General features: G+C 46.5%; 4 protein-coding genes across 7 annotated transcripts in view; 1 reads left to right on the top strand and 3 right to left on the bottom strand.

Annotated features, from left to right (window-relative positions):
• The window catches only part of LOC120306364 (dual oxidase maturation factor 2-like), a 10,823-nt gene extending 9,298 nt beyond the window's left edge, over nt 1–1,525 (top strand). For all 3 annotated transcript variants that reach the window (XM_039339507.1, XM_039339509.1, XM_039339508.1), the window contains exon 7: nt 1–1,525. This exon is cut by the window's left edge and continues 143 nt beyond it. In XM_039339507.1, coding sequence (XP_039195441.1) covers nt 1–60 — 60 coding nt within the window. In that variant the 3' untranslated portion in view covers nt 61–1,525.
• A 758-nt stretch (nt 1,526–2,283) lies between these two features.
• Nucleotides 2,284–5,440, bottom strand: NMB (neuromedin B). Of its 2 annotated transcripts, XM_039339503.1 has the most exons (3): nt 5,067–5,439; nt 3,360–3,577; nt 2,284–2,403 (listed from the first exon to the last, which is right to left on the bottom strand). In XM_039339503.1, exons 1-3 carry the CDS (start codon nt 5,212–5,214, stop codon nt 2,362–2,364), a joined length of 408 nt encoding a protein of 135 aa, XP_039195437.1. In that variant the 5' UTR covers nt 5,215–5,439; the 3' UTR covers nt 2,284–2,361. The 2 variants fall into 2 exon arrangements, with proteins under 2 accessions (XP_039195437.1, XP_039195435.1); XM_039339501.1 differs by lacking the exon at nt 2,284–2,403 and having other exon boundaries at nt 2,455–3,577; nt 5,067–5,440.
• A 5,756-nt stretch (nt 5,441–11,196) lies between these two features.
• SEC11A (SEC11 homolog A, signal peptidase complex subunit) lies at nt 11,197–20,400 on the bottom strand. The gene is made up of 6 exons (XM_039339500.1): nt 20,243–20,400; nt 18,195–18,304; nt 15,275–15,424; nt 14,053–14,172; nt 13,122–13,179; nt 11,197–11,464 (listed from the first exon to the last, which is right to left on the bottom strand). Exons 1-6 carry the CDS (start codon nt 20,360–20,362, stop codon nt 11,414–11,416), a joined length of 609 nt encoding a protein of 202 aa, XP_039195434.1. The 5' UTR covers nt 20,363–20,400; the 3' UTR covers nt 11,197–11,413.
• A 3,701-nt stretch (nt 20,401–24,101) lies between these two features.
• On the bottom strand, nt 24,102–56,958 carry ZNF592 (zinc finger protein 592). Its single transcript, XM_039339499.1, has 9 exons — nt 56,853–56,958; nt 45,905–48,264; nt 37,460–37,638; nt 36,337–36,513; nt 34,164–34,323; nt 33,040–33,309; nt 31,352–31,464; nt 27,286–27,403; nt 24,102–25,495 (listed from the first exon to the last, which is right to left on the bottom strand). Exons 2-9 carry the CDS (start codon nt 48,254–48,256, stop codon nt 24,983–24,985), a joined length of 3,882 nt encoding a protein of 1,293 aa, XP_039195433.1. The 5' UTR covers nt 48,257–48,264; nt 56,853–56,958; the 3' UTR covers nt 24,102–24,982.
• Nucleotides 56,959–69,895: the final 12,937 nt, after the last annotated feature.

Genomic DNA, 69,895 nt, shown 5'->3' with positions numbered 1-69,895 from the left:
CACCAGACCCAGACACTTTCTTCTCAGCCTGATTTCAAACTGACCATCAAGAACAGCTAAAGCCCAACTTGACCTGGGACTGGCTTGAAGTGGTCTTTCAAAAGGGACATGGACGGTGGGATGTCCTGACCAAGCCACTGAGAAGTAATGTTGCACTCTTATGAACTGACTTCAGACGTGGCCTTTGGGGGTCATCACAGGCTTTGGTAGGCCAACCTCATGAACGCATTGTTTGGGTCTGAAGAACAATCATGAAATGCTTCTCTTGAAGGATCTGGTGCCAAGGCCAGCCAACCCAGGAAAGGGGTGGTGTCAGTAAGAGAGATGGTCCTAATATTAGCATGAGGGGAGTATGCACAGCAGATCCCATTGGGATACCACTGAGGACCTCTCCTATCAGTAGACAGAGTGAGGCAAATGCTTTGAGCAGTTGATACTGGAAGAGGAAGGAGTAAAACATGGATGTCATGTACGGTGTGCAGCCTGCCCTTGGCTTGGTGCACTTAGAAGCCCTGGAAGATGCTGTCCTATCACAACAGACTCTCATCCAATCACCAAGGAGTTTCTGTAGCTGGAGGAGATGTCCTTTGTATCACACAGTAAACTACTTGGGCTGGTCCTGTTGGATGGAGATCCTTCCTCATGTCATGGACCCAAGATGTTTGCCAACTGAATATTTATTTTATTTGACTTAGGCACGGCCTGACTCCAGCTGACTCTGAGCAGCTTTGGAACATACAACCAACACATCCATAAGCAATAAAAAAAAAACCACTCCATTTTGTGGTTCTACAAGGATGCAATCAGTCTCCCCAAATAAAGGACATGAGGAGGCTAGAGTCACACTAAGAGAGAGAGCAGAAATGTTTAACGGAAGGTAGCTATTTCTTCTCTACGAAGCTATCTCCAGCCAAAGGTCTTTGCCAACTGGCTTCACATGGTTTGAAGGCACATAGATGTAGAAAAGAAAAGAGAATCTTGGCTAAATAAAACAAAGCAAAACAAGTCATACCTGTATATCTGCAGATCACCCTAACCTAGATTTGAGGTTTTTCTTTTTGGTATATGGCTTAGCAGATGGAGTGGGGGCAACATGCATGTGGGGAGGGAAGTCCCTCCCCTTTCCTTAGGGGCTAAGCATTCTGGCCACAAATAGATCTGGAGTTGAGGGCTGGGCAAATATTAATCATGAAGCATTAGCAAAACGTACCTTTGGAGGAATGTTGACCACGATCCCTGTTTTGCTCTGTTCAAGTCCGTGTAGGTGCCTCCAAGCATTATGGCCTGGCTCCTAGTGAGAAGTGGGCCTTTCAAGCTACTTATGGGCTAACTACATACCTCCCTGGCTGTTGTAGCTATTCTTGTATACTTCTGGGCTGAGCGCAGCCCTGCTAGGGAGCACTTAGGAAGCAGTAAAGGTGCCTTAGCAAATTTCTTCAGTGACCTGATTGTAACTCTTGTTGCATTTTTTGCCAACAGAATAGTACTGTAGATGTATTATTTATTAATAAAATTCTGGAAATGATTCGTGTCTTTGAAGACTTATGGATTTTGGGAATGAAGGCTGCTATCTTCACTGACTTAGCTTTGACTCATCTTTTGGTCCGAGAGTTTGAATCAGGTCTCTCAAAGTTGATTCCACCATGACTCGCCTTCCCCAGATCATCAAGCCCTACCAGAGCTCCATGGCGTGACTTCAGCTGGATACGCGTCTCTCGAAATAAATACCTTTTTGTGAGCAAGGCTTGCTTGGTGGGTTATATTTCCCCGAAGGAGGAAAGAATCCAGAGTCTCAACTAACTGAGGAATAAGGACGATTGTTTTTTAGACATTTCTTCTTTTAGGCACTGTAGCAAACCACAAATTTTGTTTCTTTCACCTCACACCAAAGACCTGGAAAAGTTAACAAGTACAGCTTGGCAATCTCTGTGTTCTTCTGCAGGTCACTGAAGTGATGCTGGAGTGCATATTATTACAGGATGTGCCTGCCCAGTGTCTACCTTGTTTTCCAATGTATAAAGATGGGTCTTTATGGACACACTCTATCTCTCTCATTCTCTTTCTCCCTCTCTTTCTTTCTCTCTCTCTCTGTTTCTCTCTCTCTCTCTCTATCTGTCTGTCTCTTTCTTTCTTTCTTTCTTTCTTTCTTTCTTTCTTTCTTTCTTTCTTTCTTTCTTTCTCTCTCCCCCACTTCCATTAAATTCCACTTCCCAGCAACCACAGCACACAGAATCAATAGGTGTTTTTTCCACACTGAAGCCTTATATATGTTTTTTATTTTTACATCTGACTGAGAAAAGTCTCCAGGAGCCTTTCTACTTTTCTTCCACACTTCATCCCATCTTCTTGGCTTCTTTGCCATTAAATGTATTTTGCCAGCAATTTCATTAACGTTGGCATTTCCTACAATGGGAAATGAGAATAGAAAGAGACAAATTAGTCGGACAGATAGCATATCAATCGCCTCTGGTGGACCTAAAGAGGCATCCAGTTGGAGGAAACCGAAGTGGACTTTCCCACTTGGCTGTTTCTGGCTTCCTCCAAACTAGGATCCCTTCAGGTCAAAGAAATCCCAGGAGGGTTTTGTACAACACGCAGATCCAGCCTCCGTGGTTGATCCTGCAGGACGATAGCAGCAAACCAAGAAAGAAATCTATGGCAGTGGATCAATGTGAGATAAAGCAGTCGGTGAGCTACCATTTTAAGAGCATGAAGAGATGTCACCTAGGACTAAAACAGAAAAGAAAAACATGGCTTATGTTTTGCTTTGCAGAAAGCTCCCCGGTTCAATTCCCATCTCTAGAAAGGAGGAGTAAAATTGTTGCCTGAAAAAAAAAATGGGAGGGATGGTTCTTATCTAAAGAACCGATATTTCATTCAGTATTTCATTCAGGATCATGGGGACTAGAAACTCCACTTTATTTTTAGGGATGGGCCAGTGCATCTGTGTGGTTTGCAGAAAATCATAGTTGGGCAATTCTTTGCTTATGAACAGTTGGGGGAGGGGAAGAAGGCAGGGGAGGAGGAGGAGGAGAAGGAGGAGAAAGAAAAGAAAGAAAGAAAGAAAGAAAGAAAGAAAGAAAGAAAGAAGAAAGAAAGAAAGAAAAAATGCAAAAACTAGTCTAGATGTTGCAGCAATAAGGACCCAACTGGAGGTAGCCGATCAAGTACCAGCCCTCCAGCATTTTGCATGTCAATCAATCAGCTCCCTGAGAAAGGACCCGGGTGGGGTTCTAAGAGAAACACGCATCGAAGAAAGAGGCATGGAGGCAGAGAAAGTAAGGGTGGGCATCGTGACAAGCTCTGTGGAAGCCTGGCAATTGCACATCCCTTCCAAGAGGAAACTGGAAGAATCTTACTGGTTCTTCGGGATCCTGTTTGCCTTGGTTTTCCTCCAGAAGCTTCTGTTGCAAAAGGATTTCGAGAAGTTCTCTGATCAGTAGGTCCTTCATGCTGTCTATGATGCTCGTGACCGATGGACTGAAGGCTCCGGGGGTATGGTTGAGCTCTGCTCTTTCCAAGGATGATGAATGGAGAGGGATGGGACTCAGGGGACTCTTCTTCCCCATAAAATGCCCTAGAATGACACACATATGTAGAATTTTAGATTAAATAAATCAAAGGGCTGGTGCCAACCTCTCCTAGAGGTTCATCAAGTCCACTCCCTTCTTGCTGCTGTCACGAACACCCCTTTATTTGTCTTGGCACTTTGGTATCAATTGACACACTTGTTCTATAGTTAGAGATTTTCCCTTCTCTCTCTCCTTCCTTCCTTCCTTCCTTTCCTTCCTTCCTTCCTTCCTTCCTTCCCTCCCTCCCTCCCTCCCTCCCTCCCTCCCTCTCCTTCCTTCCTTCCTTCCTTCCTTCCTTCCTTCCTTCCTTCCTTCCTTCCTTCCTTCCTTCCTTCCTTCCTTCCTTCCTCACTACCTCCCTCCTTTTCCTTCTTCTTTAATCCTTGTTAGTTTCACTACCTCCATCCCCCAAAGCAGGATTGCTTCTTAGTTTATCAGTTATCAGTTAGCCGAAGAAACAGCATTCAATTTTTTTTTTAAGGGCAAAACTATTGCTTTTAGCGCTCCACCACTTTTCCATTTGGAACTACGAAGGAAGAAAACCCACCTTCCATCCACTCACGCGCTATTGGCATTGATTTAAAAAAAAAAAGGAGGGGGGGAATCGCATCTTCAGGAATAAAATCATTGGCGTGCCCATTTGAAGAAGACCAGAGGACACCCCCCCCCCCTCCAGCCCCGCGGGGCTTACCGTTGCTCGTGAAAAACCCACGCTGTCTTTCCTGCCCTTAAGGAAGCAGGCTGGCAAACTCAGACTACTCCCGGGGGTCTACGAAGGGGGAGCCGGCCAACCAGTCAGGCTGGAATCGAAGATATTCCGAGCTGTAGCGAGGGCTATTCCAATAGCCATCGCTACCCCGCAGACCTCAGGCAATAATCCCATTAGTTTTGCCCTCGGAAAGGCGAGGCTGTTGGCGGAGCTGTCCCTCTCCAGGTGCTGAAGGGAACCTTCCCTCGTCGTTGTGGCGCTTTTAACAACGCCGTTCCCACCCCCACCCACCCCCAACGTGTAGCGATGCAGGCATTAAATGGAGCACCGTCTCCGGGCACTCTTAAGGAAGACGAAAGGGTGCCAAACCCCTGAAAGAGAGGAAAAAGCAGCTTCGCCGCCCGATTAGCCGCAGAAGCGCAAGGAAGGCTGCGAGGCTGCTCAAATTGGTGCCCTACTTTTTCCGCCTACGCCGCCCCCCCCACAGCCCTCCAAGTTAGCCATAGGGGTTCCTAAAGGGCTGTGACCACCCAGTCCTTTTCCTGTTTCTCTGGAGAGGTTCTTTGGGATTTAGGGGCGCCCGGCTGATCTCAAAGAGCCCCCCCCCACCTCCTACCAGCGCGGCTGGACCCCCGAGGCGGTTGAGGGCAGGGGGCTGTTGGCGCTGCCGGCCCCCCTCGCCTCAAGCCCGGGGCTGCGCGGCTCTTCCGAGGGGTCCGGGGCGCTTCCACGGAGCTTCCCCTCTGGGGGACGGGGACCCCCGTCGGAAGTAGCCGGCGCCCTACCTGTGGCCCACAGGTTCTCCCTGAGCCGGACGGGCCCGTTCCTCCTCTCGACGGGCGAAGGCGAGACGGAGAGGGCGGAGAAGAGGATGAGGAGAGCCACGCCGCCCACCCGCAGGCGCCGGCCTTTGGCCGGTCTGCCTCTGGCCATCGCGACTCGACGGAGGGACGGCCTGCTGGGTTTCGTCTTGCCACCGGGGGGCGCCTTCCTGCCCTGCTTTCCCCAGCCCGTCTTGGGTCGTCGCCGTCTCCTCCCGCGAACCCCGTCCCCGCTTTAAGTAGCCGGGCAGCAGGGGCGGGGACTGGAGCGCAGCACGGTGGCCCGGCGACGTCTTTGAGTGGACGGCTAAGATCGTCCGCAATGACCGGTGGAGCTTCAAAAGGAGCCTGGGGGGGGGAAGGGAAGGGAAGGGAAGGAGGGAGGGAGGAAGGAAAGGGAGAGAAGGGAAGGAAGAGAAGGAAAGAAGAGAGAGAAGGGAAGGAGGAAAGAAGGGAGGGAGGAAGGGGAGAAAAAGAAAAGGAATGGGGAAGGAAGGAGAGAAAAAGGAAGGAGGGAAGAAGGGAGGAAGGGAGAAAAAGGGAGGGAAGGAGGGAGGGAAGAAAGAGAAAAGAAAGGAAGGGAAAGAGGGAAGAAGGAAGCAGAAAGGAAGGGAAGGGGAAGGAAGGAGAGAAAAAGGAAGGAGGGAAGAAGGGAGGAAGGGAGAAAAAGGGAGGGAAGGAGGGAGGGAAGAAAGAGAAAAGAAAGGAAGGGAAAGAGGGAAGAAGGAAGCAGAAAGGAAGGGAAGGGGAAGGGAGGAGAGAAAAAGGGAGGAGGAAAGAAGGGAGGATGGAAGGAGAGAGAAAGGGAGGGAAGGAGGGAGGGAAGAAGGAAAGGAGGAGAAAAGAAGGGAGGAATGAGAAAGAAAGAGAAGGAGGGAAGAAGGAAGAGAGGAAGGAGAGAGAAAAGAAGGGAAGGGATGTCTAAACAATAGTTGATCACCACTCTCCAAAATTTGACTCCCTTATAAACGTTGAGGCTTAATCTTGGCATCAACAAAGGATCAGAAAGACTTTGAGTGCACACGGAGCAACCAGGGAGATGGAAGAGGACTAAATAGCCAAGACCTTTTTCCAAATTAGCCCCTTGATTTGAAATTGCCCTATAAATGGCACTCTGGAACCCAAAACCCCAAGGAAAGTCCTGCTCAAAAGATTGAGTCTAAGCTGGATGCTTGAACATATCTTGAAGACTGATGCCTGGAAGTAGGGGAATGTTCACCCAGGGAAAAAAACTAGTCCTATCTCATACCATCTCTCCTTTTATAGACTGGGGCCAGGCAGAAAATCTTGATGGGTCCACCTATAGCTCCCTAAATCAAGGGACATTTAATTCTTGCCAGGGGGCATCAATAACTCCTCACCATGAAAACATCTGGTATTTGGAGCTTTTCAAAAATAGACTGGACAAGCACTTGACTGGGATGGCATAAAGCTCCTGCTATTTTGGACTAGAAGACCCCCCTCAGGTCCCGTCAGGCCCTGTGATTCTATGCTCTGTGCTGTAATAAACACATTGTCATGGTTCCGATAGATGAAACTCTTCAAAAGAACTTCGAGACATTGTTTACCTTAAAGAATCTTTATTTGAGAAGCGTAACATTGGCACTAACATAATCGAAGCCAAAACCTGAATTCCCCTCCCCTGGGCACATAGTATCAAAGCACAATTCCCTCCTTCAATTGACAGTCATAAATCACATTCCCCAATTAGCTTGAAGTTCGGGACCTCCTGTCCTGTTCTCCAGCCAGCCATTTCCTTATCAGCTCTGGTTACAATAACCTTGCTTCTCACGCTAGGTCTGATGATATTATGTCTAGCTGGACTCTCGTTCACATCCCCCCTCCCAGCAATCATCTAACTCTAAACTAAAAGCAAAAGGTAAAAGATGCCTACATCTCCATTTGTTGTTGTCAGTGCAGAAACATCCAATGTTAGCAGCATTGACACACATTCCCCTTAAAGTATGTCACAAATTACTTCATTGTTTTGGCCACAACCAATTAATACGGTCCGACCTGCGAAAACTGTCCTAAATCATGAATTCTTCTGGCTACAAACCACTTTGTTCATCCTCTTGATATGCTGAAGACAGCTTTTGACCTCTGTTCCTATTTTGGCAGCCTCTTCACAGTGGATAACGTTAGAGTAGGCTTCTTCTAGGAGTGCCCTTTCCAGGCCATTAAATAATTTAAATTCCACATTAGGCTTCAGAGGTGGTGCCTGGGGCAGGCTATTGTCTTCAAGAACATACCTCCCTCTGAATTGAAAAAGCTGCCAAATTGCACAAAGATCTAGCAACGCGAGATGGCGTAATCCATTCTTAAAACTGTGCTCTGGAAGCCACGGATTGTTCAAATTTGGGATTAGGTTGTGTGTGGGCTTGCAGGGTGCAGAAGAGGATTAAAGGCCTGTGTGATTGGGGGGGGGGTGTTTGTGGAGGGGGTTTAGCTGTCGGAAGTGGCTTAGCTAGTGTCAAAGAGGGCCAAGCCTTTTGGAGGATTAGAGGCAGGAGGTGCAGGGGGGCGGAAGGAAGGGACCCCAGTTATTGGCATCCAACTTCCAGCATCCCTGTAAACATTTCGGAGGCTAAAGGATGCAAAAAAACCAACAAAGTGTAGGTACTCTTCAATTTACAACAGTTCATTTAGTGACCGTTCAAAGCTACAACGGCACTGATAAAAGAAACCGTTGCAGCATACGACCGTTGCAGCATCTCCATGGTCATGTGATCAAAATTCAGACACTTTGCAACCGACTCATATTTATGACGGTCGCAGTATCCCAGGGTCACGTGATCCCCTTTGGCGACCTTCCAACAAGTCAAGTCAACGGGGGAAACTGGATTCATTTAACGACCGCGTGACTCACTTACCAGCTGCAGGGCCTCACTTACCAACGGTGGCAAGAAAGCTCGTAAAATGGGGCCAAACTCACTTAACAACTGAAATTTGGGGCTCCCTTGTGGTCGTAAGTGGAGGACTAACCGTACCTCTGCAAGAGACTCCCTCCGTTTGGGCCGAACGTACTCTCTTTTGGCTCTTTCTGAAATCCTGTCACTTAGAAACAAAATGGGTGTGGAAAGATGTGGGGGGAAAGAAGTGTTTTATTTAGTCCTTTTTTGAGGGGTAACACCTCTCTTCACAGCAATTAGCTGTCCCTCTTTCTGTATAAAACAATAGCAGCTTTTCCATTCAGTGCTGCAAAGGTGTTGATTAGCAACATCTGCATTGGAACTAAGACAAAAAAAAAAAAAAAAAAAAAAAAACAAAGACGCAAAAGGCAGCCTCTCTGCAAAGTGTCAAAAACTTGATGACCAAGTGGGGGGGTGAGGGGGTGTTTGGTTTTTATTCCTCCCCCCCCCGTCTGCTGGGTGGTTGCAGCAGGTTTTGGCCACTTCGCATGACCCGGGGACACTGTGACTGTCATAAATATGAATCAGTGGCCAAGCATCTGAATGTAAATCACAAGACCCTGGAGAGGCTGCAACATTCCAGCTGATCGGCGCTTCTTCTGGGCTCAGCAGAAGCGCCAGGATCATTGCTGCTTTCCAGCTGATTGGTACTTCTTTTTTTTTTTGTAAAAAGTTTTTATTTTCCATTTTTCATTACACTATTACAAAGTACTTCAGATAAAAAGTAAAATAAATTTATACACAAGACCCTGGAGATGCTGCAACATTCCAGCTGATTGGCGCTTCTTCTGGGCTCAGCAGAAGTGCCAGGATCAGTGCCGAGCTCCAGCTGGAGCCTGGCGCTGATCCTGGCGCTTCCACTGAGCCCCGACAGCCCTGCAGCTCCAGCCATCTCTCGCTCAGGCTTGTGCGGGGCTGCCACCGGTTCAGCTCATCCCCCTCCCCTGCTACTTTTCTAGGAGGGTCGCGTACCACCAGCCAGGTGCCAATGTACCACAGGTGCTACCCGTACCACTGGTGGAAAAGCCCTGCTCTAACCAGCCGACTCCGCAAGCTTGTCGGAAGCATAAAACCGAAGTCCGAGCACGTCCTCTTGATTGTCAGCTGTGAGGATCGGCGCCAGGTTATCTTACAGGTGGAATTTATTCAACCGATCCCAAAGAGAAGGTCCCTGGTTAGGTGGCCGAGTCAATTCACCAGGATTTCCGCCGTGACCCAGTTATGCCTCTTTTGACGAAGCAGCAACTGCTGTCTTGACGGCCTCCTCAGTGGCAGAGTCACAATTGGATAAAATTAAGCCACCCACAGGAATGTGTTTTGCAGCGGCTTTGCTAACAGCGGAGGTGGTAAGAAAAAAAAAACTGCATTAGAGATTAATCACCCAAGCTAAAATGCGGCGAGAACAGCTAGGATGCTTTGATCCTGAACCATCTCATCCCAATGGCATTGACCCTGCCCCATACTTGCTGGAAGAAGGGAGCCTGTTGCTTAAGAATCCAGCTGACGGGGTCCAGAAAAGCCTTTCCTGCTGTGGCTCCTACCCTCTAGAACAGGGCTCTTCAAACTTGGCAACTTTTAAGACTTGTGGACTTCAACTCCCAGAATTGGCTGGCTGAGGAATTCTGGGAGTTGAAATCCACGAGTCTTGAAGTTGCCAAGTTTGAAGACCCCTGCTCTAGAACATTGTGCCCCTCAAGGTGAGATCTGCACCCATCCTCTTTCGCAGGGGTGGGGTTTGACATCTGCCAGTTGGGTTGGGATCCCGATGGGTGTGTGTCTGTGTGTGTGGTTAATAGGTGGAGAGAAGATCCTATTTCCATCCTGTCTGTATTTTGCCCCCTCCCTTAGCCACCTGTTTTTAATATTACTATCTTAATATTTTGATGTTTTATGCTGCTGTTAATACTTTGTGGTAAACTGTCTAGAACAGTGGTTCTCAACCTGTGGGTCGGGACCCCATTTGGGGTCGAACAACCATTTCACAGGGGTCGCCAAACAACACAGTCCGCCATTTCCCCCCCCCCCCTTTTCCTTAGCTGTGCTACTCTCTTTTATTCAATTGGCTTTTGAATAGAGTCTAATTCTATTGGCTTTCAAAAGCCGATCGGAATTGTCCAGGCTGTCTCTGCCCTGCTGAGCCCGCCAAAAGTCCCATTCTGCAAACGGTGCTGCACCAGTTGAATAGTCCTCGACTTACGACCGGTTGAGTAGTCCTCGACTTATGACCGGTTGGGGGGTCGCGGCATTAAAAAGGTTGAGAACCACTGGTCTAGAATCACCTGATGGCAAGAAGGATGGCATATAAATTTAATAAATACATTTTCCGAGGCCCAATGCATTGGCTCTTCCTTGTCGTAGCAGACCATGTGGGTACCTGGTCTCCAACATGGCAATAGCACTTAAGACTTATATACAGCTTCACAGTGTTTCATGGCCCTCTCTAAGCTGTTTACAGAATCAGCCTTTTGCCCCTAACAATCTGGGTCCTCATTTTACCAACCTCGGAAGGATGGAAGGCTGAGTCAACTTGAGCTGGTGAGAATCAAACTGCTGACAGTTGGCAAAGTTAGCCTGTAATACTGCACAGGGAAGGAAGGAAATGAGGAAGGAACATGATGGAGGGAAGGAAGGAAATGATGGAGGGAAGGAAATAAGGGAAGGAAGGAAGGAATAGTACTTAGCCTTATATATCGCTTCACAGTGATTTACAGCCTTCTCTAAGCAGTTTAAAGTCAGCCTGTTGCCTCCCAACAATCCATTTTACTGACCTCGGAAGGACGGAAGGCTGAGTCAACCTTGAGCTGGTGAGAATCGAACTGCTGGCAGTGAGCAGAGTCAGCCTGCAATACCGCATTCTAACCACTGTGCCACCACCGCTCTTCTTTAGCAGGTTCATACTAAAATTAAAAAGCCAACATTTTGAATGTGCAAAATCCAGCATTAGCTCCCAGGCCTCTCCACTCAAAACTGGAGAGGTGCCGGATGCCTCTCATTTTAAAACTGGGATTTATAGTTGTGATTCGCTGGTCCTAAGATGACTCAATTCTTATTTGGAAGAAAACAGCTCTTCTCTGGGAGCATCTCCAGCCATTAACCAGAATCAGATTTTCATCCTTTTCAACGGAGTCAGCTGGAAAAAAAAAATAATTATCCCGGAAGCTTGGAAAAAAAAGGCAAAAGGCTTTGGTTTAAAATGTTTTTAATATAAAAATTCACCGATGTACAAAAAGGCTAAAGTGTGACAAACTCTTCAAAATACTGAGATTAACCTGCCCGTGACACAGCAGTCGTAGAAAACGAAAATGCCAAAATCCAACTCGGATTAAGAAGCAGCGAAATGGACACACTTCACATCCCGGTCTACTTGGAGGGGTGATCCACGCCTCCACCGGTGAGGGTCTATTCTCGATGGACGAGGACAAATAAGCCCAGGAGAAAAAGGACAGTGTACTGGTGGGGAGAAAAGAAGACAGAAATACCTGAAGCATCCGCCCACATTGCTAGACATGCAGTGCAGGAATTTCACCGTGAGTTCTAGTCCAGGGCTTTTCAACCAGTGGTACGGGTACCACCTGTGGTACATTGGCAGCTGGCAGGTGGTACGCAACCATCCTAGAAAAGGGGTAGCAGGGGAGGGGAATGAGCTGAACTGGTGGCAGCACCGCACAAGCCTGAGCGAGAGATGGCTGGAGCTGCAGGGCTCTCAGGGCTCAGTGGAAGTGCCAGGATTAGTGCTTCTTCGGGACTGTCAGGGCTCAGCGGAAGCACCAGGATCAGTGCCAGGCTCCAGCTGGAGCTCGGCGCTGATCCTGGCGCTTCTGCTGAGCCCCGAAGAAGCACCAATCAGCTGGAATGTTGCAGCATCTCCAGGGTCTTGTGATTTACATTCAGATGCCTGGCAACTGATTCATATTTATGACAGTCACAGTTTCCCAGGGTCAGGTGAAGTGACCAAAACCTGCTGCAACCACCCAGCAGACGGGGGGGGGGGGGAATAAAAACCAAACACATCCCCACCCCACCCCCAATGCTCAACAGAAATGCTCACAACAATGAAAACCTTGGATAGGAGGAAGAGCACGGTCAGGCGGGCAGGCAGGTATCTTACTCGGCTGTGGCTTGGGGGGCACATTTTTCAGTGCCATTGTAACTTCGAACAATCACTAAGCGAACTGTTGTAAGCCGAGGACTACCTGTACTTCATCACTTTTTTCCCTTTTTTTTTTTTTTAGTCATCAGGTTTTTGACAACTTGCTAGGCGACTGGTGGCACTTGGATGTTGCCATATCCTAAAAGTGGTACAATGGGTGAAAAGGTTGAAAAGCCCTGGACTAGTCCCACCTTAGGCATGAAGGCAAAAATCATAAAACATGCCAAATGGCACAAATTTAGGCACATGCTTGCCACCTCCATGGATAGGTTCGCATCCTGCTCTCTTTTAATCTTTTAAGCAAGGTTTCTAGAATAAGCCCCCAGAGGTTGGCTTCAGCACACTGCTAGCGCGTAAGCAATGTGCAAACTAGAATGCGTGGTTCACACAATCGGCTGAGACGAAATGAAAGGAACCAAAGGTGGTTTTGTAGAATGGACGGACGCAAATAGTGACGGCAAACTTTAAACAATGCAAGACTGATGGTTAAAACATGCCTCCGTCCTGGAAGAGTTTAAACTTGAGAAAAAAAATGTTATGGGGGTTTGGTGTGCCTTGTCTACTTTTTTTTTTTTAAAGTGTTTTTTTTAATGTTTAAACTTCAGAAAATTTGGTGTGCCTTATGTACTTTTTTTTTAAGTGCCTTATGTACTTTTTTTTAAGTGGTTTTTTGTTTTTTTTTTTTAAAAATGTTCTCTGGCTTTTCTCAACCTCCAATCTATGTTCCCAAACCAAACAAAATTCCAAAACCTGGAAAGGCCAGAAGTGGTAGTCCTTTGCACCAAACCATCATTGATAGTCAGCTGCCTGCTTGAATGTGGCTTGGGACCTTAGATTTCAGCCAGAAATCTGAGAGAGACCCTGAACCCACCTGTCTCCATGTATTGTCTGAATGGTGGTTTTGTTTTACCAATGCACTGTGTCACCTCTAGAGAGTAAATGAGCAAAAAGTCCTACCTTGAATTTAGGGTAATCGTTCATTAGGATGGTTACTATTCCAATGTATGGCACAAACCTAAATCAGAAACAAAGTTATCCTCTTTAGATACTATATTGGCTGAAGCTTCCTGGCCTTATTGATAGCCAGGAAACAAAAAAGCAACAGATATAGGACTTTTGATAAACAGTGGGTTGCCTCCTTCTTCCCCACATGCAGGTTTAAAAAAGACCCTCATGGAAACTCAGAAACAATGCAGCCCAAAACCAGAAGACCTAATTTATCCACAACCAAGACTCAAAAGGAAAGCAGGCTTTATGAAGAAAACTGATGGGTAAAATCAAAGTTTCCAGGAATAACAACTTTCCAATCTTGGAAATGCGCAGAAACAATCAGAGGGAGATGTCTATCAAGAGTCTCAATCATCCAGGTCAGGGGTAGGCAACCTTGGCTCTTTTATGACTCATGGACTTCAACTCCCAGATTTCCTGAGCCAGTATGGCTCAGCTTGGAAATCTCTTCCTTTCCCCTCAGCATGGCTGGCTCAGGAATTCTGGGAGTTGGTCCACGAGTCATAAAAGAGCCAAGGTTGCCTACCCCTGATCCAGGTCGTGGTTATCCAAACGGTGCTTTTCAAAAGGCAACAGAACTTTCTTGGGTTTCCCCCCCCCCTTGAAAACCAATCTTCAGAGTGCTAATGATCCTATGACTCCAAAGAATATAAATCCTTCCATTCCCCCACCAATCAGTGAGAACTGAAGAAGCTTCTGGGATGAGAAGTGAAATGTTTTCAAGTGGAACCTCCCCCCCCCCCAGGAAAGTCCAGCTGTCTTTTGAAAAAGCACTTTTAGGAAAACAGGAAGATAATAACTAATGGCAGGGGACAGGACTGAATTCCGCAGACGGCGGTTACGCGTAGGAAGGCATGGCCATTTTACAATGCCCACTCACCCTCTCGCTCTTCCAACCACATCTTTCTTCTCCAGCCAGTGTTGCCCTTGTCTGTACAAGCCTCGATCATCAACTGCATTGTTGTCGCCTTTGGTCAAAAACTTGATGTCGCCATTTTGTCTGGCCCAGGGGGAAAAAAGAGCACAATTCACGAGTGGGCAAAGCAGAACGCAATCACATCGTGAGGAGGAACGAAGATGCCAAGTGAATATGTCACCTTACATCAGTAGGCAGCCTCAAGCTTTTAAACTGGTTTCTTCTTCTGAGTGTTGTAGACCACAGATCCCCAACCTTTTGGACACCAGGGACCGGTTCCACGGATAGAGGTTTTCCCACAGACTGGAGAGCGTGTGGTTTTGTGCGCTGCCTGCATCCCACGGATGGGGCTTTGCTTGTTTGTGCAGGCCGGTTGCTGGCATGTTGCAGCCCAGTACCGGTCCACGGACCGGGGATTGGGGACCCCTGCTATAGGTGGTTTGTGAGAGGGTGGATGCCTGGGATTCCCCCTCTTTTTCCTTCCACAAAGTTAAGCCTAATTCAGCGGTTCTCAACCTGTGGGTCGGGACCCCATTTGGGGTCGAACGACCATTTCACGGGGGTCGCCAAACAATGCAGTCTGCCATTTTCCCCCCCTTTTCCTTAGCTGTGCTACTCCCTGTTATTCTATTGGCTTTTGAAAGCCAATAGAATAGACTCTCTTGAATAGAGTCTAATTCTATTGGCTTTCAAAAGCCAATAGAAATTGTCCAGGCTGTCTCTGCCTGCTGAGCCCGCCAAAAGTCCCATTCTGCAAACGGTGCTGCACCAGTTGAGTAGTCCTCGACTTACGACCGGTTGAGTAGTCCTCGACTTATGACCGGTTGGGGGTCGCGGCATTAAAAAGGTTGAGAACCACTGGCCTAATTAAAAGAATGAAGTTTTCCCTCCCCTCTCTGACAGTCCATGTCACACTGTCCAATATATCTTCCAGTAATTATGAGAATAAACTTTAGTTCGCCAAAACAACTCAACGGCTTCAGCTTCTCACGTCGATCAGGAACACCTGTGGATCCAAAACTCTCCCCTCTTTCCCCATTCTCCCCCCCCACACACACACTGTAGACAAGCTAGAAGCATTGCAGCGGTCCTAAAGACAGGAGGTTTCGTACCTCGACAGACACAGTGAAAACTGACATAACCGCAGACGTCTGCGACTATCACCCATCCGAAACCCGAGACGTACTTTTCGTGGATTTTCAGGACCCGATGCACAATTGGAATTTCCCTTCCTTCTATCCTAAAGACCACGATTTCTCCCACTCTGATCGGCTCTTCAACATGGTTGGTCAAGAACAGGAGGTCTCCTCTGTGAAATGCAGGTTCCATGCTGCCACTGGAAGACAAAAGCATCAGTTAATGAAAGTACCTCAAGGGCTGTCTTTTGCCTTCAGGTGGGATTAGCCCTGTCAGTTTTATATATATATTAAAAATAAAAGTAAAAATATGACTCTTGGGAATATCCATACTATTAAAACAATGATCACCAAGAGAATATGTGTGTGTGTGTGTGTGTGTGTGTGTGTGTGTGTGTGTATATATATATATATATATATATATATATATATATATATATATATATATATATATATGTTTTCTGAGGTTTTCGCGGGTATTTGTATGTAGGTCTTTGGTTGTTTGGGTTTTCTCCCGCGTAAAATTGGAAGTGTCTTGGCGACGTTTCGACGAAGTCCCATTCGTCATCTTCAGGCTGGTGTTTTCAGCTTCGTGCTTCGAGGAGCAATGTGTGGTCTTAGCTGTTTCTTCCTTTTAACTGCCAGTGGGGGTATGAAGCCGAAAACACCAGCCTGAAGATGACGAATGAGACTTCGTCGAAATGTCGCCAAGACACTTCCAATTTGACGCGGGAGAAAACCCGAATGACCAAAGACCTACATGTATGTATGTATGTATGTATATAAAACGATCCACTCCTGATTACCCTGGGAACCTCACTGGATCAAGAATCTTTGCATGCTTTCCAAAAATTCTTGCACATTTTATCTTTAAAATTCTACGTTGGGGGAAGTCTGATCTCTGGGGAGAGGGGATGATGTTCCAGGGAGTGGCATCTTTCATGGAGGAGACCCAGAGCATGCTTCTCTTGCCAGATGCAATGGGATCTAAAAATGCCACTGGGGACAGACAGCTGTTACCGTCCCATTGAATGACTGGCCTTGCTGGGTTCTTTTCTTTAGATTTTTAGATGCAAAATGGACGTTTCAGCCTTGTGCTTAAGGCACCTACTTTAAACTTCCGATTTCCCCTTCCAATGCACCATATTTATTGGCTCCTGCATTAAAGAGGCGCTTTTCCCTATTTCAGCCAGGTTCACCCTGATTAGTAGTCATGATGGGATAGCCCCCAAGCAATGGGAAGCCGAAGTCTCAAAGAATCAAAAACTGGAAACCCAGAGTGCTTTGGAGGTTCTCTTGCAGGGAGAAGCTGAGAGGCTTAAAGTTCTAAATCATGCAAAGTGGAAGAAACAGTAGGAAGGTGCCCTGGGTCCATTTCCCAGCGCAGTTAGACAAGAAGGCTGCCTTCTGATTTTTCTGGCACAGACGCGTGTAGCACACTCTGTGCCGTAGGCGCCAAGATGTTGCACACGGATTGTGTCTTTCTGTCTTCCCCGCCAGCTGCCTTCCACAACAGATCTTTCTGGCAGTTCTGCTTGCTCATTTCGTACTCCCTAACAGCCCTCCCCCACACCTCCGTTTCAAGCTTGCAAATAAATGCTTTCTTTTCTATTCTTCCCCATCTGTTTTTCTCTCTGATGTCATGTCAACTCAGATGCAAGGTAAAGGAGTATCTTATCTTTTCATTTCTTTAAAAAAAAGAAAAAAAAGGGGGGGGCAGTACGGGGTTTTGTGCTGAATGCACATAGGTTTTTAGAGGATATAATCTGTACAATGTAATTATGTCATTGTCCCTGTAAGGCTAGCAGAGGCAGCTATCCACAGATATTATTTTTGCTCAGAATACATGGAAAACCATCAGCTTTGTACTGATTATTCAGTCAATTCAGAGAGTCCTCAACTTACAATCCTCCGGTTAGTGGTTGTTCGAAGTTGCGGCAGCACAGGGAAAAAAAAAAAAAAAAGCAAACTGTGAATGGTCTTCACACAATCGTGACAGGATCAAAATTTGGATCTGGGCAAACCGGCCAGTATTTACAACAGTGGCAACATCCTAAATTTTCACCTGATTGCCATTTGCAATCTTCCCAGCCGGCTTTCCAAAAAGGAAAGTCAACAGGAGAAGCCTTGATTCATTTAATGACGGGATTATTCGCTTAAGGATTGCAGTGATTTACTTAACAACTATGGCATAAAATCATCATAAAAAGAAGGCACAATTCGCTAACCCCCACCTTGATTAGCAGAGGAGATTCTGGCCTCAGTTGTGCTCATAAGCCGAAGATACTTAATAATAATAATAAAGTTGGAAGGGATCTTGGAGGTCATCTAGTCTAACCCCCTGCTCAGGCAGGAAATCTTATACCATTTCAGACAAATGGCTGTCCAGTCTCTTCTTAAAAACTTCCAGTGTTGGAGCATTCACTACTTCTGGATGCAGGTTGTTTTGCTGGTTAATTGTTCGTACTGTTAGGAAATTTCTCCTTAGTTCTAGGTTGCTTCTCTCCTTGATTAGTTTCCATCCGTTGCTTCTTGTCCTGCCTTCAGGTGCTTTGGAGAAGAGTTTGACTCCCTCTTCTTTGGGGCAGCTCCTGAGATACTGGAAGACTGCTATCCTATCCCCCCTTGTCCTTCTCTTCATTAAACTAGACATACCCAATTCCAGCATCTGTTCTTGATATGTTTTAGCTTCCAGTCGCCTAATCATCTTTGTTGCTCTTCTCTGTAGTCTCACTTGTATTTGAAAGCAGATTCTCTGACAGAAGAATGGCATCGTAACTCAAGTAGAATCTATAAACCAGTCAAGACAAGCTCTAAACCTAAACTCTGCCCTTTTGTCAAGATAACACTTGTTCAAAGATCACATTATGTTAGCAGAAGTCACATTCCCCCCAAGTTATCACGGCTGCCTCTTCCTTCCTAATCTCACAGTAGGATTGGTTGAGCCCCAGATTACCAGAATGATTTTACCTAAGTACAACAACGATGGGACTCTCGCTGCCCGTTGCCACCATCAACCCCTTCCAGATCATCAGCGCCGAGGAAACAATCATTCCAAAGTTCAGAACCTGATAATACAGCTGGGAAGGGAGAGGGATTATCACTGAGAACTCGAGATAGTCCTTTGCAAAACACAAAGACCCCACCCCCTCCGCTTGCAGGGCGCGCTAATTTGGGCACATCTTCAAAGGCAATGCCTCCACCCTTTCAAATGACAAGCCACCAATTTAGAAGTCTTACCACAGTCAATAGTTCCACTGGGGATTACAAGCAGACAGGATGTATTTTAGTCGATTTCTTAAGTATAGCTAGAAACCAAGTGTGTTGTAGTCCCACCTTAGGCATGAAAACTGGCTGGGTGACTTTGGGCCAATCACCAGGAGACTTGTAATTCTAGTTCTGCTTTAGGCATGAAAGCTGGCTGGGTGACTTCGGGCCAGTCACCAGGAGTTTGGGAGTTCTAGTTCCATCTTAGCCAGTAAAGTCAGCTAGGTGATTTTGGGCCAGTCACCAGGTGTCTGGGAGTTCTAGTTCTGCCTTAGCCAGTAAAGTTGGCTAGGTGACTCTGGGTCAATCACCAGGAGACTCGTAATTCTAGTTCTGCTTTAGGCATGAAAGCTGGCTGGGTGACTTCGGGCCAGTCACCAGGAGTTTGGGAGTTCTAGTTCCACCTTAGCCAGTAAAGTCAGCTAGGTGACTTTGGGTCAACCATTAGGAGACAGTGAATTCTAGTTCCTCCATAGGTACAAAAGCCAGCTGGGTGACTTTGGGCCAGCCCTCTCCATCAGCCCAAACCACAGGGTTGCCTTTGTGAAGAAATGAGGTGGCTGGAGCATTAGACAGGTATGTTCACTGCCTTGAATCCCACATAACGAAGGCAGGCTTAAAGAAAATTTCTTTTGGCAAAATCTGGATCAGAAGGGCGATAAGCCTCTGGTTTCTGTTATCCGTCTCCTTCCCATCCAGGTTCACCAGCCTGCCTGTTCTTTTTGCTGCGCAATTCAAGCTCCCCAATAGCACTCACAGACACGTTAACCACAATATTACATTGTTGCCTCTTTTTTACAATAATATATATATATATATATATAATAACAGGGGTTCCCCAACCAGGGGTGCGAGATGATATTCCAGGGGTGCAAAAACTTGGTTTTTCAAAATTATAGTGTATATGCATAATTCATTGCGGTTATTTTGATAAGAGATAACATTTATTGTCATTTTTTTTTACTGTGGGCACAAGGGCACACATCAAAAATGAAATTGAGTTGCCCGCTCTCAAAGTGAATCACATACATGACACACACCTAAACATACGATATACAACGTATGTATAGACCCACACCCCTACATATCCATAACAAATAAATATTAAACACTGTCCATCTTGAATATATAACGGAAGGAACTTTGGTAAGGGGTGTGAGAATATATCAGAAGTGTTCTAGGGGTGCGGGGTATGGAAAAGGTTGGGAACCGCTGTATAACAACATAAGCCAAGGCAAGGGACATATTTCTCTCTCTCTCACACACACACACAGTATAGCAGAATGATCAGCCCTTCCATTGGTTTCCTTTGGCCCCTTTGCGCCTTCTAGGGGTGTGGGGTATGGAAAAGGTTGGGAACCGCTGTATAACATAAGCCAAGGCAAGGGACATATTACACACACACACACACACACACATTATAGCAGAATGATCAGCCCCTTCCATTCGTTTCCTTTGGCCCCTTTGCGCCATCCTAGGACGTTGCACGGGACCTGGACCTTCCGCACTACTGGACCCACGGGCACATCTGCTGGGGAGGATGGGATCTGTAGTGCAACGTTGCTGGAAGGAGGTCGGGCTGCGCTTTGCAGCAGGGGGGGGGGAAGCAGTCTCCGCTGGGTCACGTGACCTACCCACCATGCACACACCCGTTTTACAAACCCAACTGGACACACACACACACACAGAGGTGCGCGCGCGTGGGGACCGACCCCCGCCCCCTTTTGCCCCCGCCCGGCGCCCCCGCGAACCTGCCGCTTATTCATCCGCCGAACATCGTCCAGAAAGTCCAAGGACAGCATCCCAGCGAGCGAGGAGGCTGCGGCCGGGAGACCCGACCGTCTCACACTTCCGCTTCCGGCCGCCGACATCAATATCCGGCCAAGCTGGTAGCGGTGGCGATGGGGGAGAAAGGAGGGAAACATAGAGATCCTAGACTAGCCCGAACGAGCCCTGTTAAGAGGACGGGGAAGGACGTCACTTCCGGTTCTGCCCGCCCAGTAGAGCGTAGGCGGGGGAAAGAGCGGCGTTTTGCTAAGCAGGCGTGATGCGGAGTCCTCCCGGTTTTTTTTTTTTTTTTTTTTTTTTTGCCTCCAGTCTGAAAATCAGATTTTAGATGAAAGGCAGGTTTTCAGGTTTTTTTTTTTTTTCAGATTTCTAGGCGCATCTGTCGTGCTTTGTTGCAATGCAGTAAAATTCCCCTGCAAATCCTTAAGGAATCCCGTTCAAAGGTCTTAAATTAAAGGCGACAATGTCTTTTGAACAATAGAGTTGAGTCTTGGAGACTTCCAAGAAGAGACTTATTAGCTAGAACTGGAAAGTCGTCTGCCATTGCCTCTGACATCCATCCATCCATCCATCCATCTATCTACCTACCCACCTACCTACCCATCATCTATCTACCTACCCACCTACCCATCCATCCATCCATCCATCCATCATCTTATCTATCTATCTATCTATCTATCTATCTATCTATCTATCTATCTATCTATCTATCTATCTATCTATCTATCTATCTATCTATCTATCTATCTATCTATCTATCTATTGTTGTGTTTCTCAACTTTGGGAACTTTGCCACCCATGCTATGTGCCTAATTCTAGAGCTGGTGGAAATTTGATTGGCACACAATTTTGCTGTATTTTGAAGTGAGCAAGTGAGAAAAGGTGTACTGTAATTGTTAGAAGGGTTTCTTTTTTAAATGTTTTCTTTGACTTAATGCTTTTAAAGAAAACTCATTGAAAGAATGAGTTCCTCTCTTCCCTCCAAATACAGACCTGCTCTTGTGCAGCATGGTTTTCCTGCAATCTTTGCAAGATGAAGGCGAAAGAAGGGGCAGCATCTTAGACCCTTATCTAACTCCAACAAGGTGCTAACTTTTTAGCAATAAATCATTTAAGTGTGGACCTAGTCTTGGTGCCTGACACCACCTTAGTTATTAAGAGGTGACAAGTCCTACACTTATTCCCCCCCATCTTCATACTTCAGCAGTATTTATATGCCTATGCAAATATAATCAGTTGATGGATCACCAAGTAGTGTTCTCTCTGCTCATTTGTCTACAACACAACACAGGATCACATGAAGTGTTAATACCACTTTATAATGCCTTGGTAAGGCCACACTTGGAATCCTGCATCCAATTTTGGTTGCCCCAATGTAAAAAAAAAAAAGTTGAGACACTTTCAAAAGAGTGCAGAGAAGAGCAACAAAGTTGATCGGGACTGGAGGCTAAAACATATAAGGAAGGGTTGCAGGAATTGGGTATGTGTAGTTTAATGAAAAGAAGGACAAGGGGTGATATAGCAGTGTTCCAATATCTCTGGGGTTGCCATAAAGAAGAGGGAGTCAAGCTGTTCTCCAAAGCGCCTGAAGGCAGGACAAGAAGCAACGGATGGAAACTAACCAAGGAGAGAAGCAACCTAGAACTAAGGAGAAACTTCCTGACAGCTAGAACAATTAACCAGTAGAATAATTTGCCTCCAGAAGTTGTGAATGCTCCAACACCGGAAATTTTTAAGAAGAGATTGGACAACCATTTGTCTGAAATGGTGTAGAGTTTTCTGCCTGGACTAGATGACCTCCAAACTCCCCTCCAACTGTTATTGTATTGCATTGTATGTACACATTATGTCCGCTCAAGGGTTCACACAACACAATCAGCTAAGATATAATTGATTCATTTGTGGTTGACCACCATATGAATGCAGTGTGCAGAAGGTACCCTACTTCCAGTGGTGTTCTTGTGAAAAAGGTACGGTAGCTCTCAACGTACAACGACAAGGGAGCCCAAAATTCCTGTTGCTCAGCAAGGCAGCTAAATGAGTTTTGCCCCATTTCACAGCCTTTCTTGTCACAGTTCTGAAGTGAATCACTGCAGCTGTTAAGTTAGGAATATGGCTGTGAAATGAATCTGGTACAGACATGGCTTGTAAGAAGGTTCCAAAGACCCTGGGACATGGCAACCCTCCTGAGTTGGTTGCAAGCATCTGAATTTTGATCACGTGACCACAGGGATGCTGCAACGGTCGTACGTGTGAAAAACGTCATTTCAAGTGCCGTTGTAACGTGGAACGGTCACTAAACGAACTGTTAAGTCGAGGACTATCTGTATTTTGAATTACAGCCTCAGGCAGCAAGATCAAGGTAAACTACTTGGGGCTCCGTTATGAATTTCCAGCATCGTGTCCGAAGGATACCGATGGTGGATTTGGAAGAGCTGCAAGGTCAGAAAAGGAAGGTTGGGAACCAACTCATTGTTAGATGGTTTTATTTGAAATACTTTGAAGTAAACATTATAGCAAGGCACAGATGCCACTGCAGATTAAATAGATATGTCATGGCTTGAGAGGAATGTCCTCCCCGCCCCCTGCTATTGTTACTATAGCTAGGCTACCTTGTAAAACATTCCCTAGACTAAAATGTACACGGTATCAAAAAATACAAAGGGTTTTTATCAAAACACGTCCGGACGAGAAAGTGAGCAAAGTCAAATGGCAACATGATAAATAGGGTATGTTTTTTTTTCCTTTTTTTAAAATTATTTATAGTAAACAATGAGCAGGGTTCCGACTTGAAACATAAAAACCGTATTTTAAAAAAAAGAAAAAGAAGAAGCAAATATTATACGAAGCGTGAGGAAAAAGCACATGGGGCGGGATGGGGCGGAAGCCACAGGTGGGAGAGTTAATGCTAAAAGGGAGGAAAGCAATCTCCAATCGATGGGGTGGGGGGCAGGGGGGGCAACCGAGAGGAAAAAAACTGGAAAAGGGTGAGGAGGGAAAGGATGTGCTTTGGAAGAGCAGGTGCAGGTGAGGGAGGACCAGACTGATCCGCCCCCCTCCTCATGGAATAAACCTCATCAGCCCCAAATTCTTGCCTTTTCTGAACTGACAAGCAGAGGGGTGAGCAAGTATGGCGACTTTTAAGACTTGTGGACTTCAACTCCCAGAATTCCTGAGCCAGCCAGGCTGGCTCAGGAATTCTGGGAGTTGAAGTCCACAGATTCTAAAGTCACTGTAGTTGCCCACCCCCGAGGAAGAGAGACTTCCAGCTTCTTTTGCCCGGCAATTTTTGCATCACAACTGAAAAAAATCTTCTGGGATCATACTGGAAGGAAAATAAAACCCAGCCAATTCTCCAGGCCCTCAATACTTTTCATCCAGGACAGGAAGCAGCTCTGATCGTTGATAGCCAAAGGGGTGATCAACGCTGCTCTCCAATCTGAGGAAGGGTTACTAACCATGGAAAAGAAGAGATTGCCCAAAGATGGAGAAGTGCAAGCCTCAATGTGTTTTTCCCCGTCTTATTCTTTCTTAACCACAGATGTTCAGTATTTACTTGGGCAGGGTTTTAAACATCCGTGCCTCCAATTTTTATGAAAGTCCTGAGAGAGAGAGAGAGAGAGAGAGAGAGAGAGAGAGAGAGAGAGAGAGAGAGAGAGAGAGAGAGAGAGAGAGAGAGAGAGAGAGAGAGAGAGACAGAGAGACAGAGACACAGAAAGAGACAGAGAGACACAGAAAGAGACAGAGAGACACAGACAGAGACAGAGAGACACACACAGAGAGAAAGAGACAGACAGAAAGAGGGAGAAAGAGAGAGAGACACACACACACACACACACACACACACACACAGAGAGAGAGAGAGAGAGAGAGAGAGAGAGAGAGAGAGAGAGAAGGGTTATCTTGGGGGACACTGCCATGTGTGATCACTACTTCCAGGCGTGCATGTACATGTGCAAGGAGAGGGCAAATGCTCAAACAGATATGCAACTGATTTTCACCTGCAACCAAGACTAAGCAGAGCCTGATGTAATGTTTTCTCACAAACAAAAGAAAAAACCCCTCCACCTGCCACTGAGCAGTGCTGGAAATGTGTCTGCTAGGAAAAAGAAAAAAAGCAAGATTCAAAAAACCACATCCACAGAGTGTCCGAAAGGTGATTTTTCAGGCCTGGTGGATTTTTGTTTTGAAAGGAAAGAACCGTCGGTGACAGGGGGTGGAGCCAGGAGGTTTCCTGGCCTCCTGGCCCTAAGGGAGTGGGAGAAAGGACTGTGTTCTTAATTAAAAATCTTGAGCTAATAGGCCAACATCTTGGGCAGCAGGTGAATGCTTCGTTTTTGCTGGGGGAAACCTGGCATGATTATCCTACATGCCCGTCTTTCTCAACCTTGGCTGCTTTAAGAACTGTGGACTGCAATTCCAAGAATTCCCCAACCAGCACAGAATTCTGGGAGAAGAAGCCCACTCCTCTTTAAACAGCCAAGGCTGAGAAAGACTGTTCTAATTTCCCTCTCTCTCTCTCTCTCTTCCTTCCCGTTCCGTTACTCATTTAGTGCTGGGGAGACGGTGTGGCAACTGGTGCTTCTTGTCAATTTCCCTTCCTAATCAAAATGAACTGAACCCTATGCCCATTCCATCAAATCAACAAGCTCCTCCCTCCCTCCCTCCTTCAAGCAAGGTTTCTGGGGCAGCTGAGCGCGCTCTTAAATAGAGGGAGACTTTGCGGGTTTGTTCTGAGAACTCGTTCTCTCTTTGCCGCAGGGCGAGGAGTCGCGCTCCGAGTCTCTGTTCTTGGAAGGGTCTCCTGCCCTGCTGTGGCTGGTCTCGCCCTGGGCTTCCCCCAGTCCATTCTCTCTCGTCTCCATTTCCGGAACTTCTTTTGCACTCTTTTGTTCTGGCTGTTCATCCTCCTCCTCCTCCTCCTCCTCTTCGTCTTCCTCCGGATCTTTGACTTTATGAACGATGAAAAGGTGCCTGTTCAGAGACAGGTGCGACGTGTAACACAAGCCGCAGAGCAGGCACTGGTAAGTGGAACTGTCTGACTTGTGTCGAGGTATGTGTTCCAGAAATTCAGTCTCGGTGGCTGTCGCAAAGCTACACTTTGCACATTTCCAGCGGGCTGCCTTCAGTTTCTTTGCTGGCGGGTCATCTGATCCGGATGCGGTCGCTTCCATCGGACTCAGACCGTCGGCGGTTACTCTCTTTGGAGATTTTGTCTGCAAAACAAAACCGTGCGCTTATTGTAACCATCTGCGATGCCCGCTGCAGCCCGCCATCCAAACGATACCCACTAAAGCAATAAGAACCACATCTCTTCCTCCTGCTCCTCATGCGCCACTACCAAGCTGTCCACGCCACCCTAAACCATGAGTAACGAGAGGAATTACAGGTCCCCAGGTTATCCCATCTGTGCTTGCTCAATGGGTATCTTTACACCAGAAGTCCCCAATCTTTTGAGCACCAGGGACCGGTTCCGTGGAGAGGTTTTTCCGCGGATCAGAGGGTGTGTGATTTTGTGTGCTGCCTGCATCCCACGGATGGGGCTTTGCTTCATTATGCGGACCGGTTGCTGGCATGCCGCGGCCCGGTACTGATCCACAAACTGGGGGTTGGGGACCCCTGCTTTACACTGTAATGGAGAGGTCCACAACCCCCCCTGGGCCATAGACTGGTACCGGTCCATGGCCTGTTTGGGAAACAGGCTGTGCAAGTGGCGGGCAAGCATGCAAAGCTTCATTTCCACATGCGCAGGAGCTAGGCGGCACGTGGGAAACCATCCCCTGCCCCCTACCACTGCCGCACACCGGTCCATGGAGGCAGAAAACTTGGGGACCGCTACTCTTACTGCATCCATCCACAAGTCAGACAGGTGGCAAGGAGACAATAAAAAGGGGGGGCTTTGTACACAATTTTGTTATGGGTGCAGCAGTCCCTGCTTTTTTGATTGACCTCTATTTGCACTCCTGTTGAATGGAAAACAATTTTCAACGGTTTTCTCAATTCTGAGGACACTAACTAGAATACAGCGACCTTTTGGGTGGGAAGGAACTTAGTTATAATTAATTGAATGACTGCCCCCAGCACTTTGCTAGGAAGAGAACCAATGTCAGATGCAATAGAATGCCTTAAGGATTAATTTTTCTAGGACTGTGATTCTGCGGGCTATATTTCCTCATATCACTGGTCATCACTTGTCAATCTCGGAGGGTTTTCATGTAATTAAAAGAAAAATGGAACGCAGGTACTCTTGAAATAAAACTGCATCCTTTATGCTGGTCACGTTAAACTGCAAGGGGGTTTCAGACAGCCCTACTTGAGATGTAACAGTCTTTAGTTACTTTGGCTCTGCCTGGAACCAAATACCTTGGCACGTTCCATTAAGGCAGTGGTTCTCAACCTGTGGGTCGGGACCCCATTTGGGGTCAAACGACCATTTCATGGGGGCCGCCAAACAATGCAGTCTGCCATTTTTTCCCCCTTTTCCTTAGTTGTGCTACTCCCTTTTATTCTATTGGCTTTTGAAAGCCAATAGAATAGACTCTCTTAAATAGAGTCTAATTCTATTGGCTTTCAAAAGCCAATAGGAATTGTCCAGGCTGTCTCTGCCCTGCTGAGCCCGCCAAAAGTCCCATTCTGCAAACGGTGCTGCACCAGTTGAGTAGTCCTCGACTTGGGGGTCGCGGTTGGGGGTCGCGGCATAAAAAAGGTTGAGAACCACTGCACTAAGGGATATTTTTTTTTTTAAGGCTAAAGTTAAATTGCACCCAAATGATTGCAGAAACAGGTGAATTTTCATTACAGTACAAGAAATACCTTTTGATAGGGTTAGCACTGTCAATAGAGCCACAAGATAAAGTAGCTCTAGATCTCATGTAAAGGCCTGCGGTCCTCCTGGAAAGGGAACCATAGGGCCTCTCCTGGAATGAATGCAGTTCCAAACGAGAGGGAACACCCAGCATAGAGAACTACCCCGCCTCTATATTTTAACGAAAGCATTGCAGATTACTTTTGTCAAGTCTTTGGATATCTGGGAAAGATCTGGATTTTTGATGCCGTGCATGAGGCTCATGTGACTCTCCAGCATGGATGGCTGAGGAAATGTCTGGATTTCATCTGTGCAATACCTACAAAATAGCCAACAAAAGAAATGCTGTCAACACGACTGGATTTCTCAGTCCCACCTCCTTCTTTTCGCTTTGCCCACCCCAATTTTCACAGAAGCCCAGAGTTGGAAGGAATCTGGGGACCGTTAAGTCCATTATGCTGATCCAGATAGGACAGTGATGGTGAACCTTTTAGAGACCGAGTGCCCAAACTGCAACCCAAAACCCACTTATTTATTGCCAGGTGCCAGGTGGGTGTGGCCCACTGGGTGGGTGTGGCTGTGGTAGTCATGGCAGATTGGGTAGGTGTGGCCAAGGTGGGCGTGATCACCTCAATGTTGCTCGTGGGGAGGGACACCTGTGGGGGCCGGGCAGGGTTGGGGGAGATCCAGGGGGTCTCTGCCAGGTGGGGCGGTGGGCAGGAAGCTCGTCCTGCAGGGTGAGGCGAGGCAAGGCAAGGCGAGGCAGGGCAGGGGTGCCATTGTCACAGGGCAAGGCAAGGCAGGGGCCGGGGTGGCTGCTGCCTGACACCATCGGCCCCCGCACACAGAGGCCAGCGAGCGCATGGGTGCTGGGATGCATCCAGCCATGTGGGACCTCAGCGAGTTAGCAGGTGGCTGGTTGAAGAGGGATGGTTGCCATCTCCCAGGCATGGCGCGTGTGCCCACAGAAAGGGCTCCGAGTGCCGCCTCTGGCACACGTGGCAGAGGCACCACTGAGGCACCACTGAGATAGGAGTTCAAAGTAGAGCACTGGTGACTGACAGCTATCCAGCCTCTGCATGAAGACAGCAGGAGAATCCACCATCTTTCTGGGGATTTGGCCCTGAGGTTGAACTCCTTTCGCAGTTAGGAAGACTTTTTCTAAACAACTGGTTGCAATCTGCCTCCCCATTACTTCAGTCCCTTATAAAGATAAAGGCATCCCTGAACAGCCGTGTCCAATTCTAGGGTGTGGTGCTCCTTTCTCTTTCTTAGCTGAGGGAGCCAGCATTGTTCGGAGGCATTTTCTGTGGTTATAGGGCTGGAATGGCTATACATCAAAGGCGCATGGAATGTTGTTGCTTTCCCACCGAAGTGGTACCCATTTATCTACTCACATTTGCATGTTTTTGGTAATTGCCAGGTGGGCAGGAGCTGAGGCAAGGAATGAGAGCTCACCCCATCGTGCGGTGCTCGGGTCTCAAACCTGGGCTGTCCGCCTTCCAGCTGACAAGCTCAGCGTCTTTAACTGCTGAGCCACTGTGCCCCCTTTTCAGTCCATTATTCCACATCCTAAATTCTCAAGAGTGTTTTTCTACCTCTTAGCAACTTTTTAAAAGATTTATGGATTTCCCTTCCCAGCCCACATCTTAAAGTTGTTGAGACTGAGACCACACGGAACAGGACTCGATCCTCTTCTTTCAGTCTCTCTTCGTAAGACTCAACAGAAGGAAGGATTCAAAACTGATTCCCAAATGCTGGAAAGGGAAACTGCAGACATTCTGAATTCTGGAATGGCAGTGTGAATTGCAGGACTACAGGGTTATCCTTTTTTAGGGTGTGACGCCCTTGCCTCAATCCTAGACAGGGAAAGTACTTTTATACCACACGGTTTGCTGCAAGGAAACAAATCTTAAGACTAAGCCAGTATGTGGACCCTGACTCTGCATCTATTCTGAATCGTCTGAATCCATCCTTGAGGAACATCTGTACAACTTTGGCAGCAGACCAGCTTGTGAGCTAAGTTTCATTTGTGAGAAAGTCTTTGAGCGCAAATGTTGCGATTTCAAGATTTACATTTAGAGATAAAGTTTTTACCACTAGTATCTTGGAAGCTAGCCTCGAATTCCAGGGATACCGAAAGTGACCTTGAATCACCGCTTCAGAGCTGATAAGAACAGCTTCTTTTCCAGAGGGAAATCAAAAGTTTTGCCATGGGAAGGTTCATGTTTTGTCTGGGGTCTTGGTGGGAAAGACAATTTTACATTTGTTAACAACATGTGGCTGGAATGCAGGAGGCCACAGAGAGGAGGCCTTTAAAATCACATGATCAGGTATGAGCCAAGGCATGTTCTGTTCACATGCACCAAGTAAAGCAAGGTTTTTTACAACTTCCCATCTGTAATTCAGTTAAAATAACATTTTAAAATGCTTTCCACAGGAAGATTAGCAGGGATGATCTCTAACCTGAAACAGCATTCACAGACATAACTTTGCCCTGTTTTTTCTGGGTTAGTCAGTTGTCAATGAAGCAAGTTTAAATGATGTATTATTAGTATTGCTTTAATTCCGCAAAGAATCCCCATTAAGTCAGACTGAGTAACATGAATGAAATCCCATTAGGACACAGAAAAGGAAATATACAGAAATACAAAGAAACAGTTGTGGGCAGTGACAGTTTGATGTGGAAGAGCCTTCCTTAAACTGGAATCTTCTGTAGCCAAGATAGGTTTTCTAAGACTGGCTTCAGATAGTCTTACTTCTCATTTGGAAGGATAAATTAAGGGATCACTAAAACCACAAAATGGGATCAGTGATGGAAAGCAGCTTTTACTGCAAGGAGAACAACTTTTTAATATAGAGAAATAATTGCCAGAAAACACCCTATATTAGAGGAGCTGTTTTCTGTTAAGTAATTAAGATATACTAGTATGTACGTATGTATGTACCGTATGTATGTATACAAACCATTAATTGAAGTGCCACCTGCTTCCTGGGAATTTGTTTTCCTTGCGATTAATTTGAATGGAAAGATGCAGCCTTTGTATTCTTATTTTATTTTATTTTCTGAAACGGTGAGTGCTTAAATCTAAAACTGAAAATGTTTCACTTGCAATAGGTTCTGAATTTAATAGCAATAGCACTTGGACTTATATACTGCCTCACAGTGCTTTACAGCCCTGTCTAAGTGGTTTACAGAGTTGGCCTATTGCCCCCAACAATCTGGGTCCTCATTTTACCAATCTTGGAAGGATGGAAGGCTGAGTCAACCTTGAGCCAGTCAGGATTGAACTGCTGGCAGTGGGCAGACTCAGCCTTCAGGACTGCATTCTAACCACTGCACCACCAGGGCTCATTAAATTAAGCCGAAATAGCTCCAGCTTCTGTCCCTCTTGTTGAAACTGGGCAAGCGCACACGGAACTCAAAAGAGTTCCTCCAGAAATAGCTAGAATGCTTCCATTATTATGAAAACACTGTAATATTATCACAGGATCTTCTGGAAATGAAAAACGGTCCAAGATAAATAGCAATTGATCCCTCGGTCGAACAGGCAGGACCAGATATGATCCCGTGACGCCGTGCCTGGGAGTGTGCAAGAAGCATTTCTTCTGTTCTATCCCAGCCTATGGCTGTCCTTGTTAAAGGCACAAGGACAAAAACCCCTTTTGAGAAAATAGGCTGGAGACTCAAAAGAAAACAAACCCCTTTTAATATGGGTAACCAACCTGCCAAATAGTCCAGAAACAAAAGCAGCAAACGCAATCCAAATGGAGGAAATTGTCCACACGAAACCATACAAAGCAGAGAAGTAGTCACCGGCAAGACTAACAGAACATGATCCCATGAAATACTTTGCAACGGTTGCCTTCAGCAACCAGCACTGCCCATACCTTCCCTTTTTATAAAGCAGTCCCAAGGCGTTGCTTCTCAGTGCCTTCTCCTCCTCCTCCCCTGGAGTTGTCGTATTGACTGCTGCTGATCTGCTCTCGCTAATTGCCTGCGTCTACGAGCATCAATCATCACGTCCATCAGGTGTGAATCCTCTAAGTCTGACTCATTCTCCCCATACAGCTGAGCTTCATCAGGAACACGACTGGAGGGCCCAGGCTCTGCATCAAACCGTGAGTCTTGTAATTCATCTGAGCCTTCCCTCTGACCCTGACGGCCCTTCAAATGCCTCCTCCACCTCCTCCTCAGATTCCCCAGACTCAGCTGTTGGGAACACAGGCTGGCACGGAATCACGACATCTTCCCTCCCAGACTCACCAGCAAGGGTACAGCTTCTTTGCTGTGTCGTGATTATTGCGAACGTGTCTGTGCAGACTGTTGGAGGCACCAAAGGATCTGTCACACTGGCGGCAGGGAAACCTCTTCATGTTCTGCAGGAGGATCGGAAGAGTTAGTTCCCAAAAGGACAGGGATGAACTCCATTTTGTTTCCATTTGGGCAAAAGGCAGGAAGTCCTCCATTTAACCACCATTCAAAGTTACAACAGCGCCCCCCCCAAAAGCTACTATAATCCAATTTGAAGTTACGATGGGTTGCATGACCAAATTTTGGATGCTCGGCAACCGCCCTGCGTTTATATCCACTTCCAGCATCCCAGAGTCATGTGACCACAATTTATGAAGGTTTTTGCTGGGAAACCGGTGTTTCTTTCCGGGTTATGGACAAAAAAAAAAAGCCCCATAGCAAACAGTACATTTGCTTTGCAGTCAGTGTGTTTATTTTATGACCACCGCAAAAATGGTAAGAAAATTAGGCACAGTCACATGGTGAAATGCTTAATGACTAATTGTGACTTACAACAATAACTGCAGGACTAATTGTAGTTCTTAAATCGAGGACTGCCTGCTGTGATCAGAGGGGTAACAGGGGTCCTTGGTGCTTTCTTGAGCTGGTTTTCTTGCAGACCTTTAATTACCCAACTAGGTAACATCACCAGTGTTAGTGGGGAGGGTTAACAGCCAACTTTCCCTCTGCTTAAATGTTTTTTGTGGAGGGCTTCTTGAGAGAAAAGGACAACGTGGATTTATCACTTCCCACCTCGTAACTAGAACAGGAAGGGGTGCGGTATCCACTAGCCCCCTCGTGGCACACCCCAGACAATAGGACTTGGTCATGGCTAACTAGTCTGCTCATTCTGATTGTTGGACCTCACAAGAATCTCCCAGCAAGAAGCAGCAGCGTGATACCAAAAATAAAAGCAACGGTGAATGCTGTATTCTGTTATGTCCTAAATCAAGGGTAGGCAACCTTGGCTCTTTTATGACTCATGGACTTCAACTCCCAGAATTCCTGAGCCAGCAATGCTGAGGGGAAAGGGAGAGGCTTCCAAGCTGAGCCATTCTGGAATTTTGGGAGTCAATGTCCATGGGACTTAAAGTGGCTGAGGTTGAAAAACACTGGTGTACATCGTTGATCTGTTCTAAGCTAAACGGAGAGAGGGTTGGTAAATGGGGCAGCCTTGCTTTTTTCAACCCCTTACTCATAAATGCCCCCACTTCATTTGGGGGCAGAAAGCCAGAGACAGCCCCCACGCAAAAAAACAAAATGGAGCACAAGGTAATCCAAAAACAGCAGTCTAAAGTAGCCTGTTTGGATCCCAGGGAATCTGTGTAGGCCAGGGGTAGGCAACCTTGGCTCTTTTATGACTTGTGGACTTCAACTCTCAGAATTCCTGAGCCAGCATGGCTCAGCTTGGAAACCTCTCCCTTTCCCCTCAGCAAGCTGGCTCAGGAATTCTGGGAGTTGAAGTCCACGAGTCACAAAAGAGCCAAGGTTGCCTACCCCTGCCCTAAATCAAATAAGTAGAAGAAAAGGGGAAGAATAAAAGCAAGCATTCTTCTCCTCGTTCCCGTTTCCATGGCATTGCTAGGAAGTGAAAAGAGGTCACTGCCCTGAACGGTGGGAAGAGTGTCCAGGTGCTCCTAAGCTTTTGGCAGGTGGGTTACCTTTCCATGGCTTTTCCTCATGTGGGAGACGTAAGTTTCACGATCGGGGATCCACTGCGAGCACACCCGGCAAGTCCAACTGCACGTTTTGGACTTTGGCTTGGAGTCTGGGCTCATGCCTTTGGTAGGCAAAGAGGTCGGCTGAGAAGTCCCGTTGACGATGGCCAGGTCCTTGGATGTGGGGAGGACGGGACTGCTCGTGGTGGCCGTCTCAACCTTCTGCCGAGCGCTGGTGAGATCCTCGGGGTTTTCCGGGACTCCATGGATGCTCTAGGGAAAGTCAAGGAATCAAGCTTAGCTAGCAAGCAGATCCACACGGAAAGGGCAGAGCGTGGAACGGCTCGTCCAGCTGATGAGCATGCCAGGTTTTTGTTTTTTTTATTTCTAGATCTCCCATCTAGAAATCTACCATCTAGATCTCCCATCTCGATCAGATTACCAACCACAGCTGGGCGTTATGTTCACATTAGGTGTATATTGTGCCAACGGTCCTGATTTCTGGGCCATTTCTGGACCCAGTTCAAAGTTTTGGATGACCTTTTAAATCAGAGGTCTCCAAACTCAGCAACTTTAAAGACCTGTGGCCTTCACCTCTGCTGGCTGAGGAATTCTGGGAATTGAAGTCCACAAATCTTAAAGTTGGCCAGTTTGGAGATACCCCCCCCCCGCCCCACCCCAAATTCAAGATCAAGATCACAAATGCAGAGAACTGGGGGGAATTTGGGGCGTGACGTTATATCAGGTGAGGTTTATAAATTGCAGGCTGCTGAAACAGAGTTGCTAAACAAACAAACAAACAAAAAAAAGTGATTTTAGGAAACTGTCCTTGTTATACTAAGTTGTAATGCATTTGGTCTGGACTAGCATGCTATGTGAACCCAGCCACTGTGCTCTGCAATTTGTAGGCTTAGCTTGTCCTTTAAATCCGGTCAATTGTGGTTTATGGCTAAATTACAGTCAAGCAACCTAAATCTTAAGAGACAACTATGGGGAGAGGATGCTGCTGAGGGATCCATCAGATGTGGGAAAATAAAAGGCATCGAAGGTGTTTCAAGGGGTGAGCTTCAAATGTGGAAGGCGGGTCAAGGTCTGCAGAAGTGCGGGAGCGGTCTTGTCCTACCCACCTTGACATGTTGCATTAACTGCAACTTCTGCATGTACACCAGTTGGCAGTGGGGGCACTTGAACACGCCCACCATCAGCCGGTTGGCATTTTGTTGGAAGTGCTCTTGCAGAAGTCTCTTCTTGTTGAAGACCGTCTCACAGGAGCATTTGTAGATCACCCTGGAACAGTTGAGTGTGAAAAAAAATGAGAACTTACTCCTTCATGAAGGGATGAATCCAGAAAAGCAAATTTAAAAAAAAAAAAAAGAACTGTAATATAACTTTCCAGATCGAGAGAGAGAGAGACACAGACAGAGAGAAAGAGAGAGGGAGAGAGAGAGAGACAGTCAGACAGAGAGAGACACAGAGAGAAAGAGACAGAGAGAGAAAGAGAGAGACAGAGAGAAAGAGAGAGACAGACAGAGAGAGAGAAACAGAGAGACAGAGAGAGAGAAAGAGAGAGAGACAGAGGGAGAGACACAGAGAGAGAGAGAGAGAGAAAGAGAGAGAGAAAGAGAGAGAGACAGAGGGAGAGAGACAGAGCGAGAGAAAGAGACAGAGAGAGAGACACAGAGAGAGAGAGAGAGAAAGAGAGGGAGAAAGAGAGAGAGACACAGAGAGAGAGAGAGCGAGAAACAGAGAGAGAGAAAGAGAGAGGAAGAGAGACAGAGAGAGAAAGAGAGAGAGAGACAGAGAGAGACACAGAGAGAGAGAGAGAGAGAGAGAGAAAGAGACACACAGAGAGAAAGAGAGACAGATAGACAGAGAGAGAGACAGAGAAAGAGACAGAGGGAGCGAGAGACACACACAGAGAGAGAGACAGAGACAGATAGACCGAGAGAGAGAAAGAGAGGGAGAAAGAGAGAGAGAGACAGAGAAAGTGAGACAGAGAGAGAGAGACAGAGAGAGAGAGAGAAAGAGAGACAGTGACAGAGAGAGAAAGAGACACAGAGAGAAAGAAATAGAGAAAGAGAGAGAGAAAGAGACATAGAGAAAGAGAGACAGAGAGAGAGAAAGAGAAAGACAGAGAAAGAGAAAGACAGAGAGAGAGAAAGAGAGAAAGAGACAGAGAGAAAGAGACAGAGAGAGAAAGAGACAGAGAAAGAGACACAGAAAGAAAGAGACAGAGAAAGAGAGAGAGAGAGAGACACACACACACACACAGAGAGAAAGAGAGACAAATAGACAGAGAGAGACAGAAAGAGACAGAGGGAGTGAGAGACACAGAGAGAGAGAGAGAGAGAGAGAGAGAGACAGATAGACCGAGAGAGAGAAAGAGAGGGAGAAAGAGACAGAGAAAGAGAGGGAGAAAGAGAGAGAGACAGAGAGAGTGAGACAGAGAGAGAGAGACAGAGAGAGAAAGAGAGACAGAGTGACAGAGAGAGAAAGAGAGACACAGAGAGAAAGAAATAGAGAAAGAGAGAGAGAAAGAGACATAGAGAAAGAGAGACAGAGAAAGAGACAGAGAGAGAAAGAGAAAAAGAGAAAGACAGAGAAAGAGAGAGACAGAGAGAGAGAAAGAGACAGAGAGAGAAAGAGAGAGACACAGAGAGAGAAAGAGACAGAGAGAGAGAGGGAGAAAGAGAGAGAGAGACAGAGAAAGAAAGAGAGAGAGAAAGAGACACAGAGAGAAAGAGACAGAGAAAGAGAGAGAAAGAGAAAGAGAGACACAGAGAGAAAGACAGAGACAGAGAGAGAAAGAGAGAGAGAGAGAGAAAGAGAGAGAGTCAGAGACAGAGAGACAGAGAAAGAGGCAGAGACGTAGAGAGAGACAGAGACAGAGAGAGAGAAAGAGAGAAGTGCAGATTCTATTCCTCCTGTTTCACAAAACTGGGCCAGAGACACTCCTGAAAACATGGCTCAGTTGAGGAGGCAGCCTTTGTCAAAGAACCAGACAGCAATAGCACTTAGACTTATATATTGCTTTACAGTAATTTTACAGCCACCTCTAAGTGGTTTACAGAGCCAGCATACAGCCCGCCAACAATCTGGGTCCTCATTTTATCGACCTCGGAAGGATGGAGGCTGAGTTGACCTTGAGCTGGTCAGGATCAAACTGCTGGCAGCCGGCAGAGTCAGCCTGCAATACTGCCTTCTAACTACTGCAGCACCAGGGCTCAGATGAAGAAGGCAAAGACACTCCAGAACTGCAATGATGTAAAACAAGCACCTGGACCCCAACAGATCACTTACTGAGATGTCTTGTGAGGCTCTGCAGGATGCTGACTGGTAATGTGAGCGGTGGTGCTGTCTGCAGACTTGAAGGCCATGGGGCAGAACGAACACTTGTGGAAGACTTCACAGTGCTTCTCGTGAATGTGGACTTTCAGCATAGCCTGGGACATGAAAACCACCCCACAGTGGCTGCACCTGAGGAAAAGGAGAGGAACACACTTAGCTGGAAGGCACAAAATCTGCCAGCATCATTTCTATAGATCAGTGGTTCTCAACCTGTGGGTCGGGACCCCATTTGGGGTCGAACGACCATTTCATGGGGGTCGCCAAACAAGGCTGTCCGCCATTTTCCCCTTTTCTTTGGCCACGCCCCTGGCACCCGGTGATGTATAAGTGGTTGGGGGTCACCACAACATGGGGAACTGTATTATGGGGTCGCGGCATTAGAAAGGTTGAGAACCACTGCTATAGATGGTCAGGAAATGGGAACAAACCCGTGTCTGCTTTACGGAATCATCCATGAAGGAGTCGTGAAGGTTCATAGATAGCTTGCTGCAGATAATGGCTACACATCAGAGGTTGAGATATGGCCAGGGATTGAAAAAAGGAGAGCCACCCCACCATATCAATTCTCTGAAGCCAACGGCAGCCACTGTGAAAATACTAATCTGGGTTAAGCCTTGCTCCTTCTTCTCTGCTGGCCATTTCTGCACCAGACGAAAGAGCTTTAATTGGCCAGAAATGAGTAACTGTGAGGACGTTGTTCACTGGCGGCAACGTCAGGCTTCTGAGAAAGTCAGCAGAATGAAAAAGGCCCTTCTGACAGGTGTTAAGGCTGGCAAAAAATCACCTGTTGCAGATGACTTGTGATCAGCTAAAAAAAAAAAAAAAATTAAAGACGATCAGCATCACTTCTCCCCTACAAAAACGGGAACGAATCCTTAAGCGGGACTCTTGCAATCTGCCCCAAAGCCAACTTTCTCGCCTCTGGGCCTAGAATGCGTGTCTGGAAAGGGGCCTTCAAAGCTCCAGAAGGGGGAGAGAAACGAGGCCGTTCACACACACACACACACACACACACACACACACACACTGCATAAAACAGCTACTTGCTACTTACTTCCACAAATTTAGCACTGACCTGTAACCGACTTTGCGGGAGTAATGCAGGCAGTTCTCTTTGACGTGAGTTTGGAAGTAGGCTGACCGGCATATGGCTCCGCACTCAGGGCAGCAGTAGGGAGATTTGTGTGCGTGGATTCTTTGATGAGCACAATAGCTGCATTTGTTCGGCAACAGCATCTGACACACTTGACACGTCTAGGAGAGAGGAAATAGAGAGGCACCTTGATTTGCACCGCTGGCTGGGGAATTCTGGGAGTTGAAGTCCACGCGGCTTAAAGTCGCCACGGTGGAGAAACTGCCCTAGAGGTCTTATTCAACTACAGGCAGTCCTTGACTTACAACAGTTTGTTTAGTGTCCTTTCAAAGTCACAACAGCACTGAAACAAGTGACTTACAACTGTTTTTCACATGACTGCTGCAGTTGAGAAACTGTCCTAGAGGGAGACTTCTTGTCTTGTTCAACTACAGGTAGTCCTTGACTTACAACAGTTCGCTTAGTGTCCATTTGAACAGTGCTGGAAAAAAGGGATCTGGGACCGTTTTTTACACTTACGGCCGTCGCGGCATCCCCGCAGTCGCGTGATCAAAATTCCAACCCTCGGCAACTGATTCGTATTTATGACGGTTGCAGTGTCCCGGAGGTGTGTGTGTGTCATCCAAGGGAACGTCTGACAAGCAAAGTCAATGGGGAAGCCAGATTCACTTAATGACGGTGTGACTAACTAAAGAACTGAGGCGATTCGCTTAACGACGGTGGCAAGAAAGATTGCCAAAATGGGGCACGTAACAAATGTCTCGCTGAGCAACAGAAACGTGGGGCTCCCTTGTGGTCGTTAAGTTGAGGACTACCTCTACTCCCACTAAGCGAGAATGGTAGCTTTCCAACGGCAGGCCCTTGCTGGCTGGCTAGCTGAGCGGTGCCCTTTTAGCCTTCTACATGAAGGTGGCCGATGCTTGAAAAAGCTCTTGGTTTGACCAAAAAGAGACGCCGAAAGACACACCACCCAAATCCTACGCTGCCTGCAGATGGTCTGCTGCAGATAAGACTCAGAAAAATAAAACTTCTAACTGGCAGTTTTTGTCCCCAAACCGCACTAAAATGTCTGTCCAGCATGGAGAAGTAGATGAGAACTCCAATTTATTAAGGGGAAAGTTTCCCCTTCTCTGAGCAAATGCCAAAACTGGCTGTATATTTATGCCCCTCGGGAGCAAACACACTTCTTTCCTATCGGTTCAATCGGGTATTTAATTTTAACCTTGACAACAGGGCAAAGGAAAAGGCATGACAATGAAAGCCCAAATACAAAGAAAACAATCCTGCAAGCCGGGAGCTCAGGGCAGAATATTCAGCCGGAGAATTATCTATTGAAATTACCCCTTTCATTGACATTGTTATAAATTGATATTTCAATTGACTATCTGCCTAAACAGCCTGCAGAGTAAGGGTGCAGTTATATAATATCCATGTAGCCTGGGGAACGTTAATAACTACTACTACTACTACTACTACTACTACTACTACTACTACTACTTCTTCTTCTTCTTCTTCTTCTTCTTCTTCTTCTTCTTCTTCTTCTTCTTCTTCTTCTTCTTCTTCTTCTTCTTCTTCTTCTTCTTCTTCTTCTCTTCTTCTTCTTTTCTTTTATTATTATTATTATTATTATTATGGATCATCGCACAGTCAGCCAGATGTTCAGACTGGATTTGGCATTTTGTCTACCTATCGAGTCCTTACCCAGGACCTGGGATAGGCAGATGTGGATGTTTGATGGTATTACAGGTATCGTCGCAGGATGGAAGCAGTTCCTAGTACGGCTGCCTTTTGCAATTGACTATTATTATTATATCGATCATCGCACAGTCAGCCAGATGTTCAGACTGGATTTGGCATTTTGTCTACCTATCGAGTCCTTACCCAGGACCTGGGATAGGCAGATGTGGATGTTTGATGGTATTACAGGTATCGTCGCAGGATGGAAGCAGTTCCTAATAAGGCCGCCTTTTGCAATTGACTAATAGCGAATTTGTCAATGCCAATTGTGTTCAAGTGGTGCTCCAGTTGTTTTGGGATTGCACCCAAGGAGCCTATGACTATTGGTACTACCCTTGCTTGCTTTTGCCACAGTCTTTCTATTTCTATTTGTAGGTCTTTGTATTTTGTTATCTTCTCCAGTTCTTTCTCTTCTATTCTGCTATCTCCAGGCTCTGCCACGTCCACTATCCAGACTTTTTTGTCTTTCTTATCGACATCATTATTATTATTATTATCATTATTATTATTATTATTATTTTGTTCAGAGAAAAATCAACTTAACCCCCAACCCCAAAGTCTGTAATACTCTCCAAAACATATCTAGCACTTTTCTATTTTCTTTTTGCTACTGTATCACTGTTTTGTTTTGCTTTTTTAAAGAAATCCCAGAAAACTTAATTCTTTCTTGTACTTTGTCAATAATCTTATGATTATTTACGTGTCTCATATCCTTTGCCCACCAAAGCCGGCTGATAAAAGGCAGGATGAAACCCTCCCCAAATAAAAGTCGCAGAAAGCCTTCCCCAGCCTAGACAAACAAAAAGAAAGCCACAGGCTTTAAAACTGGCTTGGTTAAAACCTAACCCCCCCCCCCAAAATAAATGCAGCCGGATGCAAGAAACATTCCTTAAAGCCAGTTCGAAATGGGTGGCTGAAGTCGTTCCATCTCTGCTCTTTTTCCTTTGAGAGGCTTCGAGCAGATTGTTAAATTTAGGGCTTCATTTTGCCCTTTGTATTTATTTCTCATGGTGATTTTTATTGCAAGCTCCCTGACAGCTGCTCTTAGGAAGGCAAATGCACACACTGTGCGGCGCATGAATTAAATCCAGGGCATTTGCATGCAGCACCCATTTATCCTCAATTTTCTAAGTTTCAGAACAAATGCAAAGGGCCTTCCAAATTGCACTAAGGCAGCTCGCAAGCACTGCCACCAAATGCAGGTCCTCAGACGGGAAAGACCTGTTCGCTACCGGTCCTGGGGTAGCAAAGATTCTGGGTTATTGTTATTTTTGCCAACGTGGGAAGGACGTTAAGTCTCCTTACTCCATAGACCAGTGGTTCTCAACCTTTTTAATGCCCCCCCCAACCGGTTGTAAGTCGAGGACTACTCAACCGGTCGTAAGTCGAGGACTACTCAACTGGTGCAGCCCCATTTGCAGAATGGGACTTTTGGCGGGCTCAGTAGGGCAGAGACAGCCTGGACCATTCCTATTGGCTTTGGAAAGCCAATAGAATTAGACTCTATTCAAGAGAGTCTATTCTATTGGCTTTCAAAAGCCAATAGAATAAAAGGGAGGAGCACAGCTAAGGAAAAGGGGGAAAAAATGGCAGACTGCGTTGTTTGGCGACCCCCGTGAAATGGTCGTTCGACCCCAGATGGGGTCCCGACCCACAGGTGGAGAACCACTGCCATAGACAAACAATCAAGCTGAACCACTGAATATCATCCATCTACATGAGCACAACTGAACGCAACATTTCCAAAGCTAAGGAAAGACTTTGTTAAGAGCGTTTCGCCCCATTTTACGAGCGCTCTTGCCACAGCTGGTAAGTTGTTTAGTGATCTGGCTTCCCCATCGATTTTTCTTGTCGGAAAGTCGCACAAGGGGATCACAAGACCCCGGGACACTGCAGCCATCATAATTATGAGTCAGTTGTCAAGCATCTGAACATACGTCACCTCGCCATGGAGATGCTGCAACAGTCGTAAGTGTGAAAATGGTCCTAAGTCACTTTTTTCCCCCAGCACTGTTGTAACTTTGCACGGCCATTAAGTGAACTGTTGTTAAGTCGAGGATTAGCGGTAAAGCGACACCGTTTAAAACTTGTCTCTGCACAAACAGAAGTGTCACCCAGGAATGCTACAACTCCCCATTCTTCATCAGATGAGATATGAAAGGCGTTTGGACTGAAGTAGAGGCAGAGAGGAAAAAACAACAACGGAGGAGTGAAACAGCTTTCAAGGCTACAGCTTCTAAGCATCTGGAGCTGGAACACTGCGCTTCCCAGATGTTTGAGCTTCACGGGAGGGGAGAAAGACAAAAGACAGATGTTCAGCTGAGGATATAACATGTAGTTCTATTTCGACATCCCATCTGCATTTTCGCTTAATAAATGTCAGACCTGGGGAACAAACAAGTCTATTCCTAACTGTTCCTAACAGTTTAAATGAAGATCTATGAAGACCCTTTTAGTACTGTCCATGGGGTTTTCATAGATGGGGACTGCAGCCAAGAAATTAAAAGACGCTTGCTCCTGGGGAGGAAAGCTATGGCAAATCTAGACTGCATACTAAAAAGCAGAGACATCATCCTGCCAACAAAAATGCGTATAGTCAAGGCTGTGGTCTTCCCAGTTGCAATGCATGGCTGTGAAAGTTGAACCATAAGAAAGGCTGAGCGCCAAAGAATTGAGGCCTTTGCACTATGGTGCTGGAGAAGACTCCTGCGAGTCCCCTGTACTGCAAGGCGATCCAACTGGTCAGTCCTAGAGGAGATCAACCCTGACTGCTCTTTAGAAGGCCAGATCCTGAAGCTGAAACTCACTTTGGCCACCTAATGGGAAGGAAGGACTCACTGGAGAGGAGCCTAATGCTGGGAAAGATTGAGGGCAATAGAAGAAGGGGACGACAGAGAATGAGGTGGCTGGATGGAGTCCCTGAAGCAGGAGGCGTGAGCTTAAATGGACTCCAGAAGATGGTAGAGGACAGGAAGACCTGGAGGAACGTTGTCCATGGGATCACAATGGATCGGACACGACTTCACAACTAACAACAACATGAAGACCCTCCCTTAATCTTAAAAAGAAATTGTTCATGGACAGACAGATTTCATGCACAGGTATCCCAGCTGAATGTGCATGAAGCAGTTAAGCAGCTTCACTCAATTAGGAGTGCTCCCTGATCAGTGTCTTACAGACAGTCCTCGACTCACGACCATAATGTAGCTAAGCGAGACATTTGATCAAGGAGGTTTTGCCCCATTTTATGACTTTTCTTCCCACAGTTAGGAAGTGAATTACAGCAGCTGTTAAAATTAATAATCCGGTTGTTAAAATGAATCTTGGCTTCCGCGGCGACCATCATAAATACGAGTCAATTGCCAAGCGTCTGAATTTTGATCACGTGACCACGGGGATGCTGCAACGGTGGCTAAGTGTGGAAAAAATGGTCCCTTTTCTCAGTGACGTTGTAACTGAAAATGAACTAAATGAACTGTCGTAAATTGAGGACCACCTGTAGTGGTCCCCTAGGAGGATCCAACGGCTTGGATCCAGTCTCCAACAGGGTTGCAAGAGGTTGGCCCATGCTATTTCCTCCCACTAGGCCTGGCTCTCCTGCCACATTTGCTCAGCTGAGCACCTGTCAGTACAGCTGCAGGGAAATCTCAAGCCTTGTGGTCTCTGCTGAAGTCATTCCCTGGAAATTTACACACGTGGGTGTACACTATTGCTTGCTCACAAACACCCACTCCCTCAATCGTTAAAGGAGACAAGAGGGAACTCCTGAAATTAAGGAGGAATTCCTTGACAATCATTAATCAATGGGAAAGCTTGCCTCTCAGAGTTGTGGGTGCTCCATTGCTGGAAGTTTTCAAAAAAGATTGGAAAATCACTTGTTCAAGATGGTACGAGGCCACTTGCCTGGGGCAAGGGGTTGGACTAGAAGACCTTTGAGGTCCCTTCTAATCCTAGGATTCTAACATGTTAAAACTATCAAACTAATCTCCGCCTATTTGAAGGATCATTTACAAGAAAAATATATTATGGTTTGGAGAAGATGGATTGATTACATTCAGAAGAAATATGAGATTGAAAAGTATTATCTTGCTTTTGAGTAGATCTTAGATAATTATTATTAGTTTTAATTATTTTATTATTTTTGACTTAATTGGTTAATATTTGTTGGGAGAAGGAGTTAAAGTGTGTTACGGTTTTGATTGATAGTATAGTTGGTTTATGTTAGTTAGATTACGTTTGTTTATTTTATTTTCTACCCTGTAATCAGCACTGGGAAGTGGGGGAGGGGGGAAAGGGGGGGTTTATATTGTAATAAATTTATAAAACTTTTAAATTAAAAAAAAAGCAAGATGGTGATTTATGTTAGTTATGAAAGCAGCTGCAAGTTGCCAATGTCATTAATATTTAAAAACTGAAATATGTGCCTTGCTCTAAAATGACAATTTATGATTACAAAAACAGAATAGTGCATTCTCTTAGAATAACTTAAAACCAACTTAATTTGTTTCAGTATACTGATTTATCAAGTTTAAACATTATAAACATGGTAAAATCAATACTATTTATCCCAATTATTTGTCAGCTTAAACTTTTACAAGGGTAGAGGCTATACTTGCTTTCAAATGATCCACGCTTGGCTGTCCAAAGCGTTTTTGAGTTTAGTGACCGCACATGTTCACAATCAACTCAAAACCGAAGCGTACCACTCGATCATCCCACATTGCTGGAACGTGTGTTAGTTTTGTGTATCAGCCACCGATTCAGGTTGGATTATCAACATCCTCATTAAGAGAATCTTCGGGACGCTGTCCAACAGTGCAGATGGGACAGGCTTGCCCACAAGGAACGGAAACCCTTCCACTGCCCACCATCCAGTCAGAGCTGAAGAAGTTTCTTGGATGAGAAGCGAAAGGTCTTCAAAAGAAAAACTAAGACATTCCAGCAGCCTCTTGAATAAAAAACCTTTTGGCACATATCCGAGATACACATTAGACAACTCCGTCTAGTTTTGGTTACTAGATTGTACACAAACTAGAGATTCTGGCTTTTTCCTCTCCAAAGACAGAAGCCAAGAATGAACTGTGGAGGTGTGGGTCTTACGACAACACACGGGTTGGTAGTTTAGGTTGTCTGGCTTAGTTGGCTGTGCTCGCTGAAACACAGTAGTGTGTATCCAAGCACTGTTTTTTAGAAGCAAGACAAAATTGGGAAGAGGCCTGGTTTACTGTTCCATAGAAAGGCAGTGTCTACATGCAGAATTTGGACTCGTTCCCTAACAGCCACTTGAACGTAACACTTATTTTATCTTACTGGGGGTTTTAATCTTATTTCTACAAATTGTGAAGCATCACAATACGGACTCTTGCCTCTTCCTGTAAACAACGGCGTTCTTGAGGCTGATTAGCCTCCAGTTACAACACCGAATTGTCTCCATAGAAGCCTACACAGCTAGAAAAAGAAGTTGCAGGCTAGCCCAGCACATTTGCACAGCTAATCAAAGGTTCTACAAAGAGGTAACTTTCCACATAATACAGAAACGCAGCACGAACAGGAAATTGGTCAAAACCATCGGAACCGTCACCTGAAGATTTTGCTGAAAGGAAGCAACACATTCAAAGGAGGCCAGCTCAGAACAACCACACAACTGAAAACTAAAAGGTGGAGAGGGCCATTTGTTCCTTTCAAATCGACTGCAGCTCTTGGGGCCTTAACTAGCAGAGCTGCACGTTTGCCCATAACCATCAGAGCACCCACACCTTCCCTTGTTGGTGAACACAACTATCTATGGGTTGCGCTTTTTATCTCCCAAATACACACTGAGGAGGGAAGCACAGAACAGAAACGGACTCTGAAAAGCTCCCACGCAAAACTCAGCAGAATAGGAGGAAGTGCCACGCTGCTGTTTTCTAGAACCAGTGGACTTATGGAACAAACAGTTGCACTAAATACCATGAAAACCAAATTTAGATCCAGAGGTACACTAGATCACACCTGCAAAATTCATCTACTTTTCAATAAAGGGCACTTTTTTTTTTACCCCTCCTGGCTTAATATATAGATGGTCCTCTTCTCACAAGAGTTCCTTTAGTGACTGTTCAAAGTTACAACGGCACTAAAAAAGGGGATTTAGGATCCTTTCTCATCCTTAGGACCGCTGCAGCACCCTCGTGGTCTCACGAACAAGAATTGGGAGGCTTGGCAACTACACTCGTATTTATGATACCGTATTTTCTGGCGTATAAGGTGATCCGGCGTATAAGACGACCCCTGACTTCGGCGCCGAGTTGTATCCCTAGATAGTCATCTTATACGCCGGAAACTACAGTTATTTCCGGCGTATAAGACGACTCGGTGTATAAGATGACCCCCAACTTCGGTGCCGATTTCTACGCCTTAGAAAGTCGTCTTATACGCCGGAATATACGGTAGTTGCAGTGTCCCCCGGGGTCACGTGATCCGCTTTTGCGACCTTCTGACAAGCGAAGTCAGGGGGAGAAGCCGGGTTCACTTAACAACCGTGTTCCCGACTTAACAACTGTCACGATTCGCTTAAGAACCGTGGCAAGAAAGGTCGTACAATGAGGCAAAACTCACTTAACGGCTGTCTTGTTTAGCAACGGAAACTTGCCCACTGAGAAGAACCCCAAAGGGGGTGGGGGAATTAACCCAACAGGTCCAGAAATGACTTACCAGGCCCTCGTTCTCTTCCGAGGTCCTCTGATAATGTGCTGCTAGGGCAATATAGTCCAAGGCCTGTTTATTACATTCAAAACACTTTAATCCATAACGAATAAGTCTCAAGGGGTCTGTGTACAGAGGCAGGGCCGGCTGAGCACCGCTCGGGCTGCCCACCGCACCTCCTGGGGCGGCGCAGGGCTTCTGGGGCAGAGAGGGCAACCGGGCGGTCGGCGGGCTTGAAGACGCTGACGAGCTGGTGGGGGACGGCGAGAACATTTGGTCAGCAGAAATGGGCTTCAAGAAGAGCTGCGAGCACTGCATGATGAAGCCTTTGCTCTTGTGATCCCGTGCGTGCTTGAGCAGGCTGCACTTGTTAAAGAAGAGCAGCGTGGCTGAACACTGAGTGCACATGACCTCGATGTGCACACTCCTCCGACTGTAATGTTGCGTCAGGCTTTTTTCTAAGGCAAAGGAATCCCCGCATTCCAGGCAACAATACCCAGCGGCCGGGACGTGAATACTGCTCTCCAGGGGAGGGCTGAGGTTGGGCGTATAGATTGGCACGGGGTTGGCGCCATGCAACACTTTGTTGAACGCCTCCACCACGAGCGGGGCGGTCTTCTTGACCTGCTGCACCAGCGGCACGGTCACCTGGCTCAGTGGGGGCTGGCTGCGCCGCTGCACGGATGACCTGGCTGCCACTGAAGCGGCAACGCTGTGGGGCACCAGGTTGAGATTGGCCAGGTGCACGGCCTTGGGGAGGAGGCTGGCGGGGTTGCAGAGCTGGGCCACGATGCCCGACGGCTGCTTCTTGCTCAATGGCTGCCCCGCCAGGCCGACTTTCGTCGTCCCGCTGTTGGCCAAGAGCGACGCACCGGGGATGCCGCTTAGGGGAACGTCCGAAATCAAAGAGTTGATTTGGGGGCTGGCTAAATTTGGTTCCAGGGGGCTTGCTTTTGGAAAATCCTTGCCCGGCTCGGCTTCCATGGAAGAGGCAGCTTCTGGAGAAGGGAAGGATTCGAGCATTGAGCCGTCAGCAGGCGAATCATGAGGAGATTTGCCCAGCTCGTCTGCCTCGGGCAAGATTCTCGTCACCATCCTTTTAATTTCCCCGGAAGAGGTCTTGATGGTCTTGATCCGGACTTTGGGAATGGCCGGCGGGGAGCCGGTGGCCATCGAAGGAGATCCTTTGCCGCTGCTGTCGCTGCACACGCTCCGGGGAGATTCGGGCTGTTTGCTGGCCTTTCTCACCATTTCCAGGGGGCTTCTGGGGCTCTTTGGCGACTTGGGCATTTTGGGACTCCCCTTAACGCCATCCTTAAAGGAGGCGGGAGGCTCTCTCGTCCCCTGATCCTCCTTGGAGATCCCCGCAACCTTTTTGGCCTGGAGCGCTACCAGGGCAGCGACGCAAGAGGAAAGCTTGGAGTGAGTGGGCTTGAGACGCTGGCGAGGTGGGACCGAGGAAGAGAAGGTCACCTCGGGCACAGAACCTTTACCGTCCCCCAGGTTATTTCCGTGGAAGTTGCCAAGAGGCAGCCCTTCCCCAAAGGAACCATGTGTGTCTGTGAGGTCTTTGCCGGGCCCGTCACACTTCTCTGGACTCTTGTCACGTTCTCCCTTGGTGGTGACGTCTGCCCTGTTCTCCTGAAGCCCGTGGATGTCAATCTTTGGGTCTCTTTTACAATATTGATCAAACATACTCAGCTCCGGTTCGGGCAGTTTCTTACTTAAGAGATCTAGCAGCGATGGACCAGTGGATATAAACCTACTAAATTCCGGCTCCGGCAAGGTCCTACTGAGCAAATCTAACACGGATGACCCCGATGGAATATACATGGGATGGGGTGGGAAATAAGGAGTTTGGGCATGTTTAGGTTTGTCTACAATACTGTTTTCTTTGAGGACGTCTTCGGGCTCCGGGCTGGAGATGGGACTGAACTGACTAAAGGTTGGTAAAGGCTCGGGTTTGGCGTGTTCCAACTTCTCTGGGTAGTTCCTCAAGCCGTCCCCGTTGATGAAAGCCGAATCGAATTTCCCGTAGCTGTGAGTCTCCAGGGGCAGATCCGAGCCACGGAATCCGTTGTGCAACAAGCCCGGCCCAAGGTGACTGCCATCCTTTTCTGCCTCGAATGACTCCTGGCGACAGGTGTTCTTCACAATGACGCTCACGACCGGAACGTCAGAGGCCGGGGCAGCGTGGGACAAAGAGGCGTTTTCGTCGATGCCGATCCCGGTCTGCTTGAGGTGGCTCTCGTTCTCCTCGCCGGCTGTCTGGATAGATTCCTTGGCGTCAAGGCTGGTTGGGTCAGGAATGTCGAACGCAGCCAGGAGGTCGTCGAAGTCTGGAGTTTTCATGTCCCCCATGATGAAAACTGTCAATCAAAAAAAAAAAAAAAAAAGTCCGTCAGAAGCGAGACGGGGAATGTACATTTCCTACAAATACAAGTCATCCTCGTCTTACAACCATTTATTAAGGGTCCTTTTGCAGTTATAACGGCACTGAAAAAAAGTGAGTTATGGCTGGGTTTTTTTTTTTTTACACTTACGACTGTTGTAGTATCCTTGTGGTCATGTGATCAAAATGTGGACCCTTGGCCACTGGCTCATATATATGACGGTGGCAGTGTCCCAGGGGTGTGTGTGTGACAGGATCCCCATTTGTGACCTTCTGACAAGCAAAGCCAATGGGGGAAGCCGGATTCGCTTAAACAACGGCGTGGCTAACTTAACAACTGCTGCATTTTTACTTTATAACTAGGGCAAGAAAGTTCGTAAAATGGGGTAAAACTCACTTAATTCGCTCACTTGACAACTGTTGCTTAGCAGCAGAAAACTGGGGCTCAACTGTGGCCGTAGGTTGAGGACTACCTGTATAGCATCTTAGGCTGCGTGCCCATTTGCACTACTCAGGGCACAGATTAACCTCCAAGTGGCCTCAATAACTCTCAGAAAGAATACTAACGACCAGAGGACTGCAAAGAATATAAATCCTTCCATCCTCCTCCATTCAGTCGGAACTGAAGAAACCTCTTGGATGAGAAGCGAAACGTCTTCAAGGGAAAACAAAGAAAGTCCAGTTGCCTTTTGAAAAAGCACTTTTGGCATAGAGAGTCTTGGGAGTGAAAGGGACCCAGATGCGATACCAGGGAGGCAAGAGCTGCATTATCAGCTCTCACATTTTAGCAAAATTGTTCCCTACCTGATACCTTCCAGATACGCTGGCTTTCAATCCCTATAACTGCCAGCTGGCCGGGCTATTAGCATCAAAGTCCTGTTTTGGGAGAATTGCTCCCACACTTCAGATTGTTTTCAGGGAAACTAACTGCCTCTATCTTGTAGCTGAAGAATGGAGATGATAAAGTACCAACTGTTAACTACTCCCCATATCCTGCAGGCCTATAATGTAGTTTTATTTGTTGTTGAACTAGCAGGCACATTAAAATCTGCTTCATTAGAGGCCACCCGATTCCAGCTTACTAGCTTGAACTTGGCCACAATAAATTGTTTTATTGTTTTATTTTTCAGCCTAGGCAACTTTAAGATAGGTGGCCTTCAACTCCCCAGAATTCCCCAGCCAGCATGAGGCATTAGAAGAGAGGTGTCCAACCAGCTCAACTTTAAGACCTGTGGAATTCTGGGAGTTGAAGTCCACATGTCAGTTGCCATGGTAGGACAGCCTGGCATGAGAAGATGCCAGGCCTGTTCCAGTAGTCTCTTGCCTATTTAAACCTCTTCTCTGCCCCATCAAGGGAAAAGAGGCACTCACATTTCTTTCCTTTCCTATACTGAAAATGACACAGCAGGAGAAGCATCTGAGAAGGATGGGAAACCATAAGGTGACCTCTCTCCCACATTCCCTAGCACAGTGGTGACGAACCTATGGCACGGGTGCCAGAGACAGCACTCAGAGCCCTCTCTATGGGCATGTGTGCCGTCGCCCCAGTCCTAGGCCTTCAGCTGGGTTTTATAAAACCTTTTTGCTTTAGGCCTCCGCCGCCGTGTACAAAAAAAAAAAGGTTCAATCAGTCAATTTCAACTTCTCACGGAAAAAAAAAGATCTTGCAAAGTTGGAATTGATTGATTGAACTTTTTAGTCCCACCCAGTCTGCTGTTATCACTGCAGCCACGCCCACCCAATAGGCCCCACCCACCCAATGGGCCACACCTACCCAACAGGCCACACCCACCCGGCACCTGGGTTTGGGGTTGCAGTTTGGGCACTCGGTCTCTAAAAGGTTCGCCATCACTGCCCTAGCAAGTTGCTCAAGCATCTCTTTTTCAGTGCCGACACAAACGTGACTGGGAAGATGTGAGCAGCAGAGGCTGACCCTGGCACTCTCCCACTGAAGGTAGATTGCTGCATTGTTAAGTCCTTGACTTACAACCGTTCGTTCAGTGGCCATTCAAAGTTACAATGGCACTGAAAAAAGTGACTTCACGTTTACGACCGTTGCAGCATCCCCGTGGCCACGTGATCAAAGTCCAGCCGCTTGGCAACTGACTCCTATGTACGACGGTCGCAGTGTCCCGGGGGTTTCACGCCATCCCCTTTTGCGGTCCCCTGACCGGCAAAGTCAAGGGGGGGGGGAACCAGGTTCATTTAACAGCTGCCGTGACTGATTGACTTAACAAGTGTGGCAAGGAAAGTCATAAAATGGGGCAAAAGCTACTTCCATCGTGGAGAGAGGAGCTGAAGGACACAAAGCCCTCGACTTACAGTTGCTGTCCCTCTTAGCCACAGGAAATTGTGGCTCCCTTGTTAAGTTCAGCACTACTTGGACTTCAGCTCCCCTTTCCATTATAGCACACATCTTGCAGCTTCATTCCCACCCCCACCCCCACCCCCCACCCCTGCTTTCCTATCACCATCCTGCAGGGCTCTTCTGCTGACCTTGTTTGCTGCTGGCGTTGTCTGCCTGACTTTCATTTCCAGTTTGGGCCGAGGGAAGGAGTGGAGGAATCAATCAAAGTGTGTGCTGCGTACACACTGACTTTTGGCAGCTGGGCCCAACCACAAGGGAAGCCCTGCCAAAATCTGCATCAGAGCAGTTCCCTCTTGGCTGCCGGAGGGCTGCGAAACAATGGGGACACTTTTATCTTCCTGGGGTTGTACGCGTGGGAGGCTTGGCGAAGCCCAAACCAAAACAAAAGGGAGAAAAGAAAAAAAAATCTTCGGCCCTGGATGATACCGTGCAAAGGTCTTCACAAAAAAAAAAAAGCCAGCCTCCCTGACCTTTCTTCCGGAACGGTCAACGCTGACCGCACGGGAACAAGGAAGTCTTCTATTTTCTTGGTGGAAAACTCACCAGTCGCTGGAACTGCAGGCTGAAGGCTTAGCTTCATGCCAGGCAATCACTGAACCATCAGGTTGGGTTTTAAAAATTAAAATAATAAAAAATAAAGAAAAACCAGGAAGGGAGGGAGGGAGGAAACGAGTCCACGGCATTCTGCCTAATGGAAAAAGAGAGCTTTAAACTTTCACTTCTTTGAAATTTCATTATCACCACTACCCAGTGGCGTGATTAGATCCCCTGGAGGCCCAAGGCAGACCTCTTCCCCAATGCTAATGGGTGAGACGGGAAGACTTAAACCTGAGCACCCAGCAGGCCACAGCGCCCTGACTTAAAGCTCCCATCCTTCTGCATCTGACATTTCATTTACTGTATTAAAAAAAAGAAATCTCGTCGTTCGTATCCGATGTAATGCAGCTTTTATGCTAATATCAGAAAGGCTGAGGGAGTCAGACGCTGCAGTTTGGAAAACAGTTGGGAAAACATCACCTGAACCTTCACAAATTAACAAAGCCAGCTGGCTGACTTTCTGGCCAGTCTCTCTCTCTCTCTCTCTCTTCTCTTTCTCTTTCCTCTTTCTCTCTTTCCTCTAACTTTCTCTCTCTCTCTCTCTCTCTTTCCTCTCTTTCTCTTTCCTCTAACTTTCTCTCTCTCTCTCTCCTCTTTCCCTCTTTCCTGTCTCTTTCTCTTTCCTCTCTCTCTTTCTCTTTCCTCTAACTTTCTCTCTTTCTCTGTCTCTCTCTCTCTTTCCTTTCTCTTTCCTCTCTTTCTCTTTCCTCTAACTTTCTCTCTCTCTCTTTCCTCTTTCCCTCTTTCCTGTCTCTCTTTCTCTTTCCTCTCTCTCTCTCTTTCTCTTTCTCTAACTTTCTCTCTCTCTTTCCTTTCTCTTTCCTCTTTCTCTTTCCTCTAACTTTCTCTCTCTCTCTTTCCTCTTTCCCTCTTTCCTCTCTCTCTTTCCCCCTCTCTTTCTTTCCTCTAACTTTCTCTCTCTCTTTCTGTCTCTCTCTCTCTCTTTCCTCTTTCTCTTTCCTCTAACTTTCTCTCTCTTTCCTCTTTCCCTCTTTCCTGTCTCTTTCCTCTCTCTCTCTCTCTCTCTCCCCCTCTCTCTCTTTCATCCCACCCACTCCACAGGGTTGTTGTTGTGGGCTACATCGGAGGAGGAAGGTGTGTGGATGTGTTTGCCACCTTGAGTTATTTGCAAAAATAATCATAAATAAGGTTCCAAGACCACTCCAAACTTAACCGTTTTAATTTCATGGATCCCAATGCTGATTACTGGACTTCTGAACAGACACACCTGCAACTGGACACCCCTGTACTGAATATTCTCCACTGTTTCTTGAATTCTGAAACTGAGAGGAAAAATAAATCCGTCTAAACTCTCGGGGGGGGGGGGTACTATGTGGGTCTCACACTTTCACTAAGCCAGGGCTAGGCAACCTTGGCTCTGGGAGTTGAAGTCCACAAGTCATAAAAGAGCCAAGGTTGCCTACCCCTGCACTAAGCCATAATTGCGATGCAGTCTGTTCAATTTTAGCTTAGCAACCCAGATATACAGAATAGAGAATCAAAGACTTGGAAGGGACTTCGGAGGTCTTCTAGTCCAACCCCCTGATCAAATGGTGTTAGACAAATGGTTGTCCAGTCTCTTCTTACACACCTCCAGGGATGAGGCGCCCACAACTTCTGGAGTTGTGTGCACAACTCTGCACATACAGACTCACTAACAGTAGCGGTTATCGTCATTGAACTATGTTTAAAACAAACCACAGCTTAATGTGATGCACAAACTTGAGCCAGAAGGAGTAGTTTTCTGAATATTCAAACAGATATCTTTCCCTATTCTCCCTGGAGGTGCTTCTAATGAAGCTGGGGTTTTCAAGCACTCTATCAAAGAATTCCTTCTCATTCTTATTATATTTGTTCTGCCAGGAGTGCTTTCTCATCCGTCTTTACTTTAGTTTCCCACCTACCAAATGCTAAGTAGCCTCATGAAATCAATGCAAAATTGAGTTTATGGATTGTACAAAACAACCAATCAACACTTATGGCCCAACAAGAGGAGAGATAAATTCCTTCCCCCCCCCACCCGCAGAACAAAGCCCCACAAAAAATGGATGTTACAACTTCATTGGTGCATTCATGACAGATAAGCTCATTTTAAAGTCTCCAGCAGGTTTGTGAAACTCTATTCACATGTGAAATTGTCTGTTTTAGAGAATATTCGTGTGCGGGTAAAAAAACAGAAGAGATTTGATACTGTCCAATATAGATGGAAGGAAAACAACGGCTGGCCAATGATGCAAAAACTTTACAACGTTTTTAAATAAACGCCAGCCATCTTCACTTTCTGACTGTGTTCACATAAAGCTAAGATTTTGTAAGCACAATTTGATGAACGGGCCATAATGGGCTTCACATTACACGCTAATCCATAATGGGCAATTTTAATGTCAACCTAACCCCAAAAACAAACAAACCACATTATAGCTCACTATTTGTGTGAATCCAGGCATTCTCACGCTTCGCCAATTTTCCCCCCCAACAACAGAAGGGCCGAGAAATACAACAAATCTTAACCAGAAGCAGGCTGAAAACATGAAAAAGGCTGCCTAGTGAAGGACGGCTTTGCGGTAGATATTTTATCAACACAAATTTAAAAGGCACAGTTCAAGGATAAAATCATTAAACGGGAGAAACATTCTTTGTTCAGAAGCGTTTGGGATCTATTTTTAAAGCTGAATTCGCCAGCAGCCGAGAGTATCCCGTGAAGATATTTCCTTGGACTTTTTGCCTACCTTTCCCTGTTTCTGGGCTCAGATCTGTTTTGGTTCACCATGATGGGTGAGTCAAACACTGTGTTTCTGAACCACGGTTTACTACTTGCCATAACGGACAATCTAAATCATGATAGCTTGTTCCATAAATCTTCGCTTATGGCCGATATGTAGATAGGGTCAGTGTACTTTAGACAAAGGTTGTTCTGCTGCATGTAACGAGTCTGTCTTCATATGACAATCACATGAAGATTCCACCTTGCTAAAGCTGAAAACATCTGGATTTGGTCCACTGATGAAGGGGTAAACTGCTTGGAAACTCAGCAAGCAAACACTGAGCAGGGGGTTGGACTAGAAGACCTCAAGGTCCCTTCCAACTCGTTCTGCTCTGTTCTGTTCTGTTCTGTTCTAGTCTAGTCCATTCCATTCCTTTGACTGCCCAGAAAAATAGTGATATAAATATAATAAGTCCCTGTGCTTTAATCTATTTACTTGGGAGCAAGGACCAATGAAGATGTAAAATAATTAATCAGTGGAACAATCTGCCTCCAGAAGTTGTGGGTGCTCCAACACTGGAAGTTTTTAAGAAGAGACTGGACAACTATTGGTCTGAAATGGTAGAGGGTTTCCTGCCTGAGCAGGGGGTTGGACTAGATGACCTTCAAGGTCCCTTCCAACTCTGGTATTGTTATTCTATTAACATGCATAGAACTGTACTTTATTATTTATTAGATTTTTATCCCTCTTTTATTACTTTATAAGTAACTCAAGGAGGTGAACATACCTAATACTCCTTCTTCCTTCTCTTTTCCTCACAACGACAACCCTGTGAGGTGGGTTGGGCTGAGAAAGAAGTTCTGGCCCAAAGTCACCCAGCCGATTTTTTTTTTTTTATGCTTAAGGTGGGACGAGAACTCACCATCTCCTGGTTTCTAGGCCAGCATCTTAACTAGTACAATCAGTTCATGGGTTCCCAATTATAGTTTAGATCAGTGGTTCTCAACCTTTCTAATGCCGCGACCCCATAATACAGTTCCCCATGTTGTGGTGACCCCCAACCACTTATACATCACCGGGTGCTAGGGGTGTGGCCAAAGAAAAGGGAAAAAAATGGCGGACAGCCTTGTTTGGTGACCCCCATGAAATGGTCGTTTGACCCCAAATGGGGTCCCGACCCACAGGTTGAGAACCACTGGTTTAGATGCAAACAGTCTTAACAATCTCCAAGAGGTCTTAGCTCAGGGGTCTTCAAACTTGGCCCTTTTATGACTCGTGGACTTCAACTCCCAGAATTCCTCAGCCAGGCATGCTGGCTGAGGAATTCTGGGAGTTGAAGTCCTCAAGTCGTAAAAGGGCCAGATTTGAAGACCCCTGTCTTAGCCTCATATACATCCTCACTTAATATTGATATCACATATACTGGCAATATATAATATCATGCAGCTATCTTAACACGGGCTTATAACAGCCCTATACTGTGTTCAAGCGCATTGGGTTAAGAAAGCAGGGGCTAATCTCAACAGCTGGAAGGAAAACAAAGGCAAACCCAGCACCATTGAAAAGATCTCCTATTCCATAAGATCTAACCGATCTTTCTGCAGAAATACAAGAACTTTGGCAGAGGGGAGGGGAGGCACGGTTAGCATCTTCAGGTTATTTTTTCTACCTAGTTAATATGAAAAGCGTCGCAGCCTGTAAACTGGAGCCCATTATATAACAAATTCTCTTTATGGGGGCAGGAAAAAAAAGTCACAATACGAAGGTCTCTTGCTCCTCTGCTAAAGCCCACATAAGCATTAAGAGGCTGCAGCTCTAAAAACGCCACGCACTACATTGGAAGGAATATTCAAGTATATTTACTTTTATGGCCGGCCAGCAGGAAGAGAAACACGGCATGAAAAGACGATGAGGGTCAAAGAGAAGAAGGAGGGCAACAAGGAGAAGCCTCCTATGGACAGCTCCCCTGGGGTCTCCTGCGTAGAGGTGGCATTTGGGGACGGGGCATGCCTCTCCTTGGCCAAACCTGCCTTGCCCGGATGGAGTCGGGTGGCCTAGAAAGGCCCATCAGTACCAGTGGGTACCATCAGCAACACCTCGGTGGGCGGCAAACGGACCAGCCCCTCTGCAAACTCTGCAACAGGATGCCAGCAAAGCGATGCCCATCGGGCTGCAGCTGGCCAAGCCGGTGGGATGGGGGAATAGGGCAGGAGTGTGGCAGGAGAAGAGGGTGCGATGCACACATGCACGCATACTATACACACACACACACACACACACACACACACACACACACACACGGCGGGTGCGGGTGGCAAACGGGTGCCCTGGTAGGGGTGCATTTCAGCACGGGGTGCTGGTGGTCTTGTGTGTGTGTGGGGGGGGGGAAACACACGTGCCAAGGAATCCGGGGACTCCGTGAAGATGATGAGGATGGCCAGGAGGAGGAGGAGGAGACCAGGAAGAAGGCGCATCGCTGAGCCCGGTAGCTGGCACCAAAGTTGCTGCGGGTCTTGCAGCACCAGCCTGGCACGAACGACGGCCACCCCGGCTGCAGGGCGAAGCTCCTGATGCATTTTGCATTGGGGGGGGAGGACACTGCCTTATACTGCCCAGGAAGGAGGGGCAGGCCGCCCCCCGCCCACAAGGACCCAGCCCGGCTGGGCAGAAGGGGGCAGAGCCGCCGCCCCCGCCTCCCGGGCATACGGAGCCCCCTCCCGGCCCGGGCGGGCTTCCTGCCAGGCGCCCCGTGCCCGCCTCCTGCCAGCGGGCTGGCGGGGTTGGCGGGGCGGGGGCCCGGAGAGCGACCACGCGCCCGCCCCCGCGGTCCGTCCCGCCGCCGCCGCCGCCGCCGCCGCCCGCCAGCCCCTCCGAGCCCGCCCGCCCCGCACTTACCGACCGGGCCGCTCCGCCGCGGGCTCCGCCGCCGCCCGGGCCCGCACAGGCCTCACCCAGCGCCGGGCAGCGACCGCCTCAACATGGCGGCGGGCGGGCGCGGGAGGGGCCGGGCGGGCGGGGGGCGGGGCCTCCGAGGCGAGGCCGGGACGCTCGCGCCAGACACGCGCCCCCCCGCCCCGGGCCGCCGCCTCCTCTCCCCCGAAGGTCCCGGGAGAGGGGTCGCCGCGACGCCCTCGGCCCTCGCCGGGAGGCTCGCCTGCCGGCTCTGGCGGCCTGGGCTCCTCCGTCCGGCCTCGGGAGGGCCTGGCTGGCATGGCCCTGGCTGGCATGGCCTGTTATTGCGGGTATGGTTTGGCCTGGCATTGCAGGCATGTTATTGCAGGCATGGCATGGGATGGCCTGGCTTGGCTGGCCTGCAGTTGCAGGCATGGCATATTATTGCAGGCATGGCATGGCCCTGGCTGGCATGGCATGTTATTGCGGGCATGGGATGGCCTGGCCTGGCCTGGCTGGCCTGCAGTTGCAGGCATGGCATATTATTGCAGGCATGGCATGGCCCTGGCTGGCATGGCATGTTATTGCGGGCATGGCATGGGATGGCCTGGCCTGGCATTGCAGGTGTGTTGTGTTATTGCGGGCATGGCATGGGATGGTCTGGCCTGGCTGGCCTGCAGTTTGCAGGCATGGCATGGCCCTGGCTGGCATGGCATGTTATTGCAGGCATGGCATGGCCTGGCCTGGCTGGCCTGCAGTTGCAGGCATGGCATGTTATTGCAGGCATGGCATGGGATGGCCTGGCCTGGCATTGCAGGCATGTTATTGCGGGCATGGCTTGGGATGGCCTGGCCTGGCTGGCCTGCAGTCAGGCATGGCATGGCCCTGGCTGGCATGGCATATTATTGCAGGCATGGCATGGCCCTGGCTGGCAGGCATGGCAGGTAGGGCATGTCATTGTGGGCATGACATGGGATGGCCTGGCCTGGCTGGCCTAGCATTGCAGACATGGCATGTTATTGCGGGCCTGGCATGGCAAGACATGTTATTGCAGGCATGGCATAGAATGGCATGGCCTGGCATTGCAGGCATGGCATATTATAGCAGGCATGGCGTGCTATTGTAGTCATGGCATGGCAGGGCATGCACTGCATAGACTCTGGCCATGCATCCAGCAAAACACGGGTGCCCTGCAGAGCAGCTTCGTCCATCCTCTTTGCACCCAGCTCGATTTATTTGCATAAGCTATCTTGGATAATATTTCAGTTATCAGCTTCAAATTGTGCCAAGAAGCCTCCTGAAATTCCAGACAGGTGGAAGTTATACAGCTAGCATCTTGCAATTAAAACCTTAAGTCCTCTCATGATTTCTTTTGGGGGATTCTGTTTTAGTAAGATCTTCAGTTATGCCAACAACTCATAGTAAATATCTTTTTATTTGTCATAATACCCCCCCCTCTCTCTTTTGCCATCCAGTACAGAAAGTTTATTGTAGATATTAATGCTTTATTCACTTACGAACAATACAGTTGCAGAAAGATCTTTTTTGAAACTGATGTTATTTATTTAAGACATTTTATATGTCCCCCCCCCCCCGACTCATTCTCAGTGATTCCTGGAAGCTTAACTGGAATTTATATTTAGAATGCCTATTTATTTTGATTTAAATATCAGAGCTGGAAAGCTTATATTATTTTGTTGTTGTTGTTAGTTCGTAGTATCAGGAGCGTGAATGGTTTTGCACACTTCAAGTTGCTCTGTGTGGTCTTTTACACCCTCAGCGTGCAACCTCTGGAAGCTAGGCTTTGCACATCATGTCAAAGGGCTGGCTCTCAAGAGTAGTTGGGGCCAGGATCCATTTGGGGGTGGGGTACTAAGGGTATCTTAATCTGCAGGGTGGAGTCACAGGCTTATCAGTTGTGATCTGTGTTTTAAAGGAATGAGGTCAATGGCTTCCTCCATGCTAAGAACTGCCCAAGCAAGACAGATTAGTCATGCCATGGATTAGACAGAACAGAACAGGATATTCCCAAAACGTTTCATAAGAAAATGAAATCAGAAATCCGGATCCAAGGTCCAGGATGTAACCCAAGTTCAAAGAAAACCGATCCAAAATAAATAGCAAGGAAAGAACCACATGCTAACAAAACACAGTTCTAATTGAAGAGGATCATTGCAGCTCAGAGTTGAATTGTGGAGTCCTTGGTGCTCTCTGGGCTTGGTTGTTGGCTTACAGATATTTTGTTACCCAGCTAGGTAACAACAACAACAACAATAATAATATAAAGTTGGAAGGGACCTTGGAGGTCATCTAGTCCAACCCCCTGCTCAGGCAGCCGGGAGAAATGTCAACAACCTAAGATATGCGGATGATACCACTCTAATGGCGGAAAGTGAAGAGGAACTAAAGAGCCTCTTGATGCGGGTGAAGAAGGAGAGTGCAAAAGTTGGCTTGAAACTCAACATTAAGAAAACCAAAATCATGGCATCCGGCCCTCTCAATTCCTGGCAAATAGATGGGGAAGAAATGGGGGTAGTGACAGATTTTATTTTTCTGGGCTCCAAGATCACCTCAGATGGGGACTGCAGCCAAGAAATTAAAAGACGCTTGCTCCTGGGGAGGAAAGCTATGGCAAATCTAGACAGCATTCTAAAAAGCAGAGACATCACCCTGCCAACAAAAGTGCGTATAGTCCAGGCCATGGTTTTCCCAGTTGCAATGTATGGCTGTGAAAGTTGGACCATAAGAAAGGCTGAGCGCCAAAGAATTGAGGCCTTTGAACTATGGTGCTGGAGAAGACTCCTGCGAGTCCCTTGGACTGCAAAGCATTCAAACCGGTCAGTCCTAGAAGAGATCAACCCCGACTGCTCTTTAGAAGGCCAGATCCTGAAGTTGAAACTCAAATACTTTGGCCACTTAATGAGAAGGAAGGACTCACTGGAGAAGGGCCTAATGCTGGGAAAGATTGAGGGCAATAGAAGAACAGGACGACAGAGAATGAGATGGCTGGATGGAGTCACTGAAGCAGTAGATGTGAACTTAAATGGACTCCAGAAGATGGTAGAGGACAGGAAGACCTGGAGGAACATTGTCCATGGGGTCGTGATGGGTCGGACACGACTTCACAATTAACAACAACAACAAGTCTCTTCTTAAAAACTTCCAGTGTTGGAGCATCTACCGCTTCTGGAGGCAAGTTGTTCCACTGATTAATTGTTCTAACTGTCAGGAAGTTTCTCCTTAGTTCTAGGTTGCTTCTCTCCTTGGTTAGCTTCCATCCGTTGCTTCTTGTCCTGCCTTCAGGCACTTTGGAGAATAGCTTGACTCCCTCTTCTTTGGGGCAGCCCTTGAGATACTGGAATGCTGCTATCATGTCCCCCCTCGTCCTTCTCTTCATTAAACTAGACATACCCAATTCCAGCAACCGTTCCTTGTATGTTTTAGCCTCCAGTCCTCTAATCATCTTCGTTGCTCTTCTCTGTACTCTTTCTACAGTTTCAACATCTTTTTTAACATCGTGGTGACAAAAACTGGAGGTAATACACAAACCAACTAAAGTCTTCCAAAACATCTCAAGTAAATCACAAGATCCGGTAGCCCAAACAAACAAACAAACAAAAACAACAGAAGACATCTACAAGATCTACAACAGGAGCAGAAAATGACTTGATGGCTCATAATCAAAGAATGGCAATAGTTGCATTAGTTTTACAACATCTTCTCAAAGTCTTCCAGTGGTGTTACCACAGAGTTGAATTGTAACCAAATTCTTTTTAAGTTTCCAGGCAGCTATATCATCTTTTAAGGTATGGCAATAGCTTGAAGATGGATGGGGCTCTTTATCTTCTCCATTGTTTTTATTCTAATTAACCTATAGTAGTCTTTCACTGCTGAGATCTCCTTGAATATGCTTAGTCCCAATTTGGCTCTATTATTCTGGATGATTAGATGTTTAAAGCAAGATTTGGTATTGCTATGGACTTCTGCATAGTTGTGAAGTGTCCTCTTATTTCTCAGTAGCCTGGCATTGCTTCACCATCATTTTGTAATTAGGTTTGTAATTAGGGAGAACTGTCACCCCACCTTGCAGAAATCAAATTGAATTCAGTCTTTCTTACAGTTGCAAACCCACACACAAAAAAATTAAACCTTAAAGCAGTGGTTCTCAACCTTTCTAATGCCACGACCCCATAATACAGTTCCCCATGCTGTGGTGACCCCCAACCACTTATACATCACCGGGTGCCAGGGGCGTGGCCAAAGAAAAGGGGGAAAAAATGGCGGACAGCCTTGTCTGGCGACCCCCGTGAAATGGTCGTTCGGCCCCAAATGGGGTCCCGACCCACAGGTTGAGAACCACTGCCTTAAAGCAAAAGAGAACAGAACGAGATATAGTAATATATTACAGTTGGTGGTGAAATCTTTAATGGAGTGACCGGGGCGTGTCTGATTTTAGTGTAACACAACTTAGTTAGGTTTAGAGAAACTGAATCACATCCATCCGACAATAGTAGTTTACATAAAAGAGATCAGAGTATCCAAGATATTTAATCAGGTAAGCGGTTATAAGCTGAGCCCATGAGTCCCTATAGAAAGGGGAAGAGACAGGATATGAGCTATAATTTCAGTGGCCGTTTGTTCACAGGCACAGTCTCAGCTCATATGGAAATTTTTAATAGCCCTTCAGAAAGAGCTCTAAAGTAGATAGATAGATAGATAGATAGATAGATAGATAGATAGATAGATAGATAGATAGATAGATAGATGAAAGAAACGGAAAGGAAAGAAAAAGGAAAAAGAAAGAGAAAGGAAAAGACATTTGTCCAGAATGATACAGGATCTCCTGCTTATGCAAGGGATTGGATAGGGTCTCCTGCTTCAGCAGGGGGCTGGACTAGAAGACCTCCAAGGTCCCTTCCGACTCTGGTAGTCTGATAATACCCTTCGAAATTTAGAGAAATTGAATTATATTACAGTACACCAAGACAGCATACTAAAAAGCAGAGACATCACCCTGCCAACAAAAGTGCGTATAGTCAAGGCCATGGTTTTCCCAGTTGCAATGTACGGTTGTGAAAGTTGGACCACAAGAAAGGCTGAGCGTCAAAGAATGGAGGCCTTTGAACTTTGGTGCTGGAGAAGACTTCTGCAAGTCCCCTTGACTGCAAGGTGATCAAACCAGTCAGTCCTAGAGGAGATCAACCCTGATTGCTCTTTAGAAGGCCAGATCTTGAAGTTGAAACTCAAGTACTTTGGCCACCTAATGAGAAGGAAGGACTCACTGGAGAAGAGCCTGATGCTGGGAAAAATGTAGGGCAAGAGAAGAAGGGGATGACAGAGAAGGAGGTGGCTGGATGGAGTCACTGAAGCAGTAGGTGAGAGCTTAAATAGACTCCAGAAGATGGTAGAGGACAGGAAGGCCTGGAGGAACGTCGTCCATGGGGTCGCGATGGGTTGGACACGACTTCGCAATTAACAACAACACCAAGGGTCTATTTGTCTGAACAGTTATGGTTTGATAGGGATAGGCCCACCCTGATTTTCTAGGGTTGGTTTTCATCTCTTCAACAGAATCCTCAGGGCTGAAGTAGCCCACTTCTTCCCTTGCTGAGACAGTGCAAGATGTGCAGCTGGATACTTTGCAGAAAAAAGAAAAAAAAAAACCCAACCTCTTAGTAGCCTAGAGCTAACTCACAGCTCACCCCAGGCTCTCTACACTGCTGAATATCAATTCTGAGATAGTAAATCAGATAATATTTTGGCTTTTCTGACCAGACAGGAAACGGCATTCTTCTAACTATCTACTCAAATGCCACCATTTTCCCCTGAAAATGCTAATGGGATTATATAAAAGGTTATTCCATTCATTTCGGAGGAGAGGCACATTGACACAATTGTGATGCCCTTTGTGCCTTGCTAATGACTTCTTTTATCTCTGAAAATGGAGGGTTGGGGGGCTGGAAGCGAAGGCTGGCATCATTTCAGCTCCAGCCTCCCACGCTTGGAGCCTCTCTCCAACTAATCAAGTTGCTCTCGAGAAGGCGCAGTGGGGGTTTGAGAGACTTCTGGTGTCAAATGGTCCCCGCAGAGCAGAAAAGTTTTTGATTTTCTAAATTACGGGATCCTTATTACTCCCATTTCCAAAGGCAGCAGCGCCAGTCATGATAACAACAAAATGTAGCTTTGCGCCTCTCCTTACGGACCTGGAACGCCTGTCTGATCTAGCCTCTTTTGCTTACCAATCTGTCGGTAAGGTTTGCCCAACATTGTAAACCACAATAGGGCCTGGCTTGTTTGTGATTTAGCCTGCTATGTGTAATCTGGGCCATTCTGGTTTCTCAGCTGTAGCTTTATAGTTTCGCTGGGAGCCTTGGGTAAAGTTGCTTAAGCAAACTATGCCAGTGTGTGCCTGTGTAAACACAGCCGCCTCAAAAGCTCACGTGTCTTCTTTTCTGATCTCTATATCATTAGAGGCAGATCTGGGAGTCAGATCAATGTCTGTCTGTCTGTCTGTAGGCAATTTATAAGGCCATCCATTGCCCCAGGTTCGAAACAAAGAGTTTAACACAGTGGTTCTCAACCTTTTTAATGCCGTGACCCCCAACCGGTCGTAAGTCGAGGACTACTCAACCGGTCGTAAGTCAAGGACTACTCAACTGGTGCAGCACCGTTTGCAGAATGGGACTTTTGGCGGGCTCAGCAGGGCAGAGACAGCCTGGACAATTCCTATTGGCTTTTGAAAGCCAATAGAATTAGACTCTATTCAAGAGAGTCTATTCTATTGGCTTTCAAAAGCCAATAGAATAAAAGGGAGTAGCACAGCTAAGGAAAAGGGGGGGGGGAAAAATGGCGGACTGCGTTGTTTGGCGACCCCCGTGAAATGGTCGTTCGACCCCAAATGGGGTCCCGACCCACAGGTTGAGAACCACTGGTTTAACAACAACAACAAAAAAGCAATCATTTGCAGCCATGAACTCAAATCCACAAAGATTAGCCACTGTTAACCCACGGAGCTCACCTAACCACATGACCCAAACGCTGGGGAAGTAGTGGTGGTGGTAGTAGCTGTGAGTAGTAGATTCTGCACTGGAAAAAAGAATGTGGAGTAGCTTATCTCTTTAACTCAGGCTTTTCAGAGTGAGATTTGCAGCATAGTCAATCAACCACTCTAAGGTTCCTTTCGCTCCTGTGATTCTATGACATTAGATTATCCAGAAGAAATTTAAAGCATGTAACAGCATTATTTATTTATTTTATTAAATTTATATGTCGCCCCCCCCCTCCAGACAGCTCTAGGCGGCTTACAAACGGTAAAAAGGTAAAGATCGACAGGATGAAAATTACAGTTCTGATAACAACACTACCTCTTTACAACTAGAACCAAGGAGACTTACATACGCAGGGAGATGTCGCCGCTCAGCCTGGGATGTTCTGGGCCTACTGGGTGATTTAACATGGAAATAATTTGTTGCTAGTTCTGTTCTCTTTAGTTTTTAATAATTTCATGGAAGATTCTGGCACTCGATAGTCTTCCAACTTTACATTCTAAGGCTCATTTTTATCTTGAACAAGGGGAGATAAGACATTTGTGATTAGCTGCACACCTCATAACGTGGAGATTAGGAAGAATACAGAGGGATCGAGGTCATGGAAACATGCCTGTCCTGCTGACTGAATTAACCTGTTTGAGGGGTATCGTTGCACAAGATTTTGAGAAACTTAACTAAGCGTGCTGGCTTTGAACAAGATGCCAAGCCACACAGAATTAGCTAAGCTTAACTCTCAGAGCTCATCAAGCTCTGCTCAAGCTATCATTAGTTATGCAAACCCAGCCAATAAGGAGACGTACAGTTTACACACACGCTGGGTTTATGCAATGCCCTAAGGAAATTTATTTTAACTGGGATGTTTGAATAAGGAATTAAAGCCTGCTATGCATATTGTGCTGAGCCATAAGTGCAAAGTTGTCATTGTTAACTTCACATAGTATGCTTAAAAAAAAAACCCCTCTGGATAAATCAAGTTATGGCTTACTTATTTATTTCAACTATCTCCAGCCTGGATGGTTTACACAGTAAAATGTAACAACCACATAAAAACTTTTCAACAGTCCTCTGGTTTCAATGCACATCATCCCCAGCTACTAAAACAGGCGAGGCAAAAAAAAAAAAAAAATCCAGAAAAAAGATGAAGACAACATCACTCCCAATGTTTAAACAAGATTGTTTTTCGGGCTTTCTAGAAGAATAGTGTAGTGCTGATGCTGAGGAGGGCAAACCCACCGTAGGCTTTGTGATGGTGGCAAATAATCTGTAGCTCAGATGGAGGAGGAGGGTGGAGGTTCATCTGAGCTTGTGGGTTAGTTTCCAAACGTTGTGTTACCAGGCTAGGTAACAGCTTCAGCGGAGTTTAGGGGACATAAGGGCTTCGTGTGGACAGTGGGTCTTGTGATGGGAAGGTCACGTTAGGTGAGGGTCTTGTGATGGGTCGGGTATGGATTGTGTCAAGTGAGGGTCTTGTGATGAGTCTTGTGATGGGTCAGCTGTGGGTCACCAGTGAGGGTCTTGTGATGGGTCGGATGTGGGTTGTGTCAAGTGAGGGTCTTGTGATGAATCTTATGATGGGTCAGCTGTGGGTCACCAGTGAGGGTCTTGTGATGGGTCGGGTGTGGGTTGTGTCAAGTGAGGTTCTTGCGATGGGTCTTGCGATGGGTCGGGTGTCAGTTGTGTCAAGTGAGGGTCTTGTGATAAATCTTATGATGGGTCAGCTGTGGGTCACCAGTGAGGGTCTTGCAATGGGTCAGGTGTGGGTTGTGTCAAGTGAGGGTCTAGTGATGGGTCAGCTGTGTGTCATCACCAGTGAGGGTCTTGCAATGGGTCTTGCAATGGGTCAGGTGTGGGTTGTGTCAAGTGAGGGTCTTGTGATGAATCTTATGATGGGTCAGTTGTGGATCACCAGTGAGGGTCTTGCAATGGGTCTTGCAATAGGTTGGGTATGGGTTGTGTCAAGTGAGGATCTTGCGATGGGTCAGGTGTGGGTTGTGTCAAGTGAGGGTCTTGTGATGAATCTTATGATGGGTCAGTTGTAGGTCACCAGTGAGGGTCTTGCAATGGGTCTTGCAATGGGTTGGGTGTGGGTTGTGTCAAGTGAGGGTCTTGCGATGGGTCAGGTGTGGGTTGTGTCAAGTGAAGGTCTTGTGATGGGGAAGTCACATCAGATGGGAGTCACGTCAGGTGAGGGTCTTGTGAGGGGTCTTGTGATGCGGAGGTCATCCCCTAAATTCTGCTGAAGATGTTACCTAGCCTGGTAACAAAATGTTCGGAAACCAACCCACAATCTCGGAGAACAAACCTTCACCCTCACACCTTAGGGCAGGGGTAGGCAACCTTGGATTGCCTACCCCTGCCTTAGGGTATAGGATATTCTACAAGGCTAGGCTGCTGGAGAAGACTCTGATGCAGGAGTGTCCAGTCTTGGCAATCTTTAAGATCTGTGAACTTCAATTCCCAGAATTCCTCAACTAGCTATGCTTTAGTCATATACCAAAAAAGACGGAAGAGAAGTTGGTTTAATATTGTCACATCAAGACACACAAGAGCTTCTAAGAATCAGAAAAGCAGATGAAATGATGTCCACCGGGTTGTGAAGAATCGTGGGTACTTGAACCCTGAACAACAACAAAAGGTACAAAGGTCTGAACCAGTATTTGTAACCTTAACAACTTTAAGATGGGTGGATTCCCCAGCATGGTTGGCTGGGGAATTCTGGGAGTTGAAGTCCAGACGTCTTAAAGTTGCCAAGGTTGAGAAACACTGCTCTACACAAAACACTGAAGGAAATTTTCCAGCGGCACTGAATTTGACAAAAACTCTCCAGCTCCCCCTCTTGTTTTTTTCCCCTCCAGCTTGAAAGTGCAGTTCATTAGACTGTTTTTCTGCGCAAAAGGAGAACATCCTAGCAGTGACCTATCGCAGCACATTCAATCTCCATTTTCTGTAAGATTTAATCACTTGCCTCTTTCATCAGCTTGACATTGAGGTGTGCGTGCACAGAGACACACAAGAATCCCAGTGCAAGCAGAAAACCAAAGAGATTTTCATTTGTGTGTGTGTGTGTGTGTGTATATTTCTGAAATTGCCATCTGTGCTTGTGTTTGGGTGAAATCTGGTTAACTCTGAAGGCTTTCTTGATGGCTCATGAGGAGGGCAGATTGCCCTTATGTCTTTAGTGATAAATCATATCTGGGTGCCATGACTCTTAGAAGGAGGTGGAGAGTATGTAGGTGACTCAGTTTATAACCTTCACGAATTACGATCATGATGGGCAGTCTCCATACAGTCATAGCTTAAGGACTTCCTGTATACATTTGTTTGAAAGTACACTGTTTTCAGTATGTCTTTATCTGAGTAAACGCGCATAGGTTTCCATTAATATTACATCTATATTGGATTCAAAGCAGTTCTTATTAGATGCAGAACATTCAGAGTTTTGGAGAATTTGCCGTTAAAACATGTTGTAAAAACATGCCCTTCTGCGGTGAGGGTATTAGCATTCACAGTAAAAGAAGCAAAGTTGGTCCAGATCCAGCTTTTTAATGTGCCCTTTTGTAATGTGTCTGCTAATTTCCATGCTCTTTCTTTTGCTAGGGCAAAAGCATCCTGAATAATTGTTACTGACTCTGGTGGCGTCTGGTGGTAAATGAACCAACTGATGTGACAATATTTCAAGGAACTTTGCTTCAATCTCATAATTAGAGTTTTGTCTGCTACTTTTACAATGTAAACCTATTTCCCCTGTTCTGTTACTTTAGCCTCCAGATAAATGATTGGTGGTGGGCTTTTTCAAAAAATGTATTAAATTACACTTAAAAATTAGACCTAAAAGGAAAAAGAAAATTAATTTTTATGAATATGTTAGATTTGTTGATTAACCCAGGTAATATGTGTAATGGTTTTGATTTATTAAAGGGGATATTGTATTATTAAGTAGATTTTAATATGGTGGGACATAGATAAGTTTTAGGAAATAGAACAAGATTATGTTCAAATAGATAAAATGTGTGTTTTGGATATTAGATTTTGTTATGAATTGAGATAAGTAAGGGAAATCTTGGTTACCTAAGGCTTGAAAATTATAAATATCAAAGGTTAAATTGGAATATTGATGAGAAACTAAAAAATGGGTAAAAATTAATTGGATTGTTTATGAAGATTGAATGTAATTAAGATATGTATAAGCTAAAAATTATTGATAAATGTAATAATGATGTTTGTATGGAATTGATATAATAAGAACTGTACTAGCTTGAATACGGCACAGTAAATATTAAGGGAAAAAGAGAAGAAATATTTGATGTTGCAATTTGAGTTTTGTACTAAAGATTTTGTTATCAAACTATTGATTAACCCAGTCACCATGTTGCTCTTTAAATACCTAAATGTAAAATTGGGAAATTAATAAAATATTATTTTAAAAATGTATTAAATTACATTGGTTCTAACAGGGGTGGGATGTTTGATTAACCAAATCTTACCAAAGCAGGGCACTAATCAAGTCACCTTTCCAGTCCTTGCCATCTGAGATATCAAGAACCACCAAGAATGGGATATAGTCTTCAACTTATAACAGTTCATTTAGTGTCCATTCGAAGTCACAACAGCACTGAAACAAGTGACTTACAACTGTTTTTCACATGACTGCTGCAGTTGAGAAACTGTCCCAGAGGGAGACTCCTTGTGTTGTTCAACTACAGGTTGTCCTTGACTTACAACAGTTCATTTAGTGTCCATTCGAACGGTGCTGAAAAAAGGAACTTAGGACTGCTTTTCATACTTAATAACTGTTGCGGCAATCCTGCGGTCGCGTGATCAAAATTCAGCCGCTTGGCCACTGATTCATATTTATGATGGTCACAGCGTCCTGGGTTCATGTAATCCCCTTTTGCAATCTTCTGACAAGCAAAATCAATTGGGGAAGCCACATTGACTTAACAACTGTGTTAGTTACTTAACAATGGCAGTGACTCGCTTAACAACTGTGGGAAGAAAATTGATAAAATGGAGCAAAACTCACTTAACAACAAAAATTTGGGGCTCAATTGTGGTCATAAATTGAGGACTACGTGTACTTGGGTTCTTAAAAGCACTTGAAAGGGACTCATTTCTCAAAGGACTGTCCTGGCCAAGTTATAAACATGATCACTACCCAAAATTTCCAAGCCAGCAGGGCCATTGCTGAGAATTCTGGAACCTGAAATCCATATATATGCAAATGATCAAGACTGGGACACACTGCTAGAATAACGTCTGCCTGGTAGCTGCAGAGTTGCTCTCCGTGGTCCTGAACGCAAGCATCCGGTCAGAGCTGAAGAAGCTTCTTGGATGAGATGCGAAACGTCTTCAAAGAAAAACAAGAAAGTCCAGTTGCCTCCTGAAAAAACACCTTTGGGACAACCATGACCTGGATGACTGAGACTCTCCATAGACATGCTGAACTCAAATCTTTCTTATCTGACAACTGCAGTACTTACGGGAATTCATTCTCCATCACTTTGGCTCTTCGCGTGGTTGCCTCTTCCTTTGCATTCTTACCCGGAGAAATAGGCTGCACTGGGGACCTTTGCAGAGCAAACCAAATGATAGAACGATGCACGTTGACAGGGCTGTGGTAGATTGCAACCACGAATCTACCTGTCATTTCCTAGACTTTTGAGCTTATCTGCTTTGGTATAATGATCTGTGGGAGTGATCTTGCGAGCAGGGCAAAGAGATGCAACTCTGGAGTGGTCTTGCTATGACCATATTCCAGGTGAGCCCACAGCTGGAATATGGTCATAGCAAGAAGCTCAGAAGAGATCCTCTCTAGTCCCTTGGGTTGTAAAGGGGACAGGAAGCATGTATTTTCAGACTTGTAAAATGTTGTTTTACAATAAAGTAGAATTAGCTCATCTGGTTTCCTGTCTGAGGGGCTTACAGACGTCAATCCTGCAAAATCTCTTGCTCTGCTCATAAGCCAAGGGTCAGAAGCTAGACTCACGGAACAAGGGG

Source organism: Crotalus tigris, unplaced genomic scaffold (genome assembly GCF_016545835.1).
Source record: "Crotalus tigris isolate CLP2741 ecotype Arizona unplaced genomic scaffold, ASM1654583v1 scf7180000017735.2152567, whole genome shotgun sequence".
NCBI classification, from domain to species: domain Eukaryota; kingdom Metazoa; phylum Chordata; class Lepidosauria; order Squamata; family Viperidae; genus Crotalus; species Crotalus tigris.
This window is presented reverse-complemented; position numbering and strand designations above follow the sequence as displayed.

Bases quoted from the DNA above. Each gene is read 5' to 3' on its own strand.
- SEC11A (XM_039339500.1), bottom strand. From the start codon at position 20,362: ATGTCGGCGGCCGGAAGCGGAAGTGTGAGACGGTCGGGTCTCCCGGCC. The intron at 13,180-14,052 runs GTGAGTGGGCAT...TTTCTGATTTAG, and splicing joins GTGGTTGGAAGAGCGAGAGG to GTTTGTGCCATACATTGGAA. The intron at 11,465-13,121 runs GTAGGACTTTTT...TCTCCCCACCAG, and splicing joins ACGATTACCCTAAATTCAAG to TACACTGTCCTTTTTCTCCT.
- ZNF592 (XM_039339499.1), bottom strand. From the start codon at position 48,256: ATGGGGGACATGAAAACTCCAGACTTCGACGACCTCCTGGCTGCGTTC. The intron at 37,639-45,904 runs GTAAGTCATTTC...CCTCTCTCCTAG, and splicing joins CGGAAGAGAACGAGGGCCTG to ACGTGTCAAGTGTGTCAGAT. The intron at 31,465-33,039 runs GTAACCCACCTG...ATCCTCCTGCAG, and splicing joins TGAGGAAAAGCCATGGAAAG to AACATGAAGAGGTTTCCCTG.
- NMB (XM_039339501.1), bottom strand. From the start codon at position 5,214: ATGGCCAGAGGCAGACCGGCCAAAGGCCGGCGCCTGCGGGTGGGCGGC. The intron at 3,578-5,066 runs GTAGGGCGCCGG...GTGTCATTCTAG, and splicing joins GGAGAACCTGTGGGCCACAG to GGCATTTTATGGGGAAGAAG.